Source organism: Nomascus leucogenys, chromosome 4, assembly GCF_006542625.1.
Source record: "Nomascus leucogenys isolate Asia chromosome 4, Asia_NLE_v1, whole genome shotgun sequence".
In the NCBI taxonomy this organism is placed as follows: domain Eukaryota; kingdom Metazoa; phylum Chordata; class Mammalia; order Primates; family Hylobatidae; genus Nomascus; species Nomascus leucogenys.
In genome coordinates this window covers 42042143-42114231 of record NC_044384.1, presented here as the reverse complement: position 1 = coordinate 42114231, position 72089 = coordinate 42042143, and the positions used below count along the sequence as shown (strand labels likewise).

At 41.3% G+C, this 72089-nt stretch overlaps 1 long non-coding RNA gene across 1 annotated transcript; it reads left to right on the top strand.

The window, feature by feature from the left end:
- Nucleotides 1-21303: 21303 nt before the first annotated feature.
- LOC115834683 lies at nucleotides 21304-40697 on the top strand. Its single transcript, XR_004029570.1, has 3 exons — nucleotides 21304-21507; nucleotides 22592-22677; nucleotides 40660-40697. It is a non-coding gene; the product is annotated as an uncharacterized LOC115834683 (long non-coding RNA).
- The last annotated feature ends 31392 nt before the right edge of the window (nucleotides 40698-72089 follow it).

Sequence of the window (72089 nt, the reverse complement as noted above, 5' to 3'; positions counted from 1 at the left end):
GCATTTAAGGTATCTGAAGCACAGGCAGGACAAGGGGTGTAGAAGATGCAGTCAGCTTTGGTTTCCTCCTGCCTTCACACAGCCCTAGCTTTGCCTCTCACTTGGGGCCCCCAACGCAAGGGCAGTGATCCTAGTAACTATCACCTGCCTCTTCCTCTTCCTGTCCGTGGATCCTCACTGTCTGGACCCCACTCCAAGGCCTTGCTCACACCTTTACATCCACCCAGAATGCCCTTCACTGCTCTACACTGATCTAAACACCACCCAGTCTCCAAGGCTTGGTTTGAATACCACTTACTCCAGGAAGCCTTTCATGATTTCTCTAGTTCCCCAGTTCTCTTGGATTCTGGACTCTTCTAATTTTCCTCCTGCTTTACTGCCCTTGTCTCACTCACCTTCCTCCCGCCCACCTGAATGTTGGAATACCCAGAGCATCGTGCTCGGCTATCTTTTTTCCTTTACAAACACTTCCTCTTTTCGGGGAAATTTATTTACCTTGTGGTTTTAATTACTAAACTTATATCAATAACTCCAAAATTATTCAAGTGTGTACACCTGGCCTTTTCCATGATCTTGAGACTCAGGTACCCAATTGTCTTCTCTTCACCTCTACTTGTTCATCTAATAGGAATCCCAACCCTCAAACATCCCCAAAGGAGGCTCTGCTTCCTTCTGTAACTTCTCTTTTCCAAGTCTCAGTAAATGGCACCACCACCACCATATACCTAGTTGCTCAAGCCAAGCAGAAGCCTAATTCTAATCTATCTCATCCTTCTATTCCCTGGATATCTTTCATTGACAAATCCTACTGACTTTGCTTAAAAACATATTCTTCGTTCTTCTAAATTGTTCTCTCTCAACCTAGGGCAGGCCACAGTCTTCACAATCAGAAATATTGCAAAATCTTCTTTTCACTCATCCCCTTGCCTTCACCTGTTACCTAAATCTACTCTTCACAAAGTCAAATGGTATTTTTAGGACATAAATGAAACCATGCACTCCTCTGCTCAAAACCCTCCAGAGTCTTTCTATCATGCTGAGGATAAGATGCAAATTTCTTATCCTAGCCCACATAGTTGGATTTCCTGGGGTCTGGCCCTTGCCGGATTCTCTGATGTCATCTCTTGTTCTGCTTCTCTGTTTGCTCATCCCACTCCACCTACTGTTTCTCAGAGGCCCTGAGGTTGTCCTCACCTCGGTTCCTTGGCACTGGCTGTTTCCTTTGCCTGGGATGCTCTTGCTCTACATCTTGCTCTTGCTGGCTGCTTCCCATCAGGCGGGTCTCAGATCAAATGTTGCTTCCACTAAGAGGCCTTTTCTGACCAGGTTAAAGCAGCCCCTCACTCACCCTCTCTCCTACACTATCCGGCTTTATTTTCTTCATAGCACTGATGACACCCTGGCACTGTGTTGCCTGTTTGTTGGGTTTATTTTTTATTGTCCATCTCCCCACACCAGCATGGAAACTCTATGAGGGCAGAAAGCCTCCCTGACTCACTCCCCAACTCTATCCCAGCCTTTAAAGTGATGCCTGGCCCAGAGCAGGCACACAGCAAGTCTTTACTTAATGACTAAATAAATAAATCGGCCCCAAAGAGATGCTGTTTGATTTGGAAAGCTTTGATTTCCTTTTTGGGAAACAAGTTCTAGCTGACTACAATTTTTACTCAAAAGGATACAGTCTGTATATTTTACCCAAATAACATGCATTGCAGTTTCTGTCCTTTCCCTAATATTTTGATACAACTATTACTAGGTATTATTTATTTGTTATGGAAGAGATGGACCATATCAGGTCTCCATGTTTTTGTTGATAAACTCTCAAGCAATGGGAGATTTATGTCCAATGTGCCCTCTCTCAGCAGCCTGGCGAAGAGGCAGTGCTGTGCCAGGAAATAGCACCCAGGCAGGACTCCAGGGTGGGGACCGCTAATCTGGCTTTGCCACAAGTGAGTTAAAACCCATTTGAGAAAGTCATGTATCCCAATCTGGTTTTCTAGGTTGCAAGATGAGCTTAATAATTGTAGCCCTTCTGCTCTGATGAGGCAATTGGAAAGATGAAGGAGATAGCAGGCATGTATATTTAAAGGGAAGGTGGTTGTCACTCTTTATTTCTTCACTCATTCATCCATCAAATATTTCAGAACAATGCACTGGGCTAGCTAATGCATGGATGAAAGGATGATGGGATGGGCACTGTATACCCTTCCCACCCTCACGTGTCTGGTAGGCTTGATGCACACCAATGATGATGGCTGAGAGGTGCAAGGTTACGTAAGAGAGGTGCAGCACTGTGCTGTGGGGTTCAGAAGCGGGATGGTCTCAGCTGGGAGGCTCTTGAGATAGGGGAAGATGTTGCCTTGAGGAAGCCAGACCTAACCAAAACCAATGCCTCAGAGGTCTGCAGAGTACCCAGCCCAGAGTCCAGCACAACTCCAGCAGGCTGCGGACAGTAAGGTAACATCTCCCAGCCAAGGCCATCCTCCATGACCCTTCAGTGTTGAAGCTTGAATTGACCTGACTGGCAGATCCTGAGGATGTGAAGCAAATATTTCTCCTTTTGGAATAAGACTTTAACATTCACACAGAGACAGAAGAAAAAAAATACAGGCATTTATTATCTTATATGTGCTGTTAATTGATTCATTTTGAGCCTTTTTTGCCTTGCCTCAATGGGGGTTCAGTCTTGTCTTCCCTGGAGGAGCCAGGCTGCAGGCAGGCCCGAAGAGTTTCACTGGGTTCTTCGGATCTCATCTCGCTTACAGCTACTATTTCCAGTAGGCGAAATCTTTTGCTCCAATTAACACCATCTCTGTTGCAGCCCAGTTCCCTCTGTTCTTCTTTCCCTGAGCAAAGCTTCCCAGGCTTGGGGCAGACAAGAGCCCTGAGATCAGGGCCCTTCTGGGAGTTGCTGGAAAAGACCAGAGAGGCAGCTGAGGGTATTTCTGCCAGTGAATCTCCAATTCTATCTTTATACAATGCACACAGAAAGGGAAGGCATCTGTGAATGCCTTCCATTACAGATTGGAATGGCCTTTGACAAAGAGTTAAGGTGTCAGCATAAAATGAAGGACCAAGTCTCTGGAAAAAGAAAAAAGAAAGAAATGTGACAAAGCTTTATTTTTAATTTTTTAAAAAGGAAAATGCAAGTTCTATTTATTTGGCAAATGGAACGAATGCCGTCTGGAATAACATGACTGCTTTCCTTCTTTTTTGTATAAACATACTTTCACAACACAGGTGGGAGGCAATCAGAGTGAATTTGTCCCCCCTAACATTGCCAAATTTAGCAAATAAAACTACAGAATGTGTAGTTAAATTTGAATTTCAGATAAAGAATAATTTTTAGTATAAGTATATCCCATGCAATATTTGATACTGAAACCAAAAAAAAATTTGCTCTTTATCTGGAATTCAGATTTAGCTGGTGCCCTGTATTTTATCCAGCAACTCTACCTTCCATAGGCCTCAAATTACCACTGAGCCCACTCAGGAGCTCTGGTTCTGGGGTTGTCCCCTGCCCAGTCCTCCAAGGATCTGCTCGGCTTCTGCCTTCTTTCCAGATTCTTATTCCAGGGCAACACATCCGGGGTTTCTGTGGGAGATTCTCCTCCTCACAGTACTTATCCCACAGTCCCTGCCTCCTGGGATTACCCAGAAACAATCATGTAGTGAGGTTTAATAACACATGCAGGTATGGTCTTCCTTCCAGTGGTCCAGAGCACAGGACTGTCTGTATTGGTTGCACAGTGGAAATACAGGGGAGCTTTAAAAAAAATGCTGAGGCCCGGGTCTCATCCCCAGAGATTCTGAATTAATTGGTCTGGGATGTGGGCCACCTACTGTGATTTAAAAAAATCTCCCCAGGTTATTCTAGTGAGCACCTAACACTGAGGACCAACCTTAAAGCCACCAATGCAGAAAAGTGCAGGTCTGGCCTGAAGTCTCATTGACAGGGACTTAGAGAGAGCCTGAGTGTACTCAGGGTTACAAGAGAGAAGAAAGCCAAGTAAATGTCTTGGATGCACTGGTATCTACGAATCATTTTTATGGTTCTGGTCCTCAGACATGTGTGAGGGATTCAAGGAAATGAGCTCTGAGACCTCTGCTGTCCAGAGTCTCACAGCACACATGGGGAGAGATGCTTCCTCTTCTCCACACCCCATCAGTGCTGAAACACTACCTTACATAGAGCCATGGACTGGGGACATCAGGGTCCAGTGTGTGTGTGACAGAGTGGGGGCTGGAAAGAGAGGTCAGAATGTGCTGCAGGCCAAGGAAGGCTGGGCAAGAGCAAGACCAGGGCGGCCTCTATGGCCTAGATGCTCATTGCACTAGCGAGTTGTGAGAAGCTTCAATCCCTCCTGAAATGGGGAAATGATGCCAGGAGAAAGTGACTTGGTATGTCAGGGGGGAAAGGCAGGCAGGCTAATGTGTGAGCTCACCATCACAGCTGACACTTAAATGTATGCGCTAGAAATGCAGAGAGTATGAGTGTAATGACAGTAACGAGAGCTGTTATTCCAGTACTATTGAATCTTATCGTGATGTTATTATTACATATATTCTTATTTTTGTTAAAAAGTATAATGATATTAATGATAATTCTGGTGTACAGTTTCTTGTCCAAATCCATGGGACCATACTTGTTTCAAAATCGAATTTTTCAGACTTCCCAAAGGTAAAGCGATAAATAATGCGTATAAAGCAAAACCCCAGTAGCAATTGGGGCAGTATTCTAACCAAACATACACAATTCTGCAGCAAAAGTTAAGAACATTGATCCTAACTGGGGTAAATAAGCATTATAAAAAGCCTCGTGTCTCTCCAGGTCAGGTTTTGAAAAACCTTTTGGTTTTTTCATCTTTTTGGATTCTGTGATTGTGGGCTTGTTATACCTGCCTGCATCATTTGTGGAACATTAACTATTTGGTAAGCAGTGCTCCAAACACTTCAAATACATGATCCCATTTAAAACTCACAGCAGCCCTGTGAGGAAAACACCAAACAAACATTATTATAGGTAGAAACTGCTATTTCCCCTATTTTATAGATAAAGAAAAGGAAGCCAGCAAGCTTGAACAACCTGCCCAAGCTCTAGGCCCATGGCTATAGAGCAGAAAAGTTAGAACAGGAATTCAAATTCTGTTCTGACTCCAGAGCTGAACTACCCTGCCAGGGGGAGCTGCAAGTGGGGAAGCTTTGGAGAGGGGTACACACAGTACCTGCGTAGACACAGAGGCATGCACAATCATGGTAGTCTCTGCAGAGGTGTGTGTCTATATGCAGAACATGCGTGATTGCTCTCGTGTGAAGCTGTGCGGGTGAGTGTGTGTGTACCATAATTTGTGTGCTTGGGTGTCTTTCTGTGCTCCTGCATATCTGTGTGTTGTGGGGGTGTCTTCTTGGTGTAGGGAGTGTATGGGCATGACACCCTGTGTCTTTGTGTTTGTGCCATCTCTTCTTGACTCTGCATGAGCAGTTCTGGAACAAGGAGAGTTACTCTTGTGATATGTCTGCCTTCACAGTGTGTACAGCCTAGGGAGGAGGGCGACTGAGTGGATTTCAGTCATTCTCAGGAGAGATGGAGTGTTCCAAGGGAGACCTGGTGATGAAGACTGTGTGCAGGCCCCAAGTGGATGAGTTAGTCAAGGTCAGTGCACAATCACACATGGGCCCAGGGAGCTCCGGCAAGCACCTCAGTGCGGTCAGTGAACTTCTACTTGGTTCAGTTATTTTTGAGGGAACTGTCCTCTGGATAAATGAAAGAAATCCAGATGTTCTCAAAGGTTCTTAGGAGAAGGAAGAGATAAAGATGAAAGCCTTTGTGGAGACCTTGGTTTTGCATTGTTGGTCTGCATATTGGGCAGCCAGCAGGGCTGCCTGCAGCAGGTGGGAAGGAAGGCTGCTGCACAATTGTTTTCTGTTTTCCTGGACCATGCTCTAGAGAGTGAACCTGGGGAGGAGCTGAGACACCCTACTCCCTGGCAAGCAAGTTCAAGTAAGCAATGACCCTGAGAGTCGGAATTCACAGCTCAGGCCTTGGGCACTGTGGATATTGGATGGCAAACCTCAACACACCAACTCAGGGACAAACAAACAAACAAACAAAAAAACAAAACCACAAACAAAAAAACCAGCTATATTGCTTAGGGTTCATTGCCAGTCTATATTATCTATGAACCCCTGACTGGTACTACAAGGAGAGAAAAAAAGGGAAGAAGCTAACACATATTGTCTAATGTGCCAGGTGCCTTGTTAGTCATTTTTCATGCTGTGTTTTGTTTCTTCCTGAGAGCTACTTCTAAGGTAGGTATTACTGTTTTATTTGCATTTTAAAGAAGCTCATGAGGGTTAGGTAGCTTATCTCCAGTCATCCTGCTAGCTGGGATTTGAACCCATGACTCTCTGACTACAATCCCTTTATACCACATTGCCTCTGAGTTTCCTCCCTTCTCAGAACACTGTTGCCAGTAGACCCTGAACCATAAACTGCAAACACATTAGTTTTCATTGTTGTAAATATTCCTTGTGTTTCCTTTAATACAATTATAAAAATTTTAAGTACAGAAGAGATCTGATACTATAGTTGAAAGTTGTTCCCTAAACTGGGACTCAGGAAAACTGAGACTTAGGCCTTTATTGCTTCAGATTCCCTCATCTGGAAAACAAAGTGGTTGGCAAAGATGCTGGTATAAACCCTTTTTAGTTAAAGGTGGGTTTGGTTCTGACCCTGAGAGGGGCTTTGTCTTACTTCTGAGTTTCCTGAGAGTCTGTGGCACAGAGCCAGGCATAAGGTGACATTGGCATATGCACTAAATCCTTCATTACATCAAGTGTTGTTAATTCACGGTGATTTTTAAAACCAACAAATGACAAAACACTAACACCCAAAACACAAATTGACAAATAGTTGCTAATATTCCCTGATCTCTTATTAGGTGTCAGGTGCTCTTTTCTAGGAATGGGGCGGACAGGGACCTTATAACTGTTGTGCACTGTGGCTTGCTTATTTAACCTCTGCGGTAAAAAGGAAGCTGATGGACCTTCCAACCCTGCTGAAAGCCATCCACAAACACATTGTAGTCAATATCAATTTTCCAATGTATTACTGATTCTAACAGGCATTAATTTTAAAACTGTGATTTCCTTTGGTGATTTCCATACTGCAGATACAACTACCATTTTTGCTGACCTGCTTCTTGTCAGATATTTTTTGACTGTCTATAGAGTGAAAGAACTTATTTTTGGGTGTATTTATCGAACTGAACTGGGAGAAGGGGGATAGGGGATTATAAGAGAGAGAATTGTTAATAACTGTCTCCACCCCACTCCCCACTGCTCTGCCTAAAGTTGATGTAAAACTCCCATATCCATGGTCACTGATTCCCCTCCAATATGTGCTTTAAATTGCTTTCCTCATTTTGCCAGCACACATGCACATCAATTGCATTCACCTTTGGCCTCTATTTCATTTTTGTTTGGCATTGCAAAAGCGCATAAATGCTGGTATGACTAAGGACTTATCTGTGAAGCATTCATTCATTCATTCATTCATTCATCAAATATGTGCAAGGAGCTTAGGTCTGAATGTAAAAAGTGGAGGTCAATGTCAGAAGGGTCATTGAGGAAGGAGACTGGCCCTGGCATTAGTCCCACCTCCTTCTGAGTGGGATGGGCCCCAGGGGCAGTTTGGGCCCATGGAAGTTGAGTTTCCAGGAAGTCCATACTTCCCATGTGCCCTGGGATGGAAATTTGTAGCCCACCCCAGGGGCCTACTCCTGCTTCTTCTTCAGTCCTCCTCTTTTTATTTTGCCATTTCTCTGGCAATTGCATCCTCTGGTTATTATTGCTGTACTGACTACTCCTGAACATATACTCCATTTCAGGTGTCCAATCTGAGTGTATACTGGGTGTCCTGACTTGCAGGCATCTCAAACTCAACTTTTCCAAACCAACTCCCCACAACAGAAGACCTTCTACTGTGTCCTTTTTGTCCTCTGTACACCTAACCCACTGATGCCTAAAGGAAACATAGGGGTTATCCTACAGTCTTGTTTCCTCTCATTTCTACGTCTAATCAGTTAATGACAGAGAATCCCCCTTTAATTAAAATTAATTAAAGTAATTAATTAAATAGTGATTAAACTATTTTTTAGTTAGTAAACTTTTGTTAAAGTATAATATCCATGCAAAAAGCTTCCATAAGTGTACAATATGATGGGATTTTTTCCCAAGTAGAATATATATCTCTATAACCACAATTCAGATAAAAAAATCAGAACTTTCCTAGCAGAAGTACCCTCCATCACCTCTCAATCACTGCCCCACAAAGGTGATTATTCTCCTGACTTCAAACATCAGTGATAAGTCTTGTTTGATTTCAAACTTTCTATAAATGGACTCACAGTACACGTCTTTTTGCCTGGCTTCTTTCACTCAACATTATGCTTGTGAGATGCATCCATGCTGTTACGCATGATCAGTTGTTTATTTCTCAGTGCTGTGTGGTATTCTTGTTGCATAGCAAGAGAGTATTATTATAAAGTGTGTATCTTCATGAGGCTCTTTGAAGACATGCTGGATAGAGTCAAATCATGAGAAGTTTCATTTCATAGAGTACATCTTTAAAGAAAGGCACACCATTTTGTGATATTTAATTTTTTAATTTTTATTTTACAATGTTTATTATTATAATGTTTTTTGAGACAGAGTCTCACTCTGTAGCCCAGGCTGGAGTGCAGTGATGCAATTATAGCTCACTGCAATTCCTGGGCTCAAGCAATCCTTCTGCCTTAGCCTCCCAATTAGTTAGGACTACAGGCATGTGCCACAAGGCCTAGCTAATTTTCTAATTTTGTTTAAAGGTTTTTGTAGCAGTGATGCCTCGCTATATTGCCCAGGCTGGTTTTGAACTCTTGGCTTCAAACAATCCTCCCTCCTCGGCCTCTGAAAGTGTTGGGATTACAGGCATGAGCCACTGAGCCCTGGCTATGATGTTTAAAGCTTACCAATAAGGAAGTTGAGGCACTCTGGAGAGAACCAGATAGCTAAGAAGCCAGAAAAAGTAAAAGTGAAACTTCTTCTATTTTCTGGAGTTTGTGCTCTTCGTTGCAGTTTTGAAAGAAGAGTCATGCTTCAATTAATAACAGACAACGGAGTCAATATGATGGGAGCAGAGACAATGATGTGATCAAATGCCAAGAAATGACTGACAGCAGAAAAAATATCATGTGAGCCAAAGCAATTTCACTTGACTTCTAACTTTATTCATTCAACGAATAACATTTCATCACAGTTTTATCAATGGAATGCAATTCCACCCAGATCATTCTGTCAACGACAAGAAACAGCATCAAATCATTCTGTCCACACAAATAAATCAATTGTTGATTATTATTTTCTTCTTTTTGGGATACAAGGAGGACCAAATATTTCGAGTAAAACAAAGGAAAGGAAAGCAGAAAAACTTTTTGTTGTTGTTGACAAATCCAGCTGGGTAAATGCAATTTATGTCTTTTGAAAAAATTCATCCTGATGTGAGGAGGGATAAACTGTCTTTAAACTTGAACCAGGGACAAACTGTAATAATAAACACCCTGGAAGAAAATGCAACCATTTATTGGTTTTGCAGATAAAATAGCATTTCCAGTTTTTTTTTTTTTGCTGTTGCTTATGTAGCTCTCCTTACTGGAATTCCTCTCCCATTCTTTGAATGTATAATCACATTTTGAGAAAACATGAAACCTCAGGGTCCTTTCTCCAGACTTGTAAGTTGGTGGTCCACTACTGAATGGAAAGAAATCTGGTTTTCCACATGTTCTCACTCATAGGTGGGAATTGAACAATGAGAACACTTGGACACAGGAAGGGGAACATCACACACTGGGGCCTGTCGTGCGGTGGGGGGAGTGGGGAGGAATAGCATTAGGAGATATACCTAATGTAAACGATGAGTTAATGGGTGCAGCACACCAACATGGCACATGTATACATATGTAACAAACCTGCATGTTGTGCACATGTACCCTAGAACTTACAGTATAATAAAAAATATATATAAAAATAAAAAAAATCTGGTTTTCACAAATTTAATTTCATATTCATGCACATATGACAAAATTTTGCATCAAGCTTTTTCACTTAGTATATTATGTCATGAGCATCTTCATCAAATTTGCCCTGGGAGGGAGGAACCTTCCAGCAGCATCTGTGTGGAGAATGGTTCTGTCCCTGGGGCCATCAGGAAAAGCTTGCCATTTGCTGTGATTCCCTGGGCTGCAATGCTTTTACTTAACTGGCTCAGTCCCATTCATAGCTGTCCCCTAAGGCCCCAGCTGTGGTATCAGCAGGGGGTCTAGTGTCTCTCATACTGTTTCTTTTTCCTCCCCAGGACCACTGTGGGAGGAGGTACTTTCTCTTTGTCAGAATAACAGAAGCAAATGGTCTGCTTATAGCCTTTTATGTGACGATGTGCCCTTTTTGCCACTGCAAGGGAAAGAGTCATCTTTGCTCCTCCATTTTGGTTTATCCTAAGAAAGACCAACACTATGTCTAGCCCAGAGAGAGAAACACATAAAATAAATACAAGTTAAGTCTTCAATGGGTCATCAAGTTCCATGTACAAGGCTAACCTAGACTATAAAGTCCTTGAAGTAAGTGGATTTATTATATATCTCTATCACCGGACACACTGTTTGCATGAAATGAAGAGAAGCTTAATAAAAGTGTCTTCATAATGACAAAGACAGGGATGATTATTTGTAGATACAACATTTAAAGTATAAATACAGTTCAAGAAGATTTGATTCTAATCGAAACACTTCCACCTAAATAAGAATCCTGATGCAAATAATGACTAGTTTTAAAATGACACCTTTTTTTCAGACATTACAAGCAATGCTTAGTCGTTAAATTAAAAAATAATTACCCCGTATGATTTAAGAAGAAAATAGAACACATCTCTATTCCCACCACTTAGCTAACATTTGGTGTGCTTATTCTCTCTGTCTCTGTCTGTCTCTGTCTCTCTCTCTCTCTCTTTCATTCTCATTCACTCCTGCCCTCACCTCTCTCTCTGTCTCGTCTACCTTTGTTTTGATTTTACAAATTTAAGTCCATATCCATGCTATACATGATTAAGGTTACACACTTAGCTTTTTCACTTATATCATGAACATCTTTGTCAAACTTTTAGAAACATTTTACCAAAGCCCTGTTTTGAAGACGTGAAAGTTGTTATTTATTAATTTTTAAATTAGAGATATATCATATGGGTATATTTATACATGTATTTTGGGGCACATGTTAAATTGTTTCCTTAGGAAATATTGCTAAAAGTAGATTTAAAAAAATATTAAAGTGTTTGATAAACATTACAATAATATCCTCCAGAAAGTCTGAACTAATTTAAGCTCCCATTAACAACATTTGTACATATTTCCATTGCAACCTTGTTAAGAAAGTACTATTTTGATAAACAGACAAAAAGGAAATCACACAGTTGTTTAATTTACATAAAATACTAAATACATTCTTCTTATTGTTTATCTTTTGTTTCCCTTTTGTGAATTGCCTGCTTATATTCTTGTCCATTTCCTAAGGATCTGTAAATGCTTTTTAAAATTTCTTTGGAGAGCTCTGATAAATGCTATGAATATTTTTCCCAGATATTGCTTTTGTTTAAAAATTAAATAGTAATTTCTCCCCATAAACAGACATGTCTGATATTAAAATGTAGGTATTCCTCAATAATTTTTTCCTTTGTTTTTAGATTTCAATCCAATTTTAAAATAACATACATTTTCTTCTGTTTTATTCTTTCTCCTTCCCTTCCTCTTTCTCTGCCTCCCTTCTTTCCTTTTTTTCATTTTACAACTAATTGGTCAGTACTTCTGGGATATGCTATAGGGCAGAAATCTAACATTTTCTTTTCCAAAACTATAATCAGTTGTCTAAAGCCATTACATTCTCTTCTCTCTCCCTTGATTTTAAATGTGATCTTGGTCAAATGTTGGACTTTAATTAGTATTAGAGTCTATTTCTGAAGCTGCTTCCGTGTACCACTGGTTCATTTAATAATTTTTGCTTGAGCACCACATGGCTTTAATTACTGAGCTTGACAATGTGGTAAGCATCGTTTCCGGTAGTACTAGTCCCCTTTCATTACTCTCTCTTTGAGGGGCTTCTGTGTTTATCCTTCTGGATGAATTTTTATGTTCATTTTGAAGAAAATTTTGCCATTTTGATTAAAATTTATGGAAACATGAATTCTTTTTGGAGAAAATGATATACTTACAGTATTAAGTCCTTTTGAAAAATTATTTTTTCCTACTCAGGAATTCTATTAGTTTCTCCATTTATTTAAAACTCCTTTATGCTCCTCAGTAAAGTGTAACAATTTTCTTCATCAAGTGCTACCTACTTCCTAAAATTATCGCTAGATATTTTATACATTTGCTGATATTGTTGGTGGAAAGCTGTTACTTCTCTTTGCTATTCATTTGCAAAATTTCTTCTCTTTGCAATTTATTCAGATTTTTATTATGGCTTAATATAGAATGCATTTTTTTTTTTTTTAGTGCTTCATGTGTATTTGAAATGTGTGGAGCGTGCTGTGTGTTATATGCATTTTGTATTTGGCCCTAATATTTTGGTTTCTTCTCTGAAGTTTTCCTTTTGCTTATTAAAATATATATTACTCATGTATTTTTTTTTGTTTTGTTGCATTGGTTGGAACTTTCAAAGTATTACATAAAAACAGGGACACTGCCTGTATTATTTGTATTGCTGCTCATTCTAAGGTAGATGGAGGAATCGTAAAGCTGGACCTTTGGTTTCATCATTTAACCAAGTGTCCAGTTTTAAGACATTTCTTCTTTTTAGGAAGAAAGCTTTATTCTTAGTGTATCTATATATCTTATATATACACATTTACATTTATATATATACAAGATATGTAAATTTACATAGAAATGATTTTAACCAGAAATATTATTTTTTATCTAAATATAATTTTTTCTTTAATCTTTACATTTCTGAAGTTACATTTACTTGATCATGTGTATTGATCTCTATCTTCAGTAACCTTATGATTTTGGTTTGTGTTGATATTTTATTTTGGATTTTTGCACTTGTATTGTCAGTAAGTGGGGTTTAGAGATGTGTGTATATGGTGGTGGTGGTGTGTGTGTATGAGTATGTGTATTTAGGAGTGTGCTTTCTCCATCAAGTTTGGGTATTAGGGTTATGGAAAATAGCCTAGAAATCTTCTGTTAAGAATATATTCTGGAATATTTTATATCACATGGAGTTTCAAAGAACCCACATATTTTTCTGTGCCATTTAGGAGGTAATACGTATTTGCCTTTTGAGATTTTTCTCTGTATTTTTGATCAGTTCAGATAGTTTTTCTCTTTATGATTAAGTTTTGATTCACTTATGTTTTCCTAGAAAATTGCCGATTTCATTGTTATACAATTTTTTAAAAAGTATATGAATATATTTGTTTCCTTGTTTTTAATTTTTTGTTTTTGTATCTTCTGTATCATTTACTTGCATATACTTGCTAGATATTTAGCTATTTGGCTTCTCCTTCCAAAGGTCTATTCCTAGGATTTATCAGTTTTCTCATTTTTAACTCATGGATTTATACATTTCTGCTTTCTTTGAGTTTATCTTATTTTTCTTCTGATAACTAAGTTGGATGTTTTATTCATTTATTTTCATATTTCATTTTAAATTTTGTAGGCTTTTAAGGCCTCAGATTTCACACTGAAAACATATTGGTTGTCACACAAAAGTTTTATATATAATTTTCCATTTGTTATAATTTTCTCAATAGTCATAAAAAACATTTAATTCCAGTGTGATTTAGGAATACCTTTAAATTTTCCAAGTGGTTGTATTTTGTTGTTACTTCTCTTTGCTATTCATTTGCAAAATTTCTTCTCTTTGCAATTTATTCAGATTTTTATTATGGCTTAATATAGAATGCATTTTTTTTTTTTTTTAGTGCTTCATGTGTATTTGAAAAGGTAACAGTGTTCTCTGTTGGTAGTATCTATAGTTAGATATATTTCTGTAATGGGATACTCAAGATGAAATTTAATTCTAAGAATTTCAAAAACATAATAGAAAGTAAAAGTTGTTGGATAGCACTGATGAGACCAGTGGGCTAGAGCACACACACAGCCATTAGAGACATGAGTGAGTCCATCTGAAGCTGACAGACCTTCCCACAGTCAAAGCAAAAATTATTAAATGGACCAGTGGTACAGGGAAGCAGCTTCAGAAATAGACTCTAATACTAATTAGAATAGACTCTAATACTAATACTGACAGTCAATCAGTCAAGGCTGGGGAGGCCAATCTTAGCCTGGAAAGTACAGTAGAGCACAGCTGGACAGAAAGGTCCAGCTCTCAGGAACAGAGTGAGGCAGGGCAGGGAGGAACTTCCTCAAGTTGCTGGAGGAACCCTGAGGGCAGGCCCTGGTTGAGGCCTCCAGAAGTGGGTACATCTGCTGGCAGGGATAGTTGGTCCTCTCTTTCCTTCTTTATGAACTCTCAGTAAATCCTTGCTAAAGGCTGTTATCTGCTCTGGTATCTTCTAGACCTGTGCAGAGAGGGAAGGGGAAATGAGACCTCTGCCAAGGTGAGGGCAGCCTTGGCCGGGTGGCAGGGTACCAAAGATGGTGGCCAATCAGCCGGAGGTGGTGGGGGTACATGGATGAACAGGAGGGCCCAGTCCTGGGGATTGATGAAGCAGACCTGGGATGAGGAGCCCTGAGGGGCTGTAAGAAACATCAGAATGCACCTTGAGATCATTATTGCCTTCTAGGGTAGGTGGGTGATTAAAATGATCATGACTGGAGCCATCAATTGAATTTTATTTTAGACCAGGCTAGCCAGGTTAGAAGACATTTAGATTAGAAATGTTTTAGATAAGCATTATTAGTCATGTTATTTATAATTCTCCACCCTTTTCTGACAATGTAATCAGCCATAACCTGAGAGAAATGTGTCCAACTTTTCTGAGGTGACTGTATGACACTTGGTTTTCTCTCATTGTCAGAGATTTTGCTTTTGTTCTATTATGTTATAACAATGTGAAATGAGGTTGTGCATTTTTTTGTATCTTAATTGTGGATTACACCCATAATCAATCTAAAATGCCCCTCTTGGCCTGTTTAATGCTTTGTTTGCAATTTCTATCCCTGTTTCCTTTTTGTGTGCATACATCTTGGCTAAGTCCTTAGCCTTTATTTCTGACCTTGTTTGAGTTGTAGCTTAAGTATTTTGTATTTTGACCAAACAAAAAAAGCCTTTGTCTATTAATGAGGGAGTTAATTACACTGACAGTGATTTTCAAAACTGATATGGGTAGTGAACATTGCTATTCCCTGCCCAGAATCTTTTCATTCCTGCCTTGTCTCAAGTGAGCCCAGATATTTATAGGAATTCAGCCCTTGCATCCCAGGAGAACCTGACTCCACTCTAGCTCCCAGGGTGAGCAAGTTGGTCCAAGTGTAACCCCAACTTGTGTCAGTGATTGGCTTAGGAATGGGCAGGTAACTCAATTCTGGATAAGAAATTCTTATCCAATTCTTAAGAAAGCCACAGGAAAAGGTGGTCTTTCTGCTGAGCTGGATCACATTGAAATGGGACTCCTGGAAATGTGATAGATAGCAGTCTTGCTGCCTGCCTTGGGGGAAGTCCTCAGAAGGATGACAGAGGGAAGAATTGGGACTCTTGAAAGTATCCCTGAGCTTCTAAATCAATGGTCTGGTGATTGTCCTACATTTTGTGCTCCTGTTACATAAAATTAGGCAATATTTTATTTGTTGTTTAAGCCAACTTATTTTATTTTATTTCTTTGAGATGAGGTCTCACTTTGTGCCCAGGCTGGAATACAGTGGCACGATCATGGCTCACTGCAACCTCCACCTCCCAGGCTCAAGTGATCCTCCCACCTCAGCCTCCTGGGTAACTGGGACCACAGGGGTGCACCACCACGCTTGGCTAACTTTTTTTAGTTTTGGTAGAGACGAGGTTTCACAATGTCACCCAGGCTGGTCTCAAACTCCTGGGCTTACGTAATCCACCTGCTTCAGCCTCCCAAAGTGCTGGGATTACAGGCGAGAGCCACTGCACCTGGCCATAAGCCAATTTAAATCAGGGTTTCAGCTGCTTATAGAAAGAGCACTGAAACCACACAATATGTTCATTTTAAATCTTTTTACCTTTATTTCTTGCTTTTTATGTATTATTTCTCTTTAGTTTCTGGTTTTCTGTTATATGTATGTAGATGATATTTTATTTGCATTTGTTTTCTCCTGTGAATTGCTAAGGATTTATCTTTTTTAATTCTACTAAAAAGTAGCCTAATATATACTCAAGCCTGTATTTTTAGAAGTATAAAAGTCAATATAATAATGATAATTATAATTATCAGTTAATGTTGTTTGAGCTCTTAATATATGTCGTGCTATTGTGCTAAGCGATGTGTGTATATTCATTAGATTGGTCTTCACAGCAGGATTTGGAGACACAGAAAGTTAAGTGACTTGCCCAAGTAAAGCAGAAACTGTCAGTTGCCTACTCTGTGGATGAAGACATTAATACAATTTTACTTTATGCCATGCTTTTAACTCTCCATTCATTTCCTGCTTTTGTTGTTATTGGGGAATTTCAGAACTGGAATTTTAATAATTAATTATTTTTACATTATGTATATTCTTTAAATTAAAATGTTTTCTTTTTTTTTGAGTCCACATTTTCTATAATCATTCAGACTGAATTCTACATTTAAGTGCTTTTGATACTCGCACCATTCCTCTTGAACTATAGTCTTTTATTCTAAGTTATTTAACACAGTTCCTTTTTGGATTAACTGATACGTTTTTGAGTAATTTTATTCAGAAGATATGTTGTTGTCATAGTTATCACAGAATAACCACTGGGTTGGTTGTAGAATTTCCCCCCAAATTCTATGTATTTCTCTTAAGTCTTCTCATATTTAGTGCTGTACAGGAGAAGTTTGAGCCTGTTCTTTTTTCTTTTTTTCTTTTTTTTTGTCTTGTAGTCTATCTGATTCATTTCTACCCAGATGCTGGTAGTGTTTTTTGTTTTTTTACACAATTAATTTCCATTGCACAAGTAAGTTCTGAAAGCATTGTTCTTCCAAATATTAAAACTGTACAGATATATAAAAAACTCTATTTGATCTCCCTTTTCTGAACTCAAACCCTTTCCCCAGAGGTAACTACTGTGAACATTTTATATGAATCTTTCCATTAAGTTTTCTATGTATTTACACCTACATATCTGTAAATGTGGAAAAGTGTATACTGATATATCTGTAAATGTGGACACAGTATTATTCCAGGGAAAGTGTAACCTGAGAATATATGTCAAATGCATCAGTGAGGAATTTTGGGGGCTGGGGGATGGGTAGGGGCCCAGAACAACTCCTGATTATCTAGAAAGAAGGCCCCACTGCAATAGCAGGTGAATGGGCCAGTGTCAGATGAGGTAGACCTGGACTTCTGATTCAAGACTTAATTTACTCCATAGGAAAAGATGAGACCATCTTTTCAAGCTGTGGCTTTGTTCTCCTTGTCAGGCTCACGTACCCAATCAATAACCCCCTCAGCTCCAGAGCTCATGGAACCAGTAGAGCTTCTCCCCTGATTCTGACCAAGGTGTATTTATTAGTTAGCACTGTTAGTCTCCTCTTTTCTCATGTTTTTTTCCTATGGGGCTTTAAAAAAGTGAAGTCCTATACTTAGGTAGGAAGAGGCCATCTTGAGGAGAAAATAGGACAAATTGCTCTTAGTGGCAGTACACCTGGAGTCCCAGGAGAGAATGGCTTAAACAACAAGCCCTACCCCAGTGCACCTCTAATCTTTTGATTAGAAAAGAGGGAGGCCTCTTTTCATGAGAAATAGGATAGTCCCATGAGGATGGTGCTCTCACACGGAGAGCAATTCAGGGAATGAGCTTGGGCCCTACCTGCTCCGAGCTCTACAGAAACGATGCCTGGACTCTCTCCCACCAAGTAGGCCTACTGTGTCCAGCTTCTGATGGATCTCATAAGATTTTGTTTCCCAAGAGAACCAGTTTAGTAAAAATATGTTTTCCCATTTTAACTGCTCCCTTAACTTCCAAAGAGCGTGTGATATTCCAGATTATCACACTAAACTGCTGTCATTCCTGGCAACAGCAAAGAAGGCTCTGTTTCATGAGCCAGAGGAGCTTGCTGTGGGTAGACAACTCGAGCCAGGCTTTTAGAAGCTTTGAAGATAGAGCAATTGACTGCCTTTAATGACATTCGTTTTGGTGTCTTTCATATTTATAAAAAAGGAACAACCAAATAGACCAGGGGAGTGCTGACTTATACATCTGTTGGGTCTGGCACCTCCTGGTCTTGCTCTAGGTAGGGGGTGCCTTCTGGAACCACCAGCCTAGTGGTCCTCTCCCCACCCACATCCCTCTCCATTTTGCCATCTGCTTTATTCACACATAATATGTATGATCTATACTTATCTGATATAGGCACTTCTTGCTTGTCCCCCCCCCCTGAGAATGTATACTTGATGAGAGTAGGGGTCTTGCCTGTCTTATCCACTGCATAGCTCCAGTCAAGAGAAGTCATTGCCATAGAAAGGGCACTCAATAAACATGCCTTTAACTTGTTGAATGAACCCATCAAATTCCTGATAGTGGAAGTTTGGACACTGGAGTCCCAGGTGGGGAAAGAAACCACGATGCAATAGGACCCCAACTACACAGGGGTTCTGTTTATGTTAGAAAAGCTTCCTGACTTTGTGTGCAGCCAAGTCCTGTGGCTTGTGGCCAAGGGAGGATCGTTTCTTTTTCACCCATGAAAGATGACATTGGTATGTTGGAGTAATGATCCAGAAGATAAACATGAATACAGACAAATTCTGAATTTGGATTCAAATAACAAGTTGCACAAAAACAAGGTAGGAGAGATGTTTATTGACAATAATTTGTAGAAAAACGTCACGTTTTGGCTGGCTCATTATGAATTAATGGCATGAATAGCTGTTCAAATTTTATACTAGTAATGGAATATCATGTCTAATAATACAAAAAAATCAACATTCTATGTGGCCACCATTTATGCTGCACTAACCATGTACCAAGTGCTGTGCTTAATGCTTTTTTATACATGACTACAACTCCTGAAAACCACATTATTATGTTCATTTTATTAATGGAGAAACTTAGGTTCAAAGAGTTTAACTTGGCCAGGACACAGAGCTAGGACATGATGAAACCAAGTATATCTGACTGAAAAAGCTGTTGTTCTTCACCACTGATTTTCTTGGTGCCCTATGTGGGCCTGAACATATCTAGGACATTTGGACTCAGTTGTAGAAGATACATTTTAAGACAGACAATAACCAAACAGTGGCTTCATAGGGAGGCTATTAGCATATTAAAGAATATGGAAACCACAGCATGTGGGGAATGTTCAAAGAGAAGGGGGATGTTTTGTGCAGAGGAGAGACAACGGGAGGTGGAGGTCAAGAATGAAAGGGTGTCAAATGGGAGAGAGCAGACATGTCGTGTGTGGCTCCAAATGGCAGAACTGGAATAGCAGATGGAAGTTACAGTGAAGCAGATTTCAGCTTGACACAAGAACCAACTTTCTAAAGAATAGAGATGTGGGATGAAGCTCTTGAACTCATCCCCCTCCTCCCTCCAAGCCTGAACAGCCATCTGTCAAAGATGTTGGATTTCAGGAAAGAGAACCTTCCACCTCTAAGAGTCTGAGATTTTCTAGACAAGTTTAAAGTTTATTTAAAAGAAAGGTAAAGACCATTTGAGCTGATTTAACATGAATCTTGTCTAGGGGCTGGGGGATTATATTAGAGTCTGAGTTCCTTTCAGCCTTTTGAGCAGGTAACTCTTCTATTGGGGCCATAACTGAGGCATATTTTAAATCAGAAAGGGAGAATATCGTTTTTGTTCTGAATCTTAATACTCCTTAAAAATAATAATTCTTGGATGATATTTTTGTATTTAATTCATTTCAGTCTTTCCTGTGTGTTTATTTTGTGTTCAGCCCTGCATAGGTGATAAATTTGTAACCATACCCCCTCTCTAGCCATCCCTCTTTAATACCACCCTAGGACAAGACCATGAATAGTCCTGCCTTTCATGGCCCCTCCAATTCCTCCTTTCCCTGAGGTACATACAGGCATTGTGCAGACAGAAGTTACCTGTGTTTGTAATTCACAAACCCCAAAGAGCAGTGAAGAAAAAAGGAATGAATCCTACATGATTACAAGGAAGGAGGGGACAAGGCTGGCTCCAGGTGCATTTCTACACAGTGTGGGTTGAATTTTCTCTAGAGAAAGTGCGCTTATTATTGGTTTCCCACCAACCTTGTGGTGCAGAGGGCATCTACAAAGTGCTAGATGAAATAGGATCATGTGCAATTTCATAAGGTGTTCAAAGGGGATATAGAACCTTGGTATAAGATTTGAAGAGCCCCATTCCCTGAAATTGTCCTTCTATGGACCTGAAATCTTACAATTTTATCACTGTTCTTCTGAGTTAAGCATTTCCCTAGCTATTCTGCTAAAGGCAATTCACCCGGGAGATAAATTACTTTAGCTCCTGATGTCAGTGTCAGAAAGGGAGTCTTCCTCCAGGAGGCAGTAGTAGTTTATTGATTAGTTGCTTCATGATAGGTGCTGTCTTAAGCTCATATCATTTTAGTCTTAGTTAATATTCACAACAGCACTATAATTATATACTATTACTATCTGCATTTTACAGAGGAGGAAACTGAGCCTTAGAAAAGTTAAGTACTTTGTCTAAGTTCACACAGCTAGTAAATGGTGGAGTCTGGATTTGCCTTCAGAACCTATATTCTTAACCAGTATGTAACACTGTTGCTAGTGCTCTCTAGATATAATAATTATCTGACTCTGAGACACAGGAGAGAGTTCAGCTTAAGAATGCTATGTGTGTGTGTTGGGGGAGGGGGATAGGAGACACAGGGAAGTTTTATTGTGAATTAACCCCTAAATCCTAACCCTAGGTCAATTATTAATCTAAAATTTATCTGAGACGGTTAATGTAATGCTGACTTCTGACACAGTAAGGTCATCATTAGCATTTTACTATTTGCCTCAAAGTCAACTGAAGTACGTATCAGGAAGTAATTACTTATGGACTAACCCAGCTACATTCTCTCTTCCTTCCTCCCTCCTTTCCTTCCTTCTTGCCTTCCTCCCTCTTGTTTCCTCCCTTCTCAGGTACTCAATTTTTTCTGAGTATTTGCTCTGTGCCTGGCACTGTGCTATACGTTGAGGATATGAAGATGAGTAAGTCTCAGTCTATATCTTTAGAGACCTCACAGCCTGGAAGGAGAGTTAAAAAATAATTACTATTCAACATGGCAATGGTTATAAAGGAGCAGATTTTCCAAACTGGTGTTTCAAGGAACATTCTTTGGCAGGATGTTAAGTAAGTGTACCATGAAAAAGAAGTATTTTGAGTTAAAATAACTTTAGGAAATGCTGGGTAAAATAAAATTAAGTAAGTTTTTTCTTCCTGGGGAATTTTCATACCCTTTAAAATGCTAATGTGCACCGTGAATCTCCAAGAAGGGAAGAGCACACATTTTCCAAACTCATTTGACCTCCTAACCTTCTTTTTACATGACATACTTAATGAAATATTTGTTCATTCTTCCATCCATCCATCCATCCATCCATCATCCATCCATCATCCCTCCACCCATCATCCATCCATCCATCTATCCATCTACTTATCCATCCATCCATCTAAACATTTATCCTCATCCCTCCAGCACTTCTTGGTTACCCACTATGTGCCAGACACTACTACATCCTGGGGATCCAGCATGGAGTTTAGTATTCTATTGGGAAGATAAGCACTAAGAAAGCAAACGAATATTACAATTGTCAGAGTGTAGTAAGATTCACGTAGGAAATAACCAGGGTTCTATCATGAGAAAAAAACAGGGTGATCCACTTAAGCACGTGGTCAAGAAAGCCCTGTGAGCAAAAGACATTTCAGGCAAGTACCTGGAAGAAGAAAATGAGCCAGCTTTGCAAAGAGCAAGAAGAGCCATCCAGGAAGAGGAATCAGCAAGTGCCAAGTCCCTGGAATGCAGAAAGCCTTGGCAAACAGGAATTTGAGCTTCCTCCAGGAGTGCAGGTCTGCTTAAAGGCAGAAGGCTGGACCTGATATTAAAAAAATTAGAATCTCCTCCTCATAATATCACAGAGTTGGAGGAGACCCTGGCAACATCAATGCCAAGTTCTTATTCAAGAAGGTCCCATCTTGTAACATATAGGGCTGTCTGCCACATTTGGCTGTTTGTAGGATTTTCCTCTTTAGATAGGAGGTTAACTTCAGCCCCCTAATGTAGCTTGTGAGAATGTTGCTTGTGACATTTCTCTTTCACTTGAAATGAGGACCAATGAGGATTGAACATATTGCTATGTTTTAAAGGAGAAACTTCTCTCAGAGGTGCGAATCCCAATACAAATGATCATAACTGGTAATCTTCGTTCTCTCTTAGAAATGGGAAAGAGCAAGCCTGAAAAAGGAAATTGATGAAGAAACAATTTGGTTATTCTTGACTCAGTGGCCAAGGAGGGAATACAGGTAACCCTGATTCTTGAAGCCTGAGTGCCCTGCTCCCCAGGCTTTTATCTTCCAGTTCTCCCTGCAAGATTAAACATCCCCAAACACCATTTTTGTGGTCTCTGCCCTGGTTCAAGGAGTTACAATGGATCTTCTTTATTGTCAAATCAACAGAAAACCTCTCAGCTGGACATTCAGGACTATCTATTATTATCATCATTTTCTTCTGGGTGACCCTCTTCCTTCTCCTCATTCACTTTCCCCAACATATAGGTGCCCTCTCTTTTTCTCTTTCTCTGAACGTGTTTCAGCATGGAATTAAGGCCACACACACACACACAAAAGAAAAAAATTTGGGCTTTGGTGTTGTAGCTGTAGCTTTGATCTTCTTTTTTAAATTTTTTATTTATTTAAAACATTTTTAAAGTTTTTCTTTATTTCTTCTAAAAAAATGGGATACATGTGCAGAACATGCAAGCTGGAGCTTTGCTCTTTCTTATGCTGTTTGCTGTTTGCCTGACTGTGCATCTTGCAGACCTTTAGCTTCTTTATCTGCATTCATAGGTAGTAATAATAATATTTATCAAGTAGTAATAATAATGGTTACACAGGATTGTTGTCATTTGAACTCACCTGTCACAATATCTTCCCACTATGGGCTAGGACAGACTCCTCCCTCTGGAACCTAATTCTTCCATCTTGCTTGCCCTCTGCTGAGGTCCTTTCTCTTTGGAGACAAGAGAATCTTTCTGATTCTCCCCTCCCCATTTGGACTTCATGGCCCTTACTTAGCTATTTAGAGTTGGCCTTTAAAATGGCAGACTTTATTTCCCATTTGCTCTACTTTTTGCTATCAGAGGCCACCCAGCTTTCCTCCATTCCCAGTTCTTGTGACCAACCTAACACAGCCTGTGTGAGAGCCTTTGGCTCTTGCTTGTTTTGGAGGGAGAATTGGAAAGTTATTCTCTGAGGTCCAACCTTGGTAAGCAGAGACAATGAAGATCTAGTCCTATCCCCTTGGCCAGTTTTTACTCAGTCAAGACCTCCTCTTTGTTGACTACACAAGGAATTCTGGTATTGGTGTCTGGTCTACCTCTGTAGCCTCATGGTCTAGTGACTCTCACATATCACTGGACACTAGCCATGACTTCTAGATCCTTGACTTACTATGACCTCAGCTAATTCAACAGGAAGATGGAAGAGTTTCATCCAGAACCTAGAATCCAGCATGTTCTAGCTCTTGCCGTAGCCCTCGCCACATCCATTGACATTCCTAAAGAAGCTTCTGCAGGTCATCTGTACACCCTTCCTCTTTTCTACTGTAGATGTCACAAGTTCACAGGTAAGGTGAGGTATGGGTCGCTTATGTCCTTTTCCTGCTGTTGCTGTGGTTGGGGAAGCACTAGGGAAAGAGATGCTTCTTCTGATGCTCAGGGCCTCTGTCAAGACTGCTTGGATGGCAATGTGCGATGGCAATTTGCAATAGCTCGGGCTAGCATGGTGGGGTCATAGCACCATCCAAGGCTCTAGCATAGACCTAGTAGTGGCTCTGTTAGGGTCTGAATATCCAAAATTCATAGGTTGAAATCCTAAACCTCAATGTGATGGTATTAAGAGGTGGGAGGTGATTGGATTATGAAGGCAGAGCCCTTATAAATGGGATGAGTGCGCTTATAAAAGAGGCCCAAGAAAGCTCGTTCATCACTTCCACTGTGTAAGGACAGAGTGAGAATGTTCAAGCCAGGAGAAAACAGGCTATCACCAAACACTAAATCTGCAGCTTTTTGATATTGGACTTCTCAGTCTCCAGAACTATGTAAATAACTTTTATAAGTAACTCAGTTTATGGTATTTTGTTATTAGCAGTGTGAATAGACTAAGACACTCCTACCTAGAAAATGCCTCTTTCCTTGTCACTAGCTGGAGAAGAATGATTCAGAAGAGTGCACCCAATTCTGGAACAGACTCAAGGATGTTATTCTGTATCAACTGGTGATTTCAATGCTCTTGTCCTTGCTGCAAGAAAAAAATGTGTTGGAACTTGGGAAGTATGTGTGTAAAGGAGGAAGGAGTGCTTTATGTATTTTTCCAGCAGAATTTCGCTAATATATCATTAGTTACATTGTTACATGATCACGTCTAATAGCAAGGAAGGCCAGGAAATGGTCTTTGAAACTGAATGCATTGCCTCCCTGAATTAAGTTGGAATTCTATTTGTAGGAAGGAAAAGTGATAGCATTTGGTAGGCAACTACAGTGTTTGTCATCTCCAATGACACCAGTCAACCTACCTTACCTTGCATTTCTCTGAGCTCCTTCTCTTGGAACATTTCATCCCACAGTTACCTTTTCTCTGTGCTTTTTCTCAGTGTTGCCAGAATCCAGGTCAGGATCTCGATAGAGTGCAGGCCACCTTAAAGGAGCTATAATGTGCCTCCTGGTGGTCTCAGGCTTGGTATAAAAAGCATTCTGACCAGTTCTTGGTCCCAGAGGCCATCTAAGAGGGAAACAATGATTAACTCTTCTTCTCAATGAGATGCTGGAAGACCATTTGGAGCCTTGGAATAGTGATGAATAGTTTAGCACCATCCCCTTGGTGATAAGTGAGTTTTGCTCAGTTAGTTCGTGGGAGATCCGGTTGTTTGAAAGAGTCTGGGACCTGCCCCTTCTCTCTCTCTTGCTCCTGCTCCTGCCATGTGATGCACTTACTCCCCCTTTGCCTTCATCCATGACTATAAGCTTCCAAAGGCCTCACCAGAAAGCAGATGCTGGCACCAGACTTCCTGTACAGCCTACAGAACCGTGAGCCAACGGGGACCATCAACCTAGCGGTGTCGCAACCTAGTCCACTCACATCATTTCTCATGTCTTTTATGTTCAGCTGACTGTGAGCCCCTGCTGTCCTAGGTTACAAGCTTCTTATGAACAGAGCTATGACTTAGACACCCTCACGGGTACAAACAATAGGCGTACATTAAGCATGTCATAAACTAATTAGATGGAATCCATAGCAACGTGTTGTGTTGCAGAATTTTACCTTTTCAAGAAAGCATTTACTAATTAAGGAAAAGTTAGGAGACACATCTTTCCTCTCTTCCTTTGCTATGGTTTGGATGCTGTTTGCCCCACCAAAACTCATGTTAAAATTTGATCCCCAGTGTGGCAGTGTAGCGAGGCAGGGCTCCGTGGGAGGCATTTGGGTTATGGGGGTAGATTCCTCATGAATAGAAATGTACTCTCTTGTGGGTGAGTGAGTTTTAGTTCTCATGGGAATGAATTAATTCCTGTGTTAGTCCATTTTTGCATTGCTGTAAAGAAATACCTGAGGCCGGGTAATTTATAAAGACAGGAGATTTAATTGGTTCATGGTTCTGCAGGCTGTACAGGAAGCATCTGCTTCTGGTGAGGCCTTAGGAAGCTTACGATCATGGCTGAAGGCAAAGGGGGAGTAGGGGCAACATATGGTGGGTGCAGGAGCAAGACAGAGAGAAGAGGGAGGTCCTAGACTTTTTTAAACAACCGGATCTCCTGTGAGCTAACTGAGCAAGATCTCACTTATCACTAAGGGGATGGTGCTAAACTACTCATGAGGGATCTGGCCCCGTGATGCAATCACCTCCACCAGGCCCCACCTCCAACTTTGGAAATCATATTTCCAAATGAGATTTTGAGGGCACAAACATCCAAACTGCATCAGTTCCTATAAGAGCAGGTTATTAAAAGGAGTCTCACTTCCTTGATTTTTCTCTCTTGCTTTTTCTCTTCCCATGCGATCTCTTTGCACATGCTGGCTCCTCTTCCACTTTCTACCGTGAATTCAAGTAGCAGGAGACTTTCACCAGATGCAGTTACTTAATCTTGTGATTTTCAGCCATCAGAATCATGAGCAAAATAAACTTATTTTTTTTATAAATTATCCGGCCTCATGCATTCTGTTAGGGCAACACTAAAGGGACTAAGAGACCCTCCTTCTATCATTTAAATTTATAATACATACTCATGACTTTCTTTCCATTCAGCCCCATTGCTTATCATATATTTTACTCTATATAGGGTTGTTGGTAAGGTCTTGCTAGGTGAGTTAGCTAAGTGGGCTGGCGCAGGAATCAACTGAGGCCATGATCTGAGGTTTGGTTTCCTAATGGACCATTTATCCATGATCTTGAATGGTGCTAGGCTCTAGACCTTGGTCTTCTCGGTGGAGAAACCTATTCTTGCTTCAGGTAAAAAGACTCCAATATGTGCTACATAGGTAGGTCAGAAGCATTGTTTTAAATCAAGGAACCACATTATTTATGTGTGCTTCTTGGGTGGTCTGAATCAGGGACCCCAGGATTAGCACAGTGCTAAAAAAGTAGACTTGCTGCATCATTCTGGAGGCCCACATATTTCTCTATTATGTAGCCACTGACTAACTCCTTACACTTGAAACTCTAGTCACAGAACACCTTTTAACTTCAGATATAAAGGATATCTTAGTCTGGTCACTCTGTGACACTCTAACTTAGGGCTTCTCATCAAAGTCTTGGCCCTGACCTCAGAGTTCCAGGATCAGTGGCCTTAGGTAGGGCCTAGTTATTGACATTTTTAGATACCGTCCTTCCTCAGGTAATGCTAATTGTGCATCCTAGAGTGTAAAACCACCTCAAAACCCCAGTGAGAAACTGAACTGTAGACTCCCTTAACCCCAGTCACAAATAAGCTCCCTGAAATCATTCATAGTTGATCCTGACTTCAACGCACTGGCTTCTAAATCTTTTCAATCACTGATATGATGTCATACCAGACCCAACATGCCATCCACCCAACATCACCACAGAGAAAATCTAAAACTTCCTCTCCATTTGGTCACACATTTGAATTTTAGCTCTGGAAATACATAATTCTGTAATTAATGGCATAGACCATCTTTAATTCCAGAAAGAATGACCTCTTACTTTGGCTACAGTTTCTTCTTAATTCTAGCTTTGGACCAGTCTCGAAAGCTGGCCACAGACTGATCTCAAGACCAGACCCAAGTTACCCCATAATCATGATCATCCACTTTATATTTTGTCTGACCACTCCTGGATTCTTTCTTTGGTCATAGATTGCTCCATACTTGATAAATTATAAATTTATAACCCTAGCCACAAATGGAACCCAGAGCTCCAGCCTCAGTTCAACCTCAAACTCTAGCCATAAATTAACAACCCAGAAGGACTTCTCTCTTTGGCTAGCTAAAAATCAGAATTATCATCAATTTTTAAATGAAAAATTTAAATATAGATAGATGTCAAGAAACTAGCATATTGAACCCTATGTATGTATTTCACAGCTCCAACAATTACCAGTACATTCTTTTTTCATTCATAACCTTACTGACTTCTTTTTCCTCCCTCTCCTTGATTATTCTGAAGGAAATGCAGACATCATTATATCTTATCATCTGTATGTGTTTTGGTTTATATCTCTAAAATATAAGGGCTTTGTTGAAAAAGATTGACAGGTTAAAACCATGACATAATTGTTACACCTAAAACTTAAAACTTCCTTATGCACAAGTATCTAGCAAGTGATTTTATTTCTCAAATTGTTTTATATGTAGAAATTTTCAGTTTGTTTGATCCAAATAAGTTATTTGTTATTTGTTAAATAAGCACATTGTTTTTGGTTGATATGCCTGTGTCTTTTAACTTATAGGTTTCCTCTTTATTACTATTGTTATTGCATTTTTTGTTGCTGTTGTAGGAACTATTAACTGCCAACTATTAAGCTCTAAATATGGGGCCACACTGACGCTTAGCGCTGGTCACTGATGCACCAGCACAAACTGTCCCAGAGAAGGAAGGCCCTGATCACAAGGGGTGCAAGCCAGGGAGTGAGTGGCATATCCCTCGGTACAGCCACTAACCATGAAACTCCATAAAGCTTCTGCCCTCCAACTAGTGAGGAACATCTGGCTGTCGTATGAAACGATGGCCAAATCTTGCATTTATCATGGTCATTCTGTTCTCTCACTGCTATTTCCTGACACAGAATCGTGGCAGCAAAGATGAAGCTAAACAGCCTGTGTGTACATATGAAAAATTTAAATTCACATGCACAGGACAGGCTCATGCTGTCCTTGCCCATGCTTAGTCTGCCTATGGCAATAAAACTCTGATTTACAGTCCAGAGCTACAGTTGCTAAGATAAGCCACCAAGGTGGACCATTAAGGTGGCAGTGTCAACATTTGCAGGGGTTTAGAGAAGGGAAAGAAATTGAGGCATCACCCAGTGGGAAAGAGAAGTGTACATATAGCTTTCATCATGGAGAAAAATAACCCTAATGTCAAAATGACCAGGTTTTTGTGATGAGGACTTGACTGTTTCTACAAGGAGCTAGTTTATATTTGAGTGCTGAGATTTTTGAAGCATTTGGCATGATTAGCATTGAGTGAAGTAGCAAAAAACAGCATCTTCAGCAACTTTATATGGCCTTCAGAGAATGATGCTCAAAGTTCTTGGCTGATATTCAAGTTTCTGCCCATCATATCCTTGCCTATTTTGACAGCCACATCTCCTTCTCTTCTACTGGACTCTTCCCCAGCCAGACTGAGCTCCTCTCTGCTTCCCAAACAGGACATGCACTTTTCTCTATCTTTGCATCATCTGCTCATATTGTTCCCTACTCTTGGAATGCCCTTCCCAAGCCCTCTCTGTGCACGTGCTATCCAGGAACTGGGATGATAACTCTTGGACCAAACAGGAACTGTTGAGAAGCAGCAGGAGGTGGGTCACCTTAAACACAGAAGAAACCAAAAGAAAGGTTTGTTTAAAATGACCCGGAGCTTGGGGCTAGGAAGTTCCTGGATACCTAGACAGCTGGAAGAGGAGCATGAACCAGGAGGCCAGGAGAGACTTCACTCCAATCTGGTGCCCTCGCTATGGCACAACTCATCCAAAGAGAAAAGCTCCATGAAAACACGTTGAGCAAAATTATTCATTCTCATTTCTTAACGTAGCTTTCTAATTTAATAGTAAAAAAATACTTGTTTTGGTTTAAATTTCTCTACTTTTTAGATACCATTTTCTCTCCCAAACTAGGTCATTTGAATTATCTGCTGATAGTTCAAATCTGTAGATAATTTGCTTTTACTCACATTCCTAAGAACTAATTACCTGTACATATAAAATGATGAAATCTCATTATATTTTCTTTTAAAACTCTGACATGCATTTAATTACATTAGTCAATTATTACTGTACATGCTGAGGATTTGCTTTTGACCAGCTCGTGCTGGAATATTTACTGCACAGATGTGTTACTTTAATTAAACAAATGTGATTACACACATATCAATTTTTATTTGGTTTCAAAGCCCAGAATCTAAAAGTGACGCAGTTGGCAGAGCTGTGTGGTGCGGTGCTGGTTCCCAGGAACACAGCAAGAGGCACTTTACTGAGGGAACGCTGCGTGCCTGCAACTCTGCGTGGGAGACTTCAGCCACAAGTGGGTTTTTGTCTGTGTGTAAGTGCCATTGAGTGAACCCAAGAAGGGAACAAACAAACCAGCCCCGAATCTTTCTAGCACATCTTCAGCTTTGCTCTCTTATATATAGGAAATGAGAGACAGTGCTTGGAGAACCTGCAGGAAAACTAATCTAAAAGCCAGTCCATTTGAGAGTGGGAGTTGCTTGGAACTGGTGCTTGGTTAAATAGGCCAGCTGGTATTTCTCTTTAAAATCAGGGATGAAGTTGGACAACATTAGAACATTGAACTTGGTCTCTTGGGCTTTTCCTGCCATATCCTACAGCAATTCCCTAAGCCATGAGGTTGGCATCAAGGAAGGAGACCACCTCCCAGTGCCTAGTCTGAAGCAAGCAGTTTTGAGGAACAATATGAAGACTTAGATGGAAAATCTGAATGTGCTTTACAAACTAGAGAAATGTAAAATTCTCTATAACTCTTGGTAAAATGATTCCACATATCAGGCACAGAGTAAGTAGTCTTGGTTATTAATAAAGGCAGTAAGTCAACTCATTAATCAACAAACACTGAGCACTGTATGAACTGATTTCTGGTGGGCACAAACAGAAAGACAATAGTTTGTGCACATGAATGCAGACTAGTTGTTTTCCTTGGCCTTGGACACAAAGGATTGCCGTGTTGGTTGTTAAGGGTGTCTCTGTCTGGGATGCATGGCTATGGCACCTGAAGAACCAATCCAATTGGTCAAGTCAACCAAAAGTTCTGCTTAAATCATCTCCAGTTATTTTGGATATAGGTAGTGTCTCTGAGGATGAGATTGGGAGCCAATGAGATGGGACACACTTGTGCTCCCAAATTCACCATGAGCATCAAGAGTTCACTGAAATGCTGAAGAGCATGTCATCCACTCCAGGCTCAGAAGGAGGTAAAGGAGAGGCAGCAAGTTGTTGCAAAAAGTGAAGAAAGTGCAGGTTCTAGGTGAGACAGAGAAGCACACGAAGAGCAGGTGCAACACCCAGCTGTATGGCTTCAACCTCTTATCGTGACAGTGCCATATCTAACAGTGATGATGAAACCCATCTCATAGTGTTGTTACAGGGATTATGAACCATATATGTGTGATGCCCAGAACGTAGTACATTCTCAGGAAATTACTGTTGGAGATGATGAGGATAATAGGGTTGGTGTGGAGCAGCTTGGAATGATTAATTTTTGGAAAAAAAGGTTGTTTTCATTCACTTTGCCTATGCCATTCTTCCTTTCAGCATTTGGCATAGCACTGACCCATTCCCATTCTCACCTCAAGACAAAAGCCTACATAGGTACCTTTGCAGAGTTTTAAGAGAAGGAAAGTTATCTGGTCCAGCACTCTTGAAATGAATTGCATAACTCTTTCAGCTATGTAGTGGCAGAATTAGGAAACAAACCCGGGTCTCTTACTTTGAGTTAAATGCTCCTTACATTGTATTTCTTTATGGGATGAATATTATACATCACCTAGAGAGATATGCATTTAAAAAGAGAAATATGGGGAGGGCAATAATTAACCCGAACTAGTAGTGGTATTTCAGATATTTCTGTTTTATCAAGTGAGACACTGTTGGGATATTGCTGGCATATACACCTTCCTGGTAGCTCTTGGAAGGGGCCAGCATTTTCCTATGAATTAGACTTGAGGTTTCCAACACATACGGGTTGAAATACTGATCCCCTCAACCAAGTGAAGTTTGGGACAGCCTTCTTCAGGTTCCATATTCTCTCTCCTTCACCCTGAGTACCCTATACAAATATGATCACTTTCTATGAGTGTCGTGAAGCTAGAAAGTTTGGGAAGCATCAGCTTAGCTTGACTAGCTGGTCCATAAGACCAGGCTTTGCCTGTGAAGAGCTAAACAATCAGCATATAAAATTATTTGAGCTTCAGTTTCCTTATCAGTGAAATTGATATAATTCTTATCTGTCAGTTTTGCTGTAAAGATTCATTGAGACAGTCCAGTATAGTGTCTAAAATATCACAGATGCCTAAACTCACTGTGAGTTGAAGATACCACTATTTTTTTTGGTTTGTAATTTTATTTGTTAAAATAGAGAACACAAAGAACTTCTGGCTTTCCACTGCCGTCACAGCTTGGTAGGTGGAATCGGAGATAGCTTGGCTGTTTGAGCTTTGAGTTTTGGCTGTGACCTGTTTCTGCCTTACTTCGAGTTCCATTTAATCCACCAGCAAAGATCTGGTCTGATGTGGTCACTATGGCTTAAGGTAGCAAAACCGGAGCTAGGCTCTGCTGTCCTCACTTCCTCAAAAGCACCCAGGGCTCAGCTCAGGCCTATCTCTGCACCCCAACCCCACCCCACTCCCCAGCTGCTGATCTCATTCTTTTGCCAGGGCCAATTATAATTAAAACCAGATTTGTAGGGAGAAACATGCATGCACACACAGCCAAAGCCTGGAATTGCTTACCCGAAAACAAGTTCCCTCCTCCTTCTGCTCCAGTTCTTCAGCCTTACCAAGAGTAGGGGAGGGAAGTGGAGAGAAGAAACAGGATTTGCATTGGGTGTGCTGAGGCAAGGTGATCCTGGACAAGTGACAGGCAAGCAGTCATCCTCCACCTCGCTAGTTTTTGGACTAGCTCAGGGCAGCAGCCTCAGGTTGCCCAGTGGAGTCCAGCCCAACAGTAGCACTTGGCCTTCCCTCCCTTGGGGTGGGTCACTGTGGGTTGAGCCCAGCACCGTGGGGGCCAGGGCTGGGCTGCTTGCCCACTGTACCTCATTATGTATTCCTTCATTGTTTCCTATGCAAATTAAGTTAATGAGAATTAGGAACATAATGGAGCCCATTCACCGTTCTAGTCGCTGGAAAATGGGTTTGACTACCAATTTTCCATTACAGCTGTTTTGTAATTACCGTGGAATACTCTGAATTCTAATGGAGACGCTGAGCTGCCTGACAGCCTCTTGACTACTTTTTTTTTTTTTTTTTCCGGAAGGTTGAAAAAAGGAAACTCAAACCCTATAACATAAAAGCCTTTCTATCAGAGTGCCTCGGTTTGCTTCTCCTATGGAGATGTCCTCCACTCTTGCAGGAAGGGTCTGCTTCCATCACTGGGGTCCTGACCTTTGCTGTGATTAGACTAGTTAACCTTTTCGTCAGAGTTATCCCTTGCCTTGCAAGCAAGCAAAACAGAGTTTAGGGCTACACTCAGCCAGGAGTGGCCCTCTGAAGCAGGCCAGGGCAGTCCAGGGTCCAAGTGTACCACTGCTCCTGGATCACCTGCTACCCAGCCTGCCTCTCCCACCTAGGACTCCAACCAAACACCTCCTCACTCACCTGTTGCTGTTTGGGACACCTAGGAGTATAGGGGTTATCTTAGTCCATTTAGGCTTCAGTGTACTATAGACTGAGTAGCTTATAAACAACAGGAATTTATTTCTCAAAGTTCCGGAGGCCGGGAAGTCCAAGATCAAGGTGCCTGCAGACTCAGTGTTTGGCGAGGGCCTGCATCCTGGTTCATAGACAGCTGTCCTCTTATTGTAACCTCACATGGCTGAAGGGGTGAGAGATCCCTCTGGGCCTTCTTTTATAAGGGCACTAATCCCATTCCCAAGTCACCTAATCACCTCCCAAAGGCCTCACCTCCAAATGCCATCACATTGGGAATAGAGTTTCAACACATACATTGGGAGAGATGCAAATATTTAGTTATAGCATTTCACCCTGGCCCCTCAAAATTTATGTACTTCTCACATGTTGTCAATTCAAAAGCCCAAAGTCTAAACTATCTTCTAAATATCATCTAATTCAGATATGGGTGAGACTCAAGATATGAGTCATCTTGAGGCAAATTCCTCTCTAGCTGTGAATTTGTGAAATCAAACATGTCCTGTGCTTCCAAGATACAATGGAGGGACAGACATAGTATAGACAATTCTCTTCCAAAAGGCATAAATAGGAAAGAAGAAAGTAGGAAGAGGTCCTGAGCAAGTCTAAAATCCAACGGGCAAATTACATTATCCCTTAAGGCTCCTTGGCTTGATGCTTTGCTCTCTAGGCACACAGTGGTGGGGGTTCTGTCTTCTAGACCGACTGAGACAGCAGTCCCGCCTCTGCAGATTTGCTGGACATGGGTTGAGCCCCCAAGGCTCTGGGTAGCCCTGTCATCTCGGCTTTGGGCACAGCCCCTGCCACAGCTCTCATGGGATGGAGTTGTGTGCCTGATGCTCTTCCAGGCTGCGATTGTATGCTGGAGGCTCTAGAGGTGTAGGGTCTCTAGGGGGACTCACCCCCACAGTTCTGCTGGGCATTGCCCTAATGGGGTTTTCGGTGGTCCCAAACTTCCCAGTGGCCCCCCGCCTGGGTTCCATGCCAGCAGCTCCAGGCAGCTCATCCTTTGGAATCTAGGTGGAGGTAGCCACATACCCAAAGCTTTGCTGGATACAGGGTAACTCCCACTAGGGCCCACTGAAGCCTCACTTAGGGGTGGCTGAATTGCTTGGAGCTGCAGTGTGGGGAGTGAAGCCAGTGATGTGAGGCAGTGTTGGGCAATGCAGGTGGTTACTCCTCTGCATTTTTTTTTTTTTGTAGCTTCTTTTGAGATGACTGACTAATCTCTATTGGATAGTTATTTGGCCACACCCTTAGTATTCTTTCTTGAGTAGTCTTTCTCATTATTTTCAATGCAGATAGGCTGAAAATGTTCCAATTCTTTAAGTGCAGCTTCTGTATTGATTAATAACTCTGTTTGTAAGTCATTTCTCTCTTTTCACATTTTACTCTAAGCAGTCAAAAGGAACTAGGCCACTCCTTCAATACTTTTAAAGATATTTCCTCCACCAAATTTCCAGTTCTGTTGCTTGCATGTTCTATCTTCCACCAAACACTAAGACATGAACACAATCCAGCCAAGTTCTGTGCCACTTTATAATAAGGATGGCCTTTCCTTTATCGTCCAACAGGTTCCTTATTTCTGATGAGGTCTGAGACCTTATCAGAATGGCCTTTACCACCCATATTTCTACCATCATTCTGTTTAGAATTCTGTTCAGATATTCTCTAAGAAGATTGAGGCTTTCTCTATAGATCTCTTTTCTTTCTGAGCTCTCACTAGAATTGCCCTTAAAGATCTGTTACAACAATGTTGGCTTTTTCTAGCATGTGTCCCAGAACTCTCCAGCCTCTGCCCATTGCCCAGTTCCAAAGCTGCTTCCATATTTTTAGGTATTTGGTATAGCAGTACCTCACTTCTGAGTATCAATTTTCTGTCTTAGATCATTCAGGCTGCTATAGCAAAGCACCATAGATTGGATGGTTTATAAGCATCAGAAATGTATTTCTCACAGTTCTGGAGGCTGAAAGACAATGATTGAGGTGTCAACAGATTTTGTGTCTCGTGAGGGCCTGCTTCCTGGTTCATAGATGGCCACCTCTTCTGTCATGTCCTCACATGGTGGAAGGAGCAAGGGATCTCTCTGGGGCCTTTTATATGAGGGTACTAGTCCTATTCATGAGGTCCTCTGCCTTCATGACCTAATCACTGCCCAAAGCCCCTACCTTCAAATACTCTCACATTTGGGATTAGATTTCCACATACATATTTAGTCTTTGCTATAATAATCCCCTCTTTTGTTTTATTTTAGCACTGACAAAGACCCTCTCCTTGATCAGACTTTGATAAGGCTCCCCTGAGACCTCTTCTCAACTGGCCTAGACTTTGGCTCCAATTTTTGCTGAACTTTCATAGATCAGTTTTATCAAGAATCCTACTAAGTGGCCAGGCGAAGGTTGGCTTACGCCTGTAATCCCAGCACTTTGGGAGCCCGAGGCGGGTGGATCACGAGGTCAAGAGTTTGAGACCAGCCTGGCCAACATGGTGAAACCCCATCTCTACTAAGAATACAAAAATTACCTGGGCATGGTGGTGCATGCCTGTAATCCCAGCTACTTGGGAGGCTGAGGCAGGAGTATCGCTTGAACCTGGGAGGTGGAGGTTGCAGTGAGCCGAGATTGGGCCACTGCACTCCAGCCTGGGTAACAGAGCAAGACTCCATCTCAGGAAAAAAAAAAAAAAAAAAAAACAATCCTACTAAGTAAGTTTGGGAAGGGCTTCTCCAGCTCCACATCTGATCACCTTTGATATCTGATTAAATTCTTCATCCTCCATCCTTGATATCTGATCACTCAGACTTGCCTTCAGCAAAGATCTTGTTAGATTAGTTTAGAAAGAATTCCCCTACCCTTGATGTCTCTTCTTAGTAATTTTCCATCCACCTACCTTTCACACCCACCCTGCTCCTTGGCTATAAATCCCCACTTGTCCTTGCTATATTCAGAATTGAGCCCAGTTCTATATTGAGGTCTCTTTTCCCTTATCACTGTAGTTCCTGAATGAAATCTGTTTTCACTGCTTTAACTACTGTCTGGCTCTAGTTTTGTTTAATAGCACCAAAGAGTCTAGGAGGAAGGACATGTTAAGAGTTTAAACGGTTCAAAATTTTCCAAGAGTCCAATGTGGCGGGATCGTAGGATGCAAGACAGTGAGGGTGGGGTTGACAGCAGGGAGCACTGGGGGAAGGGCATGAAGAGCCAAGATTTTATTCTTAAGGCTTCTTAATCGGGGGAGAAACATGATGAGAGTTTTAGTTTAGAAGGACATTCTGGCTACAGTGTGGAGAAGGGATTTGGACATAGGTACAGAGGGGTGGGGTTGTTTTGGTTATGGTTCACATAAAACCCAGGTAGGGGTCCATGACAATTATACACTGATCCTTATTGATGGGGGAACCATGAAGGCTTGAACTAAAGAGGTAACAGCTGGGATGGAGAAATATGAATGGATTAGGAAGATGTTTAGGAGGTAGAACCAATGAGTTTGATGATCAACTGGATACGTGTGGATTGCAGGGCAGTAGGGGACTTCAAGGGTTATTCCTTGGATTATTGAGTGATGTAATTCATCATGTAGTAACAATATTGACAGCTAAAATTTGTGGAGAGTATAATATGTGCCAGGCACTTCTGTTTTACGTATAGAGCTCATTTTATCTTTACAATAACCTAATGAGGTAAGAACTATTAACCTCAATCACACGTGAAGAAGTTGCAACACAGGGAGGTGAAAACAGATACTTGTTCAAGGTTTCACAGTCAGGAAATGTTAGAGTCAGGGCTCAAATCCAGGTGAGCTGGTCTCATAGACCCAGGTGTGTTGGAAAAGGTATTTTCTCTGGGATATGTGTGTATGTGTGTGTGTGTGTGTGTGTGTGTGTGTGAGAGAGAGAGAGAGAGAGAGAGAAAGAGAGAGAGAGAATGAATGAGTTCTGATGTGAGTTGCTGCCTTTGCAACACCATAGTGTAGATTTCCAGGGGGAGGTTGGATAGATAAGCTGTAGTTTAGGAGGAAGGGCTGGGATTGAAATACAGTGAGTAATGTGTCCATGTCAAGACATAGGATTATACAAAATTTCCTAGAAGAGGTGAGTGAGGAGGCCTGGCCAATACCAGTGTTTTTGTGATACACTTAAGGAAAAGACTATAGAAGGCACTGAGTGAGAATATCACAAGTGTAGGGTGAAGGTTAGGTCAGTGAAAAATTTCTCTACCTTCCTTGGGCCCTACTTCAGGCCCTCTGGCTCTTGGGCTAGGTGTGTGTTTTCAGCTGCACAATGGTGCAGCCAGCTTCTGCAGAATAGTCTTATTATCAGGGTCAGAGGCCTGGAATTTGAGGAAGTATGTGGTTGAGCTTCAAGTCCCCGAAATTTAGAAAAACAAGTAAGGATGCGTTTTAGGTTGGTTACTCATAAATTAGAACCAGAAACAAATAGTTTATTATGAGGTGATTCAGGAAGCTCCAGGAAGGGAGTGGTCTCATCTATATTCCATGTTTTCCTGACTGCTCAGAAGTCATTTCTTAGTTTCAGCATTTTTTGCCACCTGGAGAGGCTGAGAAGTTTTAAAACCATGAAGTCCTGCTTTCTTTTTATTTAACAGTTCTTCCCTCAATTTACCTCCTTTCTCTCACATTTCACTATTAGCAGCAAGATGCTGCTGGCAGTGCCTCCAACACTTTGTTTGGAAATCACTTTAGCTGGATAACCAGGTTTACCCCTTACAAGCTTTGCTTTCCCCTTATAGCAGATGACAATTTTGCTGATATTTCTGCCACTATGTAATAAAGACCCCTCTTTGTTCCAGGTTCCAGTAATATGTTCCTTCCTTACTTATGAGCTCTTACTGACAGGCTTCTTGTTTCTATATTTCTGCTAACAGCCTATTCAGGGCAATTTAAGCTTTCTGAATTATGCTCCTCAAAATTCTCCTCAAATCTCTACCCACTGCCTGGGTAGAGTGCTGGTCTCAAGGCCACTGCCACATTTTTAGGTGTTTGTTGAAGTAGCATCCCACTTCTGATACCAAATTCTTTATTAGTCAGAGTTCAGCTACAGAAGAAAAACCAGTAAGAGATATATTCGTGTGTGTGTGTGTAAGTGTATATATATATATATACATATATATATATGTGTATATATATATATATACACATATATATGTGTATATATATATATGTGTATATATATATATACACATATATATATATGTATATATATATATATATGTGTGTATATATATATATATATATGTAAGGATTTGTTACCGGGCTACACAATTGGGGGAACTGGTTAAGCAGTCTCTGTAAGGCTGCCAACTCATCTAATGCCAGAGACTGAGGTCCAAAAGCAGGCAGTTGGGAAAGGAAAGTCATGAGCAGGCTGCAACCCATAAGCACAAGTTGAGACTTTGTGAGCACAGGCTGTTGTGTTCATACTTCTTGCCTCTGACCTTTATAACAACAAGCATCTTGAGCCCTCCATCATGGAGCTAAACAAACACAGCTAGAGGAGCCAGTGGAACTAAGGAGTACCAAGGGAAGGGAGAGAACTTGCTCCATGCCATTGAAATAAACAGTTCAGCTATAATATGTGTGAGCTACAAAATGGCTACTGCTTCATTTCTGCCTCCCTATTCTCCAAATTCTCCGAAGAATTTCGTTTGTGGCCCCACAATTAGAAACATACAATAAAGAAACATACAATAAAGAACATTATGAAAAATGTAGTTCATCCTACCAAATCAAAACATTACGAAGCCGTCAAACATATGCTCCAGTTACACCAACTGCACTTTCCTTATCATACTTTGTATAAATGCACTTTCCTTATCATGCTTTGTATAACTGTACTCTTTTCCTGGACTACCTCCCTTCTGCCTCCTATCTCTGCCCCAATCTGTGCCCCAGCACTAATAGCCAGTCTTCTGTGAGCTAGTCCCAATATGTCTCCATAATACCTGATACCTTCATTACAGCAACAATCACAAGATATGATTTTTGTTTATGTGTCTATCTTCCCCACTGAAGTCTATGCTCCTTCAAGTAATAGCCCGTATTTTCTCTTACATCCCCTGAAGTTAATGCCTAGCAGATAGTAGGTGCTTAATAAGTTTGGATGAATGAAGTAAGTCACAATGTCTCTAATCCTTAGTGTGTTTTGCATGAAATGGCTTTGTAACTCACGAGGCCATTGTAACCATGAACTGTGATGGCACATGTGCAAGTACCCAGTTCTTGGTAGGTTATTACAGAAACTCCAGAACTTCCTGCTTGAGCCTGGCCCTGTGGTGTCGCAGACGGTCCCTGGAGGCCCCTCTACCTTCAATACTGTGGCCTGACAATGTCTTCATTCTGGAACCACCTAGGTCACGGAGATGGCAAAATCTTTAAGAGTGCTATATATTTTTCAAATTCAGGAAAGAGATACACTGGTGAAATTCTCTCTTTGAGGAGAGAGATACATTCCTTGCACACATGGATTCCCCAGTCCGCTGGAGATAAAATGATCCTGACCTTGGAGGAACCATGGTCATAGGGATATGCTGTCTGTGTGCCTGAAGAGTTTGTGTGTCACTTAATCTAGATCACGCTCAGGGTAGTCAGCAGGTCAGGCTCAGATCCAGATAAGCAAGATGTTGTCTGGCTTTCTGTCGTTTGTTTATTCAACACATTTATTGTGGACCCACAGTTTTTCTAGTGCTGTATTAATTGCTGAGAATACAGAGGAGTTAATACATGTAAAACGTTTAGAATAGTGCTTGGTGCCTATAAACCCAGTAAATATTTACTATTCTTCTTATTAAGTGATATATGCAGTTCTCAGTTTCTGCTTTATCTTTGTAGATATGCAGGTGTTATCTGTTCTCTCTCTTTCTGTCTCTGAGTGCTTGGTTGGTTTCCATGAAGTATCATTTGAACTGATCATCCAGAGGGTGCCTGAGAAATTGTTATAATTTATTTTGTACTTATGTGCCAGGAACTGTGCTACATAAATTTTACAAGAGTTAAAATTTGTTTCAGCTGCATTTAACAGAAAAACACGTTTGGTTTCTTTCAGTCTTCTAAAGGATGCCTAGAGGTAGTAGCCAGGGCTAGTATGGCGGTTCTACAATGCCATACTTTCATTACATACAATGCCAAGACTTTTTCTGTTTTTTTGTTTCACTAGTTGCAAGGAAGACTGGGAAATGTAGTATACAGCTGGAGACATCATTGCCCTAAATAAAAATAGGACTCTATTACCAAGAAGGGAGAGGAGAATGGATATTGGGTGGCATCACAGTCTCTCACACCTGAGCATCTGATTCTGTCAGAAGTTAAATGATGACCTCTCCTGTGGATCCCTGGGTTCTTATGAAGCATGAGTATAATACAAGATGTCAACAGGTATTGCAAAGGTAAAATCCTTGCTAAAAAATGGCTTAGTGGAGAGGCTGGGTCATTCTCAGACCAGTTATAGGGTGGCTTGCACATTGGTGTGCTGATTCAGGAATGGATTTAGATGATTGACTCGTAGAAATTTCAGGTGTCTAGAGACAAAATATTGGCCAGACCTAATATTTCAGTTTACCTCTGCTCCAGCCATTGAGGAAAAAAATATCTGCTCTGCATCAAAAGGGAGACAGATGTCAGTTTGCAAAGGAAAGAAACAGAGGGCCAGTAGGCACCTCTTGCTAGGACCTAATTCGCACTCAGGGAACATTTGATCCACTGGGCTCTGAGGGAAGTTTAATTGAAATGCAAAAACCAAAGGTCAAAACCATGTAAAATTTAAAGGCCATTTTTACTATTTGACAAGGAACAAATTGTAACTTTATATTGCTTTTAGATGCAATTTTGTTCAGTGAAATTAGATTATACTCAACTAAAGCACCTTCTTTAGAGCTTTTATATTAAATATTAGAACTTATTAGCAGGACCTTGATTTCGTCAGTAAATACCAAAGAAAATATTTGGTGGGAAATGCAGCTGCCTAATCTGCATTAATACAAACGAGAACTATTAAGCTTAGCTGATTAGCATATTCATATGTACTGTAGTCCCCATGTATTTAAAATAGATTCTGCTAGATTCCGATTACAAACTCAGTGTATGTATAACGCTGTGAACCAGAGCCATGGCAATAGCGTGCCACTGACGAAGGGTAAGGAGCCCCAGCAGGAGGTAATTTTTGAGCAGAAAAATCTCGGCGTTGTTTCCATAACCAGCCTTGTCTCAAAGTCTCTGAGAAGCAGATGAACTGACAGACAGTAACCCAAGATAGAGCCTATGTTCCTGGGGAACAAGATAGATAGGTCAGAACAAATGTGTGTGTGTGTGTTTAATTCATTTATTTGTTCATTTCTTCATTTGCACAGCACATGTTTATTATTTACATATAATAATAAATGTATATTATGTATATTGTTTATATGTATATCTATAATAATACGTGTATATTATAGTAATACATATATAGTAAAGAAATATATTTTTATGTTTATCTTGAGCCCATGATATTGCAGGCACTGGGGTGGTGCTGGTGACTGGTGAGAATAAGGGCCACCCTGAGAACAGGGTTCATCTCCTCAAGGAGCTGGAGGAAGGGAATCCTGGCTTGCCAAATCTGGGGCTGATTTTTCAAATTCCCGCCTGATTCCCTGACCTAGTCCTTTCATGGCTAGGAGTGTGGCTCCCATGGAAGGTTCCTCTCAATGTGGAGAGCCAGGGGCAAGGAGTGGGGGGCAGGGAAGAACTGCCTGGCTGCTCCTGCCCTCATGGAGCCCACAGATGACCATAGGAAGGGCACTTTGTGTTCCTTGCTCCCCAACAAGGGAGTTTCCTGTTTCCAGTGACACAGCTTGAGGTGACTGTAGTTGATCAGTGAGGGGCTAATGTGCTTGGATGGGATGATGCAGATTGCTTACAGATAAGGTACCTGTGCCTTTATATTTGAAGGTCAGTGTCCTCTGGGAGGACAACACTCTAAAGAACATGGTTACTTCCTTGTGCATGTGTCTGTCCAGGTCCCAGAGCATCCAGAGCAGGCCTGTGTTGAGGAAGTACCTTTTGGGATGGTGGGTGATGCTGGGGGTCTGCAGGACTGCGGGAAGGCAGTAAAGTATTCATTCTCCGGGCAACCCAGGTTATTTACTCTGCTCTTTTGTGCTGTCATCTTTCTGGTGCCCAACATGTGGAATTCCAGAATTCTGGTGCTGGAAACAATCATAGACATTATTCTATTCTAAAGACTAAGAAACTGAGGTTCAGGGGAGTCCTGAGACAGGCGGAAGTGATGCAGTCCAAACCAAATGCCATGTTTTCTGAACCTCAGACCAGCAGGTGAACTCCTGACAATGATTCCTAACATTTATTTAGTCTCCATTGATCCAAGCTGCCCTCTGCGTGCATTGTAACTAGATGTAACAGGTTTTTAAGCTTTCAGAACTCCACATTTTGTGACTTTTCTTGAACCTGGCCATTCATTCATTCTTTTAACAGATACTTATGGAGCACCCCTCTGTTTGAGGAGCTGTGCGAGGCCTTAGAGTTGAAGCCGTGAGTAGAAAGACAAAGGTTCTGGGCTCAGGAGCTTATATTCTAGTGAGAAGAGTGACAATGAAGATACAGCTGCCAGGTAGGGATACCTGCTCTGAGAAAGGGTGTGGCAGGGTCAGGGGATGGAGAGTGACCAGGCTGTTTGTCCTGAGAGTGGGTGTGGGGTAGTCTTATTTATTGAGCAGATAAGGTGACATTTGAGCAGCTGAAGGAAATAAGTAATGAGACATAGACTGCCTGGGGAGAGCGTGTTCCATATAGAGACACGGAACACAGCCTGTTGGGGAGGAAGGTGTTTACAATGTGGCACAAGGGAGGAGACAGCAGTAGAGAGGGTGGAGAGGAATGAGGAGCAGATTGGACATATGCCTGTTGTGGGGGACAGCATGCAGTTTATTATCCAGTCGGGGCCCTAGATGGTGAAAGGAGGTGCTGCTAGTAATTGCACTAGGATAGACATGAGTGCCAGAGTCTGAGGCAGGCCAGGGTGTGTAGTCACCTGCCATGAAGGCCAGTATGAGGTGTTGGCTCTTACTCCAGGGGGGTGAGGAGCCTTGGAGGCTATCAGCAGAGGGCAGGAGTGGTTGGATATTAGGTCCATATTGACTGGGAAGCTATCAGGTTTACTGGCAGATTGGATGGGGGCTGCGAGAGAAAAGGAGGGTTAAACATGACTCCACAGTCTGAGCAACCGGAAGACAGAGTTGCCTCTATGGAAGTGCCAGGAGACTGCTGGAAAATAATATTTGAGGAGAAATGGAAGAGTTTGGTTGTTCATTACCTTTGATGCATGTTACCATTGATGTGTGTTACCTTTGATGTTCTTATTTGACATTTGAGTGAAGGTGTCATATTTAGTTAGAAGCAGGAGTCTTCAGGAGATATCCATCTATCTATCTATTTGACTATCTATCGATCAATCTACCTATCCAGTATTGGAAGCCCTTAGAGCAGGGTGAGATCTCTGAGAGAGTGAGTACAGAGAAGAGAGCAAGGACTGAGCCCTGGGCCCTGCAAAGTTTACAGATTAGAAGGACCAGCCCCAGAAAATAAGGCTGAGAAGAAACAGGCAGAGAGGTGGGAAGGAGGCAAGGGGCATGACGTCCTAAGCCAAGTGAGAAAAATCTTTCCAGGATCTACCATAACCTGTACAGGATGTTTTGGGACAGCGACTTGGAGCAGCATTTGATGGGAGAGGAGGGAAGCTGTGAGACATCAGCTCTGAGCCCTGAGTCCAGGGCTGGTCCTGTGGAGACAGGGGTTGCTATGTCATGAGCAGTGTGTGTGTGAGTGTGAGGTGTCGGGGGAAAGGTAGTAAGAAGCTGAGAAAATGCCCCAAGCTGACCTCTCCCAAGGGAGTTGGAGCCATGAGTACCTGGGCAATCTGAGGTGAACACTCGTCGCTCTGTGGGTCACTAGTATCTAACAATAAGACCCCACCTGCACCTGTTGATACACCCTCAGGGTGAGAGGCAAAGAAACACCACTGGGAAACTACAGACACGCAATCAGGACTTTTCTCTAAAGTAAAGAGAACTTAGGGTCAGGATTCGGGGATCAAATCTAGCTTCCTTGTTTGGCCTCTCTGAGTCTTTGTCCCTTTGCCTCTAAAATTGAGTATTTCCTTGCCTTATCTGAGCTTATGTAAGGGCTAAATGGGACATGCTATACCAAAAACAATTTATGGAGACCCAGTTCATTATAAGAGTACAACGCATTCATCTTCTTCATCTTTATAATTTTTGCTACTCCTTTCTGTTTAAATTGAAACAGATGTAGAGGCTTGTTTTCTAGAGGAACAACAAAGAAAAAAACAAGCAACAGGGAAAGTAGTCTTTGGTTAGTGAGTATTCAGGAAATTTCAGGGCAAAACAAGGAAGGTGATTGGAACCCTAATAAGATCGCTTCCAGCATAAGGATGACAGTGATGGCAGAGAGGAGACTTCATACTTGGACATAGCTTTGTGAGCTCCTAAAGAAGCCCAGCTCATGGTCTGCCCTTCCAGATAGGCTGCTGAAGGAACAGTGAAGTCTGGAGCTGAAACAGCTTCCTGAGCAGAAATCTAGTTCATTTCCCTAGGCTCAGGAGAGTGGCTTAGAAGCCACCATCTCTGCCTTTTTTTCCTGATGCTGTCTGTGGCTGACTGTGGCAGGTGGGAAGCTCTGGGAGCTCCAGCCCTGTCCTCTGTCCTTGCAGACACCCAGGGTGGGTGACCACAGCCTATGAAGTAAGCCAGTCCTTAATCCATGGAGCACATGCCCAGATACAGGGACATGGTGCCATAATGGACACTCCAAAATGCCTACTCCCCATGGTTGGACCACATCCAGATGACTTTTTTTGTTTGTTTGTTTGTTTTTGAGAGAGTTTCACTTTTGTCACCCAGGCTGGAGTGCAATGGCACCATCTCGGCTCACTGCAACCTCCACCTCCTGGGTTCAAGTGATTTTCCTGCCTCAGCCTCCCGGGTAGCTGGATTACAGGCACATGCCACCACGCTGGCTAATTTTTGTATTTTTAGTAGAGACAGGGTTTCACCATGTTGGCCAGGCTGGTCTCGAACTCCTGACTTCAGGTGATCTGCCCGCCTCAGCCTCCCAAAGTGCTGGGATTACAGGCATGAACCACCGTGCCCGGCCGAGGTGACTTGTTTTTGATTAAAGGATGCTGCCTGGTCTTCTGCGATGAGCCCACCCTCCAATCTTCATAGTCTCCACTTGACATCAGCAGGGTCACGAAGGAATCAGATGACCAAGAGGGGGCTCTTCCTTGAGAAGGTGCAAGTAGAGGTATCACCTGCCTAAAGGTCCTGCCCAGGGATGGGTGCTTGCCAGGTCAGGGGACAGGGCAGGGGCATTTCATTGTGGGAAGAGGGGAAGAGGGTGTGGTGGGGGGGCATGGCCTCTGGAGTTGGGGCAGCCTACCCCCTGAATGGTCCCAAGGTCAGGCTTGTAGCAACAGGGTTCCTGGGGCGGGAGGAGGGTGGGGGCTGAGTGTGGTTTTTACTAACGTCCACTTTAGCCTGTGCCAGTCTTGCCCATGGCAGAGCCCCTGTTCATGCCCTAAGTTTAGACGTTTTCCAGAGCCAGCCTCAGGACAGTGTTTCCCATGAGCACAGAGTTCTGGTTGAGCCTTCAGCTCCTTCAAGCTGAAGGACTGCTGAGAGCCTGCAGTGTGCTCCCTCAGGGCTGGCATTTTAACCACTTTTAGTGCTTAATTCTGCACAGCCTCCTACATTATCTCATGGGTCAAACTCCTCTCTTCAAGCTCCAGAAGCAACAGGTGTGTCTCCCACCCCCTCCCCCAGCCCTTCCCTTTCCCCTATTGCCCTGCTCCAAGGAGGGCCTGGCCCAGGGGTCAGGAAGCACCAAAGGTGTTTCAGCGGTGATGCTCCACAGTGACAGTTCGGGCGCCAGCAACCAAGTGACGGTGGTGGGGAAGTGCATTCCAGGCCCCGTAGCCTCAAAAGTCAGCTCGCGTGGCCACCTCCCTTCTGCACCTGAAGCCTTGCGGCTGGCGCTGTCTCTGCTCAGGGGCCTGAATAAAGCCGAAAAGGGGAGATGCTGTTCGCCTTCCCAGATGGGACCACCAGGGGGCAGTGGAGCACACTCGCAGGCTGCCGGCTGCCTCAGGACTAGGAAAAGGCGGCGGGAGCTGCTGTGGCAGGGGAAACAGGCGACCCTAGGGTCAGAAATCATCTTCAGAGCACCGGGTCTCCTCTCAGAGAATGGCAGGACTGTGCATTGGCTCCAAACTAGCCAGCTTTTATCGTTACTCAGAAGCTGCCCAACCCTGACAACCCCATCATCATTTCGTTCTGGATCATCACCCTTATTTTACTGGCATGAAGAGCCCAGAGAGGTTGAGTAACTGCACTGGAGCCACACAGCCATGAAAGTGGTCGAGCACTGGATTTTCACAGTGGGATTTTTTAACGCCAAGGATCTTCCTCATTGCTTCACAACGGTTAGTCCAGTTCTTACCTGGGAAGAAGATGCCCAGCCCCCTTCACACCATTATCAGAATCTCTTGGAGGAGGGAAGGGTCTTGCCTGAATCTCAGGTTTTAACAAGCTTCCCAGGTGATGCTGGCACACATATGTAATGGGAATCCTGCTCTTGTAGCAACACCTGACCTGAACCCTATTGTAAAGGAAGCGTATTTTTCCCTTAGTCTTCTTCCCATCCACTCCCCACTCATGCTGAGCTTCCAGTCCCCCACGCCCAGTCCCCAGCCCCAGCCCCAGCCCCAGCCCACGATGTCAACCATGCACCTCTGAAATCTCCCTCCCGCCAAGGACTTGTCTGCATCCCTCCTGGCTTGCCCTCCTCGCCCTCTGACAGACACTGACACTGAGCTGCCCTTTACCGCCATACCTTCCAAAGTGACAACAAGTTAATCTGATTAAAAAAATCAATTCTGGTGGGATTAAGATAGAAAGTTGCCCCAACAACCAGTCAATCCCAGGTATCATGGGAATTTAAAGCCGGACTTTCTGGACATAAAATCACAGTCTGAGCTTTTAATCCAGAAATGCTACAACGAGGGTGGGAATTTCAGGAAGAAGGGGGAGAAGCATTTGGAAAGATGGAGATCCTTGACTTTGGGGTCAGGGATTGAGGGGGGTTTTATCTATACTGTGAAGGTGACAAATGCCAGCCTCGGGTTTTTGTTTTATTGAAAGGAACATGTATTGGTTTTTCCATTATAGAGACAATAGATATGCATGCAAAATATCCAAGCAATATAGAAAATTGTAAAAGGAAATGAAAAGCACAGTGATTCCTACCACCTAGCTGAGTTAAGATGTCAGATAACATCTGTTCTGACACCACTCTGTAAGTATGATGAACAACTGCTAAACTTCATTGAGCACCTACTATGCGTCAGACACAGTGCTGTGCGCTTCTCATAAACTCTGCCCTCTAATTCTCACATGTCCCATAGGAAGGAGGAGATGGAGATTTTATAAATAAGGAAACTAGAGCTAGAGAAGTTGAATAGCTTGTCTAGAGTGAAATACTATGTGATAGAGCAGGAATCCAGTTCAGGTTCCTCTCACTCAGAACTGAAGTTCTTACTCAGCTTCTGATACTGGCTATCTATGTAGACACAAACACAACTTGAAGACATACACACAGAATGTATGCACCTACACCACCCCACAAAGCTCTCTCATGCACCCCCAGACACACAGAACTCACATACATACACTACCCCGCAGAGTTCACACATGCACCCCACAGACACAGAACTCACACACACCACTCCGTAGAGTTCACACCTGCACCCCACAGACACATGGAACTCACACACATACACCACACTGCAGAGTTCACACATGTACCCCACAGACATACACACAGAACTCACACCCATACATCACCCCACAGAGTTCACATATGCACCCCACAGACACACACGGAACTCATGGAACTCACACATATACACCAGCGCACAGAACTTACACATGCACCCCACAGACACACACACACACACATACACCACCCCACAGAGGTCACACATGCACCCCAAAGACACACACACACATACACCACCCCACAGAGCTCACACATGCACCCCACAGACACACACACACATACACTGCCCCACAGAGCTCACACATGCACCCCAAAGACACACACACACAGCTCACACATACATACACCACCCCACAGGGCTCACATACACCACACACAGAACTCACACATGTACCCCACAGACACACACACACATACACCACCCCACAGGGCTCACACACGCACCCCCCCACACACACATACACCACCCACAGAGCTCACATACATACCCCACAGACACACACAGAACTCGCACATACACTACCCACAGAACTCACACATGCACCCCACAGAACACAGAGAACTCACACACACATACACCACCCCACAGAGCTCACACATGCACTCCACAGACATAGAGCTCAGACACACATACACCACTCTGCAGAGCTCATATGTGCACCCCACAGACACACACACAGAACTCAACATGCAAATACATCCCTCCACAGAACTCACAATGCACCCTATAGACACACATACACATACATACAGAACTCCCAAATAAATACACCGCTACACAGAACTCACACACAAATATACCACACATGCACATAGAACTCACATACAAATACATTCCCCCAGACAGAACTCGCAGTGCACCCTGTAGAGACACACACACATATACACACACACACATACACAGAACTCCCATATAAATATACCGCACATGCAGAACTTATAAATATACCACATGTGCACCTATAACGCACATGCAAATATACCACACATACACAGAACTCATATGCATACATTGCAGACAGACAACCCACAGACACTCACAGAATGCACACACATACACTACACACATGTACTTCACATGCATTACCACTGACACAGATCTCTTGCACACACATTGAAGGTATACACACAAAGCTCACACATATGCACACACTGCAGACAAACACAGAGAACCCACATGGACACACAAACCTCATAGATTTACACACAGGACTCACATTACATATGTACACACTGGACAGCACACACCCACAACCATACAGACACATACACACATAAAGGCTGTCTTAGTTCATTTTTTGTTGCTACACAGAAATTTATGAAGAGGAGAAGTTTATTAAACTCATGGTTCTGGAGAATGGGAAATCTCACAGCATGGCATCGGCGTCTGTGGAGGGCCTCTGTGCTGTATTATAACACAGTGAAAGGTATGACATAGCAAGAATGAGGGAGCATGCATGCATGCATGTCCACTGAGGCCTCTTTCTCTTCTTATAAAACCCCCAGTTCCATCATGGGGTCTCCACTCTGATGATTTATCTAATCTTAATTACTTCCCAAAGGGCCCCACCTCCAATCAACATGTTAATTTTGGGATTAAGTTCCCAACGTGTGAAATTAAGGAGACACATTCAAAACACAGCAGAAAAATAGACCCACACATACATGCATGGGCTCTCTTGAATCTGATTTTTTTCTTTTGATTCAATATGTACATAGAAGTTTTATTTTTTAAAAGCTTGCATAGGCCTGTGCAGTGGTTCACACTTGTACTCCCAGTGCTTTGGGAGGCTGAGGAGAGAGAACTGCTTGAATGCAGGAGTCTGAGACAAGCCTGGGAAACAGAAAGATTCTGTCTCTACAAAAAAATGAAAAAATAGAATTAGCCAGGCATGGTGGTGCATGCCTGTACTCTCAGTTACTCAGGAGGCAGAGGTGGGAGGATCGCTTGAGCCCAGAAGTTTGAGGCTGCAGTGAGCCATGATTGCACCACTGCACTCCAGCCTGGTGACAGAGCGAGACCCTGTCTTAAAAAAAAAAAAAAATAGAAAGCTTGTGTAGTATTCGATTGTGTAGATCAATCACATTGTAGCTAATCAAATCCTGCTGGTGGTAATATGAGTTTATTTAAAATATTTGAATTAAAATAACAAAAGAGGAAAGCTGTTGGTTTTTCATGATGTACCAGGCTACATGTATTACATAACTTAATCTTTACATCAACTCTGCAAGCAGAAACCGAAGTTCAAAGAATTTTAGAGCTTCTAAGTGCCAGAGCCAGGAACCAGAGCTAGGAAATCTGTCTCCAGACCTACCCACAGTATGGGTTGGCTTTCAATGAACATCCCTATAGATATATGTTGCTGTGAGAAAAACTCCTTGAAGAGGAATTCCAAGTTCAGGTGCATATACATTCTCCACTTTATACTCATTGCTGACCTGGCCTTTCGAGAAATGGACCAATGAGTGCATTTCTTATTTTCCTTCATTTTTGCCAGGACTGGGTATTTTTATCTTTGCTATTTGTTAGGTAAAAAAGTCATATCTAAGTATTAGACAACGCCCTTTAGGAAATCAAGTTTTGACTGGCATGGTTAGAGGAGGCTTTGTGGTGGAAGAAAACATCAACTTTGAAGGATAATTAGCTTTCCAGTAGCAGAGGGTATCTTTCTTGAAGACAGGAACAGTGGCATTAGCCAATGTCCTGGGATTCTTAGTGGTCTTGGGGCTTCAAACCTACTGAATTACATGGGGAAGTCTCTCAAAACTTGTTTGTCACAATGACCCTCGGTCCTGAGGCTCAGCGTTTGGAAGATTTGCCTCCTGTAGACATAGACACAGTTTAGTTTTAGGAGGTGGAGGAGAGAGTGTGCATGGTGCTGAAGAGTCCACTTTCAACTGTGACACTGTACTAGGACTAGCTTTTGGAAACGGGCCACCTTAGAAACACAATGGTGGCAGATTTGGGACTCTGTGTGTGGATTATTTACCCTTGGTGGCTTCTCAGGCTTCCCATGCAAAGCAGGCATTATCAGAGCAGCTCTGTGGTGCCAACTGCTTTTACCCTCCAGCCTGAGCTGGTCACTGCCAGAGGATTCAGTCTTGCTGTGTGTTTTAGGCCTAGATCTCACACAGGTAGCTGCTTGCTGCCTTACAAACCATGGCTCTTCCAGGTCCATGTTTTATTGGATCATGATAGAATGATGCAGGCATCTCTGGAGGTAAAACTGGGTCTGTGCCATATCCCCAGCCTGCTCCTTGCCTCCTCATCAGAGCTGCCTACAGCAGTCCTGCCCTGTCTCCATCACCACCTGCCAACCTCTTGCTCAGCTCAGAGCCCGTAGAGCCGGGCAGTACCAGGCAGCTCCTGGAGTTCACTCAGCTGTTGCAGATTTGACACATGATCAAAACTGCAGCTATTCCTTTCTCAAATTCCACCTTCCTGAGTTATTTTAAAATCCAGCTTTTTCTTGCCTGAGAGATTGGATTTCCAGCTTCTGTTGTAAATTTGCTTCTAAGTGGGCTCCTTTCTTATGGTGGTAAGGAGAACAAGAAAGAAAAAACAAATAAACAAACAAACAAAAACCACCACAGGGGAACTGCTCCTTCCAGAGCCAATGTGGCCTGAAGACTTTGTTTCCACAGAGAAGTTTTTGTCCCAAGAGCTGAGGCTGAATAGAATAGAATAGAAGCTGAGTTATAGCCAGGAGAGAAAGGTGGATGGGCTCTTTTTCCAAGTCTGAGAAATTTGTCAGAGCCTAAAGAAAAGCAGGCAGCAGGAATACATAAAAGTAGTTGGCTTTATTTTCTCCTTGCGCCTGGTTTATAGGTGCCTCTGTGTCTGTTTACTCCTGGAGCCTTATTGGGGTTTCCCCTTGCCTAGCCTGTGCGCAAGGACCAACCTGTGGGCCGGAAGCCTGTCTGACTTCTCTTCCGGTCCAGTGCACTTCCGGCCACCCTGGTAGTTCCATACAGATGGGGAGACCAGAAAAGATGGAGTTAATTATGCTTGCCAAATACAACAGACACTGCTTATTTGCATGAATATTGTTCCCAATTTCTCTTTTATATCTTCTGTATTATTTTTATCACACATTTTACTTTTACATATGTTGTAAACACAATACATTGCTGCTACTTTTGCGTTAGTTATCTTTTAGTGCTGTTAAAAATAAGAATGAAAGAAATTTTATTTTTCCTTCATTAATTCTGTTTTCATACCTCTTAATTTTATTTTGTGCAGATCTTAGCCTCTGTCTGATTTATCTTGTTATCATATTCTTTCTGCCTTTAAAACTTTAATATTTCGTATAATGTAGGTCTTCTGATAATGAGTTTTCACAGTTATTTTTCTTTTTTTGCTTGAAAAGTATTTATTTCTCTTTTGTTTCTTAAAAGCATTCCTTTCTTTTTTCTGAGTATAGAGTTCTGAATATACATTTTTTTCCGCCATTTCATTTTCTTTGTTTGTATGGTTTCTGATGAGAAACTTACTATAATTCTTATCTTTATTTCTCCATAAGTAAGGTATCATTTTTCTCGGGCTTCTCAAGATTTTTCTTTGTCTTTGGTTTCAAGTTGTTTGAATATGACATGCTTAGTTTGTTTCATTTTTTTCCCTGTTTTGTGTCGTAACAATCATTAATTTTGAAAAATTCTCAGCCCTTATTTTTCCAAGTATTTCTTCAGACCTATAGTCTCTCTTTTCACCTTTTGAGAGTCCTATACATATGCTATACTTTTTGACAGTGTCCCATAATTCTTGTATGTTCAGTTCTTTTACTACTACTACTATTACTACTACTACTATTTTCTTTTCTTTCTGTTTCGGTTTGGATCATTTGTCTTAATCTATTTTCAAGTTCATTACTTCTTTCCACAGCTGTGTCGTGTCTACTGTTGAGTCCATAAAAGGCTTTCTCCATGTCTGTTACTGTTTTCATTTATAGCATTTCCATTTGATTCTTTTATAGTTTCCATTTCTCTGCGGAAATTACCCATCTGATATTGCGTGGTATCCATCCTTTCATTAGTGCCTTTAACATGTTAATTATAGTTATTTTAAATTTCTTGTCTGATAGTTCCAACATCTGTGTCATAAATGTATCTGGTTCTGTTGATGGCATTGTCTCTTGACAGTGTTTTGTTTTTTTTTTTTTTTGCAGGTTTTTGTGGAAAGACACACAGCTTGTGTAGGACCTCTGAAGCTGAGGTAAATAGTTAATATGCTTGAAGATAGGCATGGCTTTCCTTCTGATGAAACTTTGGGAATTTGCATGAATTTACTTAGGAATTAAGCTGAATTTAAGATTAATTGTTGCCATGGTTACTAGCAATGCATCACCTGCTTCAAATTGCTCAAACACTACCTTGTCTTTAGGCTGGAGTTTCTTTTGCCATGTAGTTTTTCTCCATGTCTAGTTCACTCTTAGCTTTAGGTGTTCCATTTATACTATGATTTAGAGAGATTTTCTTTGTCTTTATTTTTATTATTTTTTATATTTTAAATTTCTATTTTTAAGTGTTTATTTTACTTCAATTTCAATGTAAGAGATTTTTGAGGGTGTTTTGATTTAGAATATCATCTCTATAATAAGTTATTACTCCACTGTAAAGACAGAAAGGGAGAAATGTTTCCCCTCAACTGTAATGGACAGTTTGGAGGAGCAAACACATAAAAGTGTCCTTATCCTTTTCCTTTTTTTTTGATTTACGACGTTTAAGTTCAGGGGTACACATTCCGGATGTGTAGGTTTGTTACATAGGTAAACGTGTGCCATGGTGGTTTGCTGCACAGATCATCCCATCACCTGGGCATTAAGCTTAGCATCCATTAGATATTATTCCTGATGCTCTCCCTCCTCTCACCTGCCACCCTCCAACAGGCCCCAATTTGTGTTTTTCCCCTCCATGTGACCATGTGTTCTCATCATTCAGCTCCCGCTTATAAGTGAGAACACTTATAAGTATTTGGTTTTCTGTTCCTGTGCTAGTTTGCTAAGGATAATGGATTTCAGTTCCATCCTCGTCCCTGCAAAGGACATGATCTCATTACTTTTTATGGCTGCATAGTATTCTATGGTGTATATGTACCACATTTTCTTTATCCAGTCTATCACTGATAGTCACTTACGTTGATTCCATGTATTTGCAATTGTGGACAGTACTGCAATGAACATATATGTACATGTATCGTTATAATGGAATAAGGTATATTCCTTTGTTACATACCCAACAATGGGATTGCTGAGTTAAATGGTATTTCTGCCTCTAGATCTTTGAGGATTCCCCACACTGCCTTCCACTATGGTTGAACTACGTTACACTCCCACAGTGTAAAAGCATTCCTTTTTCTCCACATCCTCACCAGTATCTGTTGTTATTGTTGTTATTTTTGACTTTTTAGTAATGGCCATTCTGACTGGTGTGAGATGTATCTTATTGTGGTTTTAATTTGCATTTCTCTAATGATCAGTGATGTTGAGCTTTTGTTCATGTTTGTTGGCCGCATATATGTCTTCTTTTATGTCCTTTGCCCACTTTTTAAAAATGGAGTTGTTTGTTCTTTTCTTATAAATTTGTTTAAGTTTCTTGTAGATGCTGGATATTAGACCTTTGTCAGATGGATAGATTGCAAATTTTTTCTCCCATTCTGTAGGTTGTCTGTTCACTCCGATGATAGTTTCTTTGGCTATGCGGAAGTAGACAGAGGTTTTTTTTTTTTTTTTTTTTTTTTTTTTTTTGATTCACTTGTCCCTGTCTTAGCAGAATTCCACTATTACTTGTTACTCAATGTTTCTTAGCCTTGTGGTGAGGAGCAGGTGTATTCTCTATTCTTCTAATTAAGCATCAGCCTTATATAGGCACTGTGCCTGGGCTTCAGGGCTGTGGTCTTCTCAGTGTTCTTGTGCTTCTGCTGGGCATAATTCTGAGCCCAATTATATATTCCTGCACTTTCCCTAGAGCAAATTTTTTTTTCTGTTCTCTTACCCTAGAGGCAGTAGGCTTTCACTATTGCCTTGAATATGACAGAGCTTGTTGGCTTTCCTCCAGCAGTTTTGGCCTTATTATGAAGATGGAAAAAGGCAAGGAGAATCTGGGTGGGGTTTTATGCCTTTCCTGACACAGCCACTGCTCTCTTCCTTCAGGCTTGCATTGCAAGGGGGTACTTCTTCAGGACTCTCATCAATCTGTTTTGTGATCACTGGTGAGTTGCATGTGGAAAAGCCTGTGAATGGGTGCAAATTTTTCTTATTATCTGTACCCTCAGGAGTACTTTGTTCTCCTGAGATCCATTGCCTGGCCTTAACAGTTCAATAACAATTTTAGCTAAATTCTTACCAGCATCTGGCAGCATCTGTCGTGGGTAATTGTGTGCTCATGTTCTATCTCTCCTTGCAGACACTTGCATATACTTAGATTTCAGATTAGATTTGTTTTTTCTGTAAACTCAGATCTCTGATGGGTTCGAGTAAAATTATAAATTTGTGGATTGTTTGACATTTTCGTTGCAAGAGTTGAAGTGATGCTTTTTCTAGTTTTCTACATCTTAAGCAATAGCCAGAAGTAGCACTATTCTTAATACCCCAAACTGGAAACTGCCATAATGTCTATTAACAGTCAAATGGTTAAATATATTGTGGTGTATTTATCCAAAGGACTACTATATAGCCATGAGAATGAGGGCACTTTAACTACATAAAACAATGTGGATATAACTCATAAATATAGTGCTGAGCTAAGGAAGCCAGTCACGAATGAGTACGTGCTAGATAATTACATTTACATAAAATGCAAAACTAATCTATGCTTTTGAAAATTAAGGAAGCGATGATCATCGGAAAGCCAGAGACTGGAATGGAGAACAAGAGGGGCTTCTGAGATCCCAGCCATGTTCTGTTTCTTGATATGTTTGTTATTTCTATAACTTTGTATTTCTGAAAACAGAAATACATGTATAATTTCCACTTTTCTGTATGTATATTATGATTCACCAAAAATATTTTAAAAATATCTATTAATAAAAGCATGGATTCATAACTTTTCAAATAGCTAACTAAATGCAGCTAAAACATAATCCAGCAAAAGAGAAAATTAAGGGAATGTCAAGAAAGCTGAGAAAATAAAGTGCTAAAGCCTAAGGACATCAATTATGGCAATAAATATAAATGCTTAACATTTTTCCCCATTAAAAGATAATAAAATACAGTAAAACTCATATATGTTTTTAATGATGTACAAATGCAAAAGGACTATAGGTGAGCCCTTTCCCCAGTAATTTCCTTTTTTTCTTCTTGAATTATATTTGTGCTATCACAATTATATCCTTGAAACAATGTACCTAATCTATCCAATGGTATTTGGGGCAAGAATATTTTGAAGACAGGTAGCAAAAGACAGGTCAGGGAGGGTAATAATTTGAGACATACAAAGGAAAAATATATTTCCTGCAGATTAAAGTGGTTTTGAGCTAGACTATTCTCAGATAACTAAGGAAAATTGTTTATATTAATTTAGTATTAATCTCCAAACCTTAACCTCAGCTCAGTTCTTCATACACCCAGAACATTACCTGCATGACTTCAAAGAATTGTAGCTTCATGCATGAGGCTGGGCATCGGAGGACAATGACACCATGTCCTAGACCCCAGAAAGGAAGCACTTCATAGTGTGGCCACTATGTAAGAGAAGAGATGGAGAAATCAGGCCTGGGGGATTTGGCTGAAGGAGAATGGAGGCTTTGTATGGGAATTAAATAGAAGAGCTTTAAAAATATTTTATTTTGAAAGCTTTGAGACATAAATATTTGATATTTTAAGATCTGGTATTTTAAGAATTGCACATATTTAATATATGCATTTTGATGGATTTGGATATATGTATGCACCATATTTAAGATAGTAAACATATCCATCACCTCCGAAAATTTCCTCATATTCTTTTGTGGGTTTTTTTTGTGTTCACGTAGCTGAAAGGAGTCTATGGAAGTAGAAATAACAACTATTTCCATCAGGAATTTTTCCTTGAAGACAATGTGGATTTGGGATATGTTGTCTTACAGGAATTCAAATGAATCTGAGAAAATGGAGACCTGTAGGTGAGGCTTTGGCTAATAAATGGATCTTAAAATTTAACTACTCCTGGCTGGGCGTGGTAGCTCACATCTGTAATCCCAGCACTTTGGGAGGGCAAGGTAGGTGAATCACTTGAGGTCAAAAGTTCGAGACCAGCCTGGCCAACACAGTGAAACCCCGTCTCTACTAAAAGTACAAAAATTAGCTGAGTGCATCTGTAATCCCAGCTACTCAAGAGGCTGAGGCAGGAGAACTACTTGAACCCAGGAGGTGGAGGTTGCAGCCAAGATGGTGCCACTACACTCCAACATGGGTGACAGAGCAAGATTCCATCTCAATGACTCCATTTTGAAAATAAGAAAGAAATAATTTGGAGAAAAATTTTCAAGACTTTAAAAAGATCTTACCTCACTATAGCTCATTATAACTTTCTAGAAAACTTCACATTTTTTATCTAATTGAAATTACATGAATTCTCTGTTTAAAGATGCCCAAATTGGTGTACATCTAAGATTTTATCTAGATTAAATTATCATATTATTCAACACATACATTTGAGACCCCAACTATGTGTTATATGCTATGTAAAGCCCAGAATAACAAGGTTCAATTTCTATTGTCATGAAGTTCAACATCTAATGACAGAGATAGACAGTTATAAGGTTAACAGGAACTCAGTGTTATAAAAACTACGATCACAGAATGTTCAGTGTGTTGGCAGATACTTCTCTATGGGTCTCTCAAGTTTCTGCACATCTAAGTGACGCACTAATTGTCCCTTGTTTTAGACTGTCTTTTCAAAGATATTATGTAACAGACAATCTTGAAAGACAAAGATAATCTATTTTTCAGGAGCAAAAGGCAGGTGTGTTTACTACCCATTACGAAAGATTTGGCTTCCGTAAGCTCAGAATTCCTCTCCTACAACATGGTTCACAGTGTTTGTAGATGTCTTTTAGGCCCCTTCAAGTTATCCTATAGGAATTGGGAACTGGAACAAATGCTGATGCTCTGGCTCCTGCAATGCTATGAGGAATAAATTGTCTGTCTTCTCTGATTCAGGAGTCTTATGTCTTCCACAAGCATCCATGAAACTATGGCAGGCTAGTCTCAGACTCTTCAAAGTTCTTGAAACTTGGGAATATGAAGAAGGCATGCTTATGTAAGCAAATACAATAGCAATAGTATTGTGAGGTATGAAGAATCTAGGAAAATTGGGTCTGAGGATGTGGGGTGAGAAAAGACAGAAGTAAATGAGGAAAAAAATGAAGACACAGGTAGAGGAGATAGCATGAGCAAGGATGGGATTGTGGAGATAGAGATGGTGAAGAATGTTTTAATATCACCCAAGAACATTAATGCTTTTATTAAGGCAATGCAATTGAGGGCTACTAAGTAGAGGATGATATAATCAGACATAAGTTTTAGACATGTCACTTTGGTAATAGTGGAAAATGACTTGGAATACAAGGATGGGAGGCAGGGAGCTCCAAAGACCAGCTAGGAATCATGGGAGCAATCCAGATGATGCATGATAAAGTCTAAAATAGAGAAAGAAGATAGAGAAGCAAGACTTCACAACGTATTATGAAAGAAGGATCAAGTGGTTGTGTTGAAAAAGTAGATTCTGGGGCTTCTATAGGCTGAATTCCAGTTTTTCTGTCTTTGATACCTGAGTAAATAAAGGTAACATCTGCCATTATGGATGGTGGAGAAATAAGGACCCATAGCATATATAGGGGTGCTTGGACTTCACATATGTACGTAGGTATTTGGTTTAGAAAGAAAGGTCACTCTAGGTGGGCAGGATGTGTATTACTCTTGTTTGACAATTAATCCTAAGGATTAAGTGTATTGCTGAGGGTAATATGGTTAGTGAGTTAATAGTGGAACTTGAATAAAATGACTGGTCCAGTGGCCTTTTTATTCTGCTTACTAGAGTCAATTTTTAGCACCGGTCATAAATCTCTTATCCACTCTCAAAGGATCTTAGTATCACCTGGGAGATGAAGGAAGCAGAAGGGAGAGGAAAGTAGGGAGCTATATATGCTTTTTTTATTTGAAAAATGTACTATACCTGTTAGTTCACTACTAAAAGAAAAGGAACCGAGGATTTATGTTTGACAATGGTCTTCCTTGTTAATAAAATGGCTCAAAAATGTATATTCTTAGAGGCGTTGATCTTAGATGACTCAAGAAGAAATATGTTCTGCCATAAGATGGATGCTCATCTTTGAATCTCCAATCAGTAGTCTAAACTTGTTAACAATAGCACAGGACTAGAGCACTGACTTTGTGTCTATATAATCCTAAAACATCCCATCAGCCAGTTCAGTGAAAACCATGAAAAGCCGTGTAAGTCAGTTTTCTTGTTTGATTTTTGCTGTTATAGACAGAGGTTTTATCATTGGTTCCCAAATCAAGTTTTGGTATGGTCTCAGAAACTGTCAGTTTTCTGTTTGGGCCTCAGTTTGGTGTCTGCAACACAGTATGTTCTCACATAATGTCCATGGAATCATAAGATCTTTTACCATCCTAATGATCTAAGAGTGTTTGAGAGTTTCAGGAAAGAGTATGAAAATAATAGAGAGGACAAGTAAGGTCAGAATATTAAAGAAATCTACATTTAGGGACTAAGAAAGAAAAGGGCTAAAAAAAAAAAAAAAAGAACTGGGGAAAGAGCCAGGGAAGAAATATTTTAAAAATGTATTTCTGTCTTTTTCTAAAGGAAATCTCTATCTTAGGAATTAGTGAACTTTATGAGTTAGTTGGTGATGAGTTAGTTAGTTCTATGCCTGTACAGGGCCCTGTGAAGGAAAATTAAGGCATGAGAAATCTGAGTTGGGTATAAAAAATTTAAATTTCTGTTTAATATATGGAGAAGGGGAAGTCTTACTGTAAATTATCTCCAATATCTGTTGTAATATTAGATACCTTTGAAATCCTTCAGTCCTGGTTGTGCCCATTACTCATTATCTATGTTTTCGTTACCATGTGTCTTGTCTCTTCAATGGATATGTCAGTTTCTTAGGAGCAGAGTGTCAGCACACATTGGATGAGCAATACATGTATTTTAATTTATTAGTTTAGAATAGTGTCAGTCTTCAGAGACTGACAGAGTCAAACTTGGAGTTGAAGACTCAAGAAGAGGGGAAATGTTTAGAGTTCTCTTGGCTAAAGGTGAGGTGCTTTCCAGGTCCTTCAGCCTCTGAGAGCATCTGAAATGTCTTAAGTGGACCTGAGAATCCATAGTCTCAGCTTGTGCCCAAACTGCCCATCACTCTCTTGTCCTCTTTGCACCCATAATTCTGAGAAACGCAGTTTGCTTTTTCATCTTGTGGGAAACACAGTCTCAGAAAACAGCTGCGTTCAACTGTTGGATCCTAATGGTAAATATCACACTTGATCTTTGGCAGGGAATGTCCTTGGCTCCCAAAATAACCTTAAGCACAGGGTTAAGATTTCCCACAATTGAAGAATACTGAGAGAATCAAATGCAAGAGAGTTGATAGACATTTAATCCCATTGTGCTCAACAATTTGGCTTTCTCTTGCAGTCACATTAGTGACGGCTACAAAAGCTTAACCTCTTAGGATCCAGGGTGATGAGGGGTCACGTAGAGACCTGCAACTTTGTGAGACATCTTGGCAAGTGAGGGAGAGTGGTCACATGCAGGATCACTGAGCCCAGTCTTTTAATTTGATTCATAAAATACAGCTATAGATAGTGCTGTCCTATACTTGGTCTGTTCCCACAGGGTTAACTGGAGCAAGACTTAGAATCAGTGAATATCTTTAAAGTTTTTGTTTTGCTGCTGTTAGATTACTTTCTGACACAATCCTCTATCTCTTCCTGGATATTTGATGACTTACACTGTTTTTCCCTATAGTAAGCCTAAAGCGTCAGTCATTGCCCTAAGTGCTTCTGAACCCATTATCAACAAATCTGTGTGGGTTTAAAATCTTATTTATAAATTTTTAAATCTATGTGGATTTATCCTATTCCTTATCATTAGAAACATTCATTGTCTGTACTATACCTATTTGCATTTCTTTATTTTCAATTCAGTGGTCATGCATTGTGGTGATGGTTAAGTGGATGCACAAATTTGTCAAAACTCACTGACTTGTACACCAAAAATGTTTGTAGTATATTATAGGTAAATTATACCTTAATAAAAAGTTGCTTTAAGGAGTGGAGGTAATCCTTTCTTCAGCTGAAGCTGACCTATCAAGGACCAGGAGATTGTTTCCTTTTGACAATCAGCCCGCCTATCACCAAGGTGGGGGCCATGCACATCCTGATTTGGCAATGAGGTACAGAATTTTACAAAATAGACCTCCACCTGAGAAACCTTAGCATCGACCTGGATGTGAAAAAACCTTCAGGTCAAACATTTGCAATGTGCAATTGTTAACAAAATCATGTACTTGTTTATGATAATAGAATTATTTTAGTTTATAATATGAATTCTATATTGTATGTAACAATTATAGTTCAACCACTTTATTTCATTTAAGCAAGGCAATTAAATATAAATCATGTGTTTTACTGAGTATAATTAAAATTATCAAAATAATTTATTATTATAATATATGAATCCCCACATTCTCACCATTGTATGTACCAACATTTGAAATTCAAATTATATTTCTACATACAAAGTCTCAGTCCAGAAGAATCCTAACTATTAGAACTCTGATTGATATCTCTGTTCCCTGGTCTATGCCATTCTCACCGGGGTTGGCCATCCCAGAGGCTGCCCAGGGCCAGTCTGGAGCCACAGCATCTGTGAGGTGCCTCTGCTGCCTGTGCTGCCCTCCTCAGGGACTGCCTGCCACCCACTAGTTGACTTGCTGGATGCAATGAGTCTGCTATTGTCCACCTCCAGCCTTCTCAAAGACTTCTTGTCCAAATTCTGTGTGGTTGCTCCCTTCTACACGGTAAGCCCCAACTGCCTGCCCATTGTGGTTTATCTTTCCCACTTTCCTAATTTTCCTTCCCAGCTTGTTCCCAAACTTTCAATATCCCGACTGATCCCTTACTTAAAATAATGCATCATCTTCCTAATTCTGTTGACTACAGATGTTTTCTTGTAAAAAAAAAAAAAAAAAAAAAAAAAAAAAAACAATGCCAGTACTGTTGTCTATCAGCCATGTGGATGTGAGTGAATTACCTAACCTCACTGGTGATTATATTAGCTCTTTATCTAAAGTTCTTGTGAGGATGAAATGGGTTGATCTTTGTAAAGCAGTTAGAATGGTGCCTGGGACCTAGGAAGTGGTAGATAAGTGTGTGCTGCTATTATCAGTATTAGAAAGCAAAGGCAAAACATACAGCTTCCTGCTGGGATGATGAATGAAAAATGGGTTGCATTAGGTAACCTTTTGATGCCTATCTGAGGTTGGCCACATGAAGGTTTTGGGAGTCCTTCAGAGACACAAGGGAGGAGGTGAATTTGGAGGGTAGAGCCCTAGAGAAGGGATGCAGGAAGGGGGTGATGCCACAGGAGAGGGAGGGGGCATGAAAGTTTTGTGATTTTGTTTAGGGTCTTAACTTCAGTTATTTCTTATGTGTCATCAAGACTAATTTGTTCTTGTCACCTTCTGCCTTTGGGATAAATAGTTCTGATGCCTCCTCTGCTTTTATTGAAATTTCTTCTCACCAAATTCTGTCCTTGGTCCTGTAGGGCAGGTCCCCAAGCTGGGCCTGATTCATGACTACAACAGCAAGATGTTATAGGAAGGAAATAAAGGAATCAGCCTTTGGTTGGCATGAGCAGAGTCATGTATGATGTATTAAAATGCAAATGGAGCCCTCAGTGAAAAACCACAGCACAAGATGTCCTGGGGAAGAGGAGGCCAGTGCTGTGAGCAACCTGCTGGGCCATGTTTATTGCATCTTTAGAGGAGGATGCATGTATTTGTGTGTCACTCAGCTAGTGAGTTGTGGGGTGTGACTCATGATGCTTCTCAGCTACCAGCAGTCTCTGCAGGAAAGAAAAGTAAAGGCAACTTTCTGCAGGCAAAGATATTTGGCTACAGTTCAATGAACTGGTATTTAATAATGACCCTCTGGGTGGAGCTTGGGCTTTGGCACTGAAGAGAAGGAGAAAGCAAGTTTTCTGCCCCCTTGGAGCCGTCATTCTGTTGGGGATTCAAGATTTCCACATGTAAGCAAGTGTAAAATGACAGAACCTAGTGGGCATTTGGTGATTAGGGAGAGAAATTAAGTTCAAGGCATAGTCATATACTGCATAATGATGTTTCCATCAATGATAGACCACATGTATGATGGTGGTCCCATAAGATTATAATATCATATTTTTATGGTACCTTTTCTATACTTAGGTATATTTAGATGTACCATTACCATTGTGTTACATTTGCCTACAGTAGTCAGTACAGTAACATACTGACTGTACAGGTTTGTAGCCTAGGAGCAATAGGCTATACCATACAGCCTAGGAGTAGGCTATACCATCTAGGTTTGTTCAGTATACTCTATAATGTTCACAACAACATTGTCTAACAGTATGTATTCCAACATTAAGTGATGCATGACTGTAGCTTAAGTGTAGAAGCTTAATTTATTGGCTACATAACTGAGAAAAAGAGGAGTGCTTGCCCTTGGGGACTCCTGAGGTACATACAGCTCTCTGCCTCCTCATGTGTTGTCTTCATTCTATTCTGATTACATGAGCTGTTTCTGTGCAGTGGGAGTGGCCACTACTGCAGTTTCAGATTTGTATTATGCCACCTTCATGTCATCAGAGGAAAGAGAAAGCTTCTCTTTCCAGAGAATGACCTAGATTGGAGCAGCTTGGGTCATGTGCTCATCCCTGGCCAATAACTGTAGTCAGAGGGCTGAGTTACTATGATGAGCAGGCTGGGGTATGTGACCACTCTTATGAACTAGAAAGGGGGGTTCTACCTCACTACAGCCACATGGAGTGGGACGAAGACAATTCCCTGCAACTGGACTCTGGCCAGAGGAAGAGTCAAAGAGATCTGGGACATCTTGAAACAGCAGGTGTTCCATCTGTAGGCCAGGGCTGCTTGGTGAGGCCCACAATGAAAAGATGTAAAGGCTCAGCAAAGGAGCTGTACTGTGTGCTAGCCAGAGAAGGATGGCTCCCTGGGAAAAGCAGGACCTGAATGAATGGTGTTTTAGAGAGGAAACTGCATCCTTCCTCTGTGCATGGAAAACAGAGGAAGAGCAGGAAACTGGGCCATGCTTGCTTCTGCAGGGTCCTCGCTGTCAACGAGTGGTGGTTATCTAATAGGGGTCCCTGCCGAAGCCACTTAGCAGCACTCATGCTAAGGGATGGTGATCTCCAACCCCAGAACTGGGGCGCTCTGGCAAGGGCAGCCCGTAACTACCCAGAGCGTAATTTGTCAGAGACACGAAGGTTAACATTTTTCTTCACAAAAACTATCTTTAATGGCCATCAGCAGTCAGGACCTCCGATTTCTGTCTCATTTGAAAGCTTTTAATGCTTTCAGAGGGATAGATGGGGTGACCTAATAGGTCTTTTCCATCTCTGATTTTCTATGATTAATGAAGTTCAATTGTGCAGAATAAAATGGTGAGTTTCTCGGTGTCAGTTCAGCTGTATTCCTTTTCCCTCCCTCTTTCTTTCCTCATTTTTTTTTTAGACAGATGATAATCATGCACATTTTCTCTTAATGCTTCAGGGAAAAAAGGGACTTTTTCTTCTGAGCCAGGCTTTGAAAATGTCAAGGTGGGTGTATTTATCTGTAGTGTAAATTGTTGCCAAATGTCGCTCCTCACTACCCACCCCCAGGATAGATTGGGTGTCTGCATTAAAGGCAATATGAACATTGAAAATGTGGAGACACTCTTTGTTTATAGAGCTTATTAGACTTTTTTCCAAGTACCTTCATAAGAGACATTTGTTTAATCATGTCCTGTCTTACTGTCTTCTGGGGTAGACATGAGGACTGTCTAACCCTCTTTTGTCTGAAGGGCAACTGAGGCCCAGAGAAGTTATGGGACATGTTCTGGCCTCCCTAGCCAGGTGAGGGGAAAGCCACCTGCAGGGCTTGTTGGATCCACTCTGCTCCATCTGGGATTACAGTGCAATTTTTAAGGTATCTCATGGGAAAATTCTAGAGGAATTCAGTTTCTCCCCTTGTCAGCCTGAAGTTTTTCCTAGGCTAAAAGTTCTGGGACTTATGAAGAAGCCAGGCCTCTAGAGAAGCGTCTTAGGAGCAGGAGGTTTTTCACTCTTATGCACTCTTTGCATTTGGAAGAAAGGCTGCAAGGATAGGATTTCCATGGGTTTGTGTGTTTAGCCTCTTTTCTGGCTAAAGGACATAGATTATGCTTCTCTGAATTTCTGGATATATCGCTCAGCATGGAAGATAGTCAAAAGGGGGTCAGACAAAATTCCCTTTCAGGAGGAGCAAAGACTGTCAGTTTGACAATTCTGCTGCCTTAGAGTCCTGGGACAGTTATTCAAAGAGACTACATGTTGATCCGTAAAAAATCTAATCAATCCATTGAAATCCCCAAGTGACTGAATTTAGACTGCTTCTGTATTTCCAAGATCCTGGAAATTCACTAGAGAAAAAATAACTTCCAACATTGTCATCGGTAAAGGTCCTCTGGCCTGGATTATTGGAGATTCAAGTACATAGAGCACATACCCTGACTTTTAATTAACTCTCTTAAATAACCCACGTGTGCTAGATATGTGCTAATAAGGGGCAATGGGGGCTGGCCCTGCAGCTGGCTTATGGCCTGGCAATTTCACCTATCTCCCTAGATGAGGGTAAAAAGCCTCTTCTGGGACCATATCATGGAAGTAGTCATATTCTCTGCTCCCAAATCTCAGTCTTATGTTTTGTGATTTCGGAGTCACCCCTGTGTGAGCTATGTACCAGCGAAAGCTCCTATCCATGGCTCCGCCCTTTCGTGGATTGGATTACAAAGGAAGCAGGTGTTGCTCCTTGAAGTTGAGCAATAGGGTGGGTCTCGTTTTAAGTTAGAAACAGACTCAATGGTGCTTGAGTGGGATGGGTGAGGTCTAGTGAATGGAGCCCAGGATCCATGTAAATCTTCAGTGAACACTTTCTAACTGGAGATTAGGCAGCTGGTAAAACATGAAGGCCTGGTCTAGTGAAACAGGTAAGTTGGGAGGATTTTCTTATCCATATTCTAAGGCCTAGTTCAAGGGGTAGTTCAAATCTGCTACTTCTGTGAACCCTGCCTACAGTCTACACTTGCCTCTCCTCTCTGATCTATATTAGTAAGAATAGAGTTTCTCTGAATGAGTTCCTAGGACCATAGGCATTGTTATGGTTTGAATGTGTCCCCTTCAAAATTCAGGTGTTGCCAATGTGGTAGTATTAAGCGGTGGGACCTTTAAGACGTGGGTAGGCCATGAGGGTTCCTTTCTTGTGAATGGGATTGGTGCCCTCACAAAAGGATTTGATGGTGGGAGTTTATCCCTTTTCGCCCTTTTGCCTTGCATCATGTGAGGACACAGAATTCCTCCTGTCCATAGGACACAGACTTCAATATGTCAAATTGGAAGCAGAGACTGGACCTTCACCATGGGACAAAACCTACTGGTGCCTTGATCTTAAACTTCATTCCCAGCCTCCCGAACTATGAGAAAATAAGTTTCTGTTTTTCATAAATTACCCAGTCTCAGGTATTCTGTTATAGGTGTGCAAAACAGACTAAGATGGGCATTTTAATCAACTTGAGCTTCCTGAGACTCAGGATAGAGTGGCAGAGGTAGAATCCCTGGAGGTGAAACTCCAGGATCTGCATTTAGTCTGCCCACATCTCCAAGGAACATTGCACACCCAGGTTTGGGAATAATGGCCAGGACTTTTTTGATTTTCTTTTCTTTTCTTTTTAACTCTAAGTTCTGGGATACATGTGCAGAACATACAGTTTTGTTACATAGGTATACATGCGCCATGGTGGTTTGCTGTCTTTATCAACCCATCATTTAGATTTTAAGGCCTGCATGCATTAGCTATTTGTCCTGACACTCTCCCTCCCCTCACTCCCCACCTCCTGACAGGCCCTGGGGTGTGTTTTTCCCCTCCCTATGTCCATGTGTTCTCACTGTTCAGCTCCCACTTATGAGTGACAACATACGGTGTTTGGTTTTGGTTTTCTGTTCCTGTATTAGTTTGCTGAGGATGATGGCTTCCAGCTTCATATATGTCCCTGCAAAGGACATGATCTCATTCCTTTTTATGGCTGCATAGTATTCCATGATGTGTATGTACCACATTTTCGGTTTTTTGTTGTTGTTGTTTTGTTTTTCTGAGATGGAGTCTTGCTCTGTCACCCGGGCTGGAGTGCAGTGGTGCGATCTCAGCTCACTGCAACCTCCACCTCCTGGGTTCAAGTGATTCTCCTGCCTCAGCTTCCTGAGTGGCTGGGATTACAAGTGCCCGCCACCATACCTGGCGAATTTTTGTATTTTTGGTAGAGATAGGGTTTCACCACATTGGCCAGGCTGGTCTCAAACTCCTGACCTCAAGTAATCCACCCTCCTCGACCTCCCAAAATGCTGGACTACAGGCGTGAGCCACTGCGCCTGCCCTCACATTTTCTTTATCCAGTCTATCATTGATGGGCATTTGAGTTGGTGCCATGTCTTTGCTATTGTAAACAGTGCTGCAATAAACATACGTGTGCATGTGTCTTTATAGTAGAATGATTATATTCCTTTGGGTATATATCCAGTAACAGGATTGCCGGGTCAAATGGTATTTTTTGTTCTAGATCCTTGGGGAATTGCCACACTGTCTTCCACAATGGTTGAACTAATTTACATTCCCACAACAGTGTAAAAGCGTTCCTATTTCTCCACAGCCTCACTAACATCTATTGTTTCTTGACTTTTTTTTTTTTAATTATTATACTTTAGGTTTTAGGGTACATGTGCACAATGTGCAGGTTTGTTACATATGTATCCATGTGCCGTGTTGTTTTGCTGCACCCATTAACTCGTCATTTAGCATTAGGTATATCTCCTAATGCTGTCCCTCCCCCCTTCCCCCAACCCACAACAGTCTCCAGAGTGTGATGTTCCGCTTCCTGTGTCCATGAGTTCTCATTGTTCAATTCCCACCTATGAGTGAGAACATGCAGTGTTTGGTTTTTTGTCCTTGCGATAGTTTACTGAGAATGATGTTTTCCAGTTTCATCCATGTCCCTACAAAGGACATGAACTCATCATTTTTTATGGCTGCATAGTATTCCATGGTGTATGTGTGCCACATTTTCTTAATCCAGTCTATCATTGTTGGACATTTGGGTTGGTTCCAACTCTTTGCTATTGTGAATAGTGCTGCAATAAACATACGTGTGCATGTGTCTTTATGGCAGCATGATTTATAGTCCTTTGGGTATATACCCAGTAATGGGATGGCTGGGTCAAATGGTATTTCTAGTTCTAGATCCCTGAGGAATCACCACACTGACTTCCACAATGGTTGAACTAGTTTACAGTCCCACCAACAGTGTAAAAGTGTTCCTATTTCTCCACATCCTCTCCGGCACCTGTTGTTTCCTGACTTTTTTAATGATGGCCATTCTAACTGGTGTGAGATGGTTTCTCACTGTCGTTTTGATTTGCATTTCTCTGACGGCCAGTGATGATGAGCATTTTTTCATGTGTTTTTTGGCTGCATAAATGTCTTCTTGTGAGAAGTGTCTGTTCATGTCCTTCGCCCACTTTTTGATGGGGTTGTTTGTTTTTTTCTTGTAAATTTGTTTCAGTTCATTGTAGATTCTGGATATATTAGCCCTTTGTCAGATGAGTAGGTTGCAAAAATTTTCTCCCATTCTGTAGGTTGCCTGTTCACTCTGATGGTAGTTTCTTTTGCTGTGCAGAAGCTCTTTAGTTTAATGAGATCCCATTTATCAATTTTGGCTTTTGTTTGCCATTGCTTTTGGTGTTTTAGACATGAAGTCCTTGCCCACACCTATGTCCTGAATGGTATTGCCTAGGTTTTCTTGTAGGATTTTAATGGTTTTAGGTCTAACATTGAAGTCTTTAATCCATCTTGAATTAATTTTTGTATAAGGTGTAAGGAAGGGATCCAGTTTCAGCTTTCTACATATGGCTAGCCAGTTTTCCCAGCACCATTTATTAAATAGGGAATCGTTTCCCCATTTCTTGTTTTTGTCAGGTTTGTCAAAGATCAGATAGCTGTAGATATGTGGCATAATTTCTGAGGGCTCTGTTCTGTTCCATTGATCTATGTCTCTGTTGTGGTACCAGTACCATGCTGTTTCGGTTACTGTAGCCTTGTAGTATAGTTTGAAGTCAGGTAGCATGATGCCTCCAGCTTTGTTCTTTTGGCTTAGGATTGACTTGGTGATGTGGGGTCTTTTTTGGTTCCATATGAACTTTAAAGTAGTTTTTTCCAATTCTGTGAAGAAAGTCATTGGTAGCTTGATGGGGATGGCATTGAATCTATAAATTACCTTGGGCAGTATGGCCATTTTCACGATATTGATTCTTCCAACCCATGAGCGTGGGATGTTCTTCCATTTGTTTGTATCCTCTTTTATTTCATTGAGCAGTGGTTTGTAGTTCTTCTTGAAGAGGTCCTTCACATCCCTTGTAAGTTGGACTCCTAGGTATTTTATTCCCTTTGAAGCAATCGTGAATGGGAGTTCACTCGTGATTTGGCTCTCTGTTTGTCTGTGATTGGTGTACAAGAATGCTTGTGATTTTTGTACATTGATTTTGTATCCTGAGACTTTGCTGAAGTTGCTAATCAGCTTAAGGAGATTTTGGGCTGAGACGATGGGGTTTTCTAGATATACAATCATGTCATCTGCAAACAGGGACAATTTGACTTCCTCTTTCCTAATTGAATACCCTTTATTTCCTTCTCCTGCCTGATTGCCCTGGCCAGAACTTCCAGCACTATGTTGAATAGGAGTGGTGAGAGAGGGCATCCCTGTCTTGTGCTATTTTCAAAGGAATGCTTCCAGTTTTTGCCCATTGAGTATGATATTGGCTGTGGGTTTGTCATAGATAGCTCTTATTATTTTGAGATACGTCCCATCAATACCTAATTTATTGAGAGTTTTTAGCATGAAGGTTGTTGAATTTTGTCAAAGGCCTTTTCTGCATCTATTGAGATAATCATGTGGTTTTTGTCTTTGGTTCTGTTTATATGCTGGATTACATTTATTGATTTGTGTATGTTAAAGCAGCCTTGCATCCCAGGGATGAAGCCCATTGATCATGGTGGATAAGCTTTTTGATGTGCTGCTGGATTGGTTTGCCAGTATTTTATTGAGGATTTTTGCATCAATGTTCATCAAGGATATTGGTCTGAAATTCTCTTTTTTGGTTATGTCTCTGCCAGGCTTTGGTATCAGGACGATGCTAGCTTCATAAAATGTGTTAGGGAGGATTCCCTCTTTTTCTATCAATTGGAATAGTTTCAGAAGGAATGGTACCAGTTCCTCCTTGTACTCTGGTAGAATTCAGCTGTGAATCCATCAGGTCCTGGAATCTTTTTGGTTGGTAAGCTATTGATTATTGCCACAATTTCAGAACCTGTTATTGGTCTATTCAGAGATTCAACTTCTTCCTGGTTTAGTCTTGGGAGGGAGTATTTGTCGAGGAATTTATCCATTTCTTCTAGATTTTCTAGTTTATTTGCATAGAGGTGTTTGTAGTATTCTCTGATGGTAGATTGTATTTCTGTGGGATCAGTGGTGATATCTCCTTTTTCATTTTTTATTGCATCTATTTGATTCTTCTGTCTTTTCTTCTTTATTAGTCTTGCTAGTGGTCTATCAGTTTTGTTGATCTTTTCAAAAAACCAGCTCCTGGATTCATTAATTTTTTGAAGGGTTTTTTGTGTCTCTATTTCCTTCAGTTCTGCTCTGATCTTAGTTATTTGTTGCCTTCTGCTAGCTTTTGAATGTGTTTGCTCTTGCTTTTCTAGTTCTTTTAATTGTGATGTTAGGTTGTCAATTTTGGATCTTTCCTGCTTTCTCTTGTGGGCATTTAGTGCTATAAATTTCCCTCTACACACTGCTTTGAATGTGTCCCAAAGATTCTGGTATGTTATGTCTTTTTTCTCGTTGGTTTCAAAGAACATCTTTATTTCTGCCTTCATTTCATTATGTACCCAATAGTCATTCAGGAGCAGGTTGTTCAGTTTCCATGTAGTTGAGTGGTTTTGAGTGAGTTTCTTAATCCTGAGTTCTAGTTTGATTGCACTGTGGTCTGAGAGACAGTTTGTTATAATTTCTGTTCTTTGACATTTGCTGAGGAGAGCTTTGCTTCCAACTAAGTGTTCAATTTTGGAATAGGTGTGGTGTGGTGCTGAAAAAAATGTATATTCTGTTGATTTGGGGTGGAGAGTTCTGTAGATGTCTATTAGGTCCACTTTATGCAGAGCTGAGTTCAATTCCTGGATATCCTTGTTAACTTTCTGTCTCATTGATCTGTCTAATGTTGACAGTGGGGTGTTAAAATCTCCCATTATTATTGTGTGGGTGTGTAAGTCCCTTTGTAGGTCACTCAGGACTTGCTTTATGAATCTGGGTGCTCCTGTGTTGGGTGCCTATATATTTAGGATAGTTAGCTCTTCTTGTTGAATTGATCCCTTTACCATTATGTAATGGCCTTCTTTGT